The sequence below is a fragment of the Podarcis muralis genome, chromosome 7 (genome assembly GCF_964188315.1).
Source record: "Podarcis muralis chromosome 7, rPodMur119.hap1.1, whole genome shotgun sequence".
Lineage (NCBI taxonomy): Eukaryota > Metazoa > Chordata > Lepidosauria > Squamata > Lacertidae > Podarcis > Podarcis muralis.
In genome coordinates, this window is record NC_135661.1 from 36,881,725 (window position 1) to 36,953,813 (window position 72,089).

Sequence of the window (72,089 nt, forward strand, 5' to 3'; positions counted from 1 at the left end):
TGTCTTGCAGCGCAAACGCAAGTATAAGTCATATTTAAGGATTCAAATGCTTGGCCCACATGTAGCAAGAGTGTCGCATCTTGACATGCCAATAGATGCAGATAAATAAGTAAAGTAACAAATGGCTGGTTGGCTGCAAGGCCTGCAAGTGAGAACTCTAGGGCTTAAAGAAGGAAAAGCATGTCGCTAGTAGCAAGCACATCACTAGTAGCGGTGTTTAGGAAACCACTTTAAGGGCACTTTCAGACTGTTACTTTTTTGCAGGTGGAATCCAATGCCCAACTGGGAAATTCAGGGCAACAAAACCCACTTCCAAAAATAATCTGAGTTTTTGCAGTCACAAAAGTGATGACGAAATGCACTGGGCAACGTGGGGTGGCAACTGATGGTTGCAACATTGTATAATCTTTTCACAAGCAAATCAGGGTAAGTGCTAAATAGTCAAAGTGACTTAAGTCATTTGTTTCAAAACTGGTATCTTTACGTACATTTGTTTGTTCCTGGACTGTTGCAGGACAACCTCCTGGAAGATAGTAATCCCAAAGTTGGGAGACTGGAGCAGGCCAGAAGGCCACCTGGTTCAGTGTTTCAGCACCTTTTATAGGGTTTCCAAAGATGTTAAGCCCCAAAGCTCATACCAGCATCTTACTAGCAAAATGCCCATCTTCAAAGTGAGGAGGGGAGGATGGAACAGTCCATTTCCAGTCCATTCACTTTGCAGGGGTCCACCTGAGTGCTGATTTGCTTAATGTTTTTGTGAGCTACTTTGAGCCTAGTTTGGAAAGGCAGAATATGAATGAAGAGGAAAATCAGTTGAGCATGTGTTTTTCCTTTAGAAGATATTCTCCTAGAAGCAACTCTCCTAGAGGCAACTATAGGTGGCCAGTTACAGGTTTAAGGGAAGTTTTCTATTGTAGCCAATTGAACAGGTGTGCTTGGCTGCAGTGAGTGGCCAGTTTCTTCTGTTTGCAAATGTGTCCATTGGCCCTCAAAAGGTTGGCGACTCTTGCGCTAGGAGGTGTAGGATCCCATAAACAGGCTCTGTTCCCAGTCTCTATGCATCAGGCACAATCTTACTACCGGGGACCATGAACTCACACAGCTCCCAATGTGGAATACAGGCCATCTCAAGCCATGCCTTCAGCTCCAAGCATTCTGTAGAGGAGCAGGACATTTGGAGCAGGGCCCAGCCAATGCAATCTCCTCTTCCTCTTCCTCCAGACCTTGACCAAATACATGGAACTGGAGATGCAAACCTTGGGCTTCAGCCATTGGCTGTTGAAAGCACCGCCCATTTTCAAACACCTCACTCACAGGAAGGTGATCGCCTCGATCAGCACACCTGCAGCAGGTCGAACCAGGTGACCCATCCTTTTCATTCATTCATCTGTTTGACACCATCCGTTAGAAACAAGAGAAACCACACAGTCGTTAGTTCTCAAACAGTCACGCCTCGCATTGCAATTCTTAAGTAATAATAACCAACTTTTAGTGGCGGTTCCCCCTTTGTTCCTCCCCCGCCCCACCAGCCCGGTTATTGAGCTGAAGTTAATGGCTGGCTCAAAAGTATGTCAGCACAACAGCTGGAGAGCAACACTTCCTTGTAGCTTTATGTGACAGCATATGCCAGCCACTCAGAACATGTGATAATTCAAACTGGGGCTGATACTACAATAGCAGATGGGCTGCAGCATTGTTATTCTCACTCCAGCTCCCAGCCCTTGAGGGATCACTAAATAAAATCAAAGCAGATGGACCATTACAAGCTCATTCGTGTCCGACTACAAGCACCTCTACCTCCCAGTCGTGATATACGGCAGCTTGGCATAAAATGACACGGCTGGGTAACATGACCTAATGAAAATAGCATCCGACTTGGCAAGTGAGGAATGAGGGTAAAGAAATATGCACAGATCTATTTATCATAGTTCTCTTTACTTTGAACCGAGGGTGGCTTCCGCCTCCCCTTCCCCCGCGTAATGGTTTCATTCCTCTGCACCTGATGCGCTCTGCCTCGAAATTCCATCACAGTCCAGATTTAGATGTGCTGCAGAACAATGTGGTAGAGTGCTGGGGATGGAGAGGAGGCTGTACCACTTCAGGACGGCAGGTGGTGGTAGTGGCACCATTTTCGAATGCTTAAAAACAACAACAACAACAACAACAACAACAACTCAATGGAGGTAGAAAAGTAGCACATTAGAGATTAACACATCCTTCCTGAAGTGCTCCCCACCCCAACCTGATGTGGAACATTAAAAAAATAGTATTTCCCTACTTGCGGTCTGAAATGGTACGATCTGCTGTACAAACTGAGCACTCTACCATCTCACTCTGCTGCTGAGACAGTCCCAGCCAGAGAGTGCAGATGTTCCATCCGAGTTCTCAACTGGGCTAAAACTGTACTCAGCATCTCACTTATTTTTCCCCCTTAGCATCCTTATGCACATCTTGAAAGCAGATACAGCACAATGACCAAGGCTGCAATTCTAAGCACATTTATGACGGAACACACTGAAGCCAGCGGAACCTCTGGGCAAACATGAGTGAGAGCCAAGATTTCTCTAGTGCAAATATCTGTTAGGGAAGCCACAATGTCCAGCTTCACTTTTCCTCTCACCCTCCCTTAGAACAGGATTAGACCTAACGGGCTTAAGTGTAGATGTTGGCTGAAACTTAGGAAAAACTAGTTTTGTACAGAGATTTGTGTACGCCATTCCTGCCCTTCAGGCACACCGCTGCTGATTTTGCAACTCTCTCATTCTTCAGAAGGCTCTTGTTTTCAGATATGTATTATGTTTTATAGCTGTGCTTGAGATGGGTAGGCAATGCATTATGAGGCTCTGTATTTCAGAAGGGTTTGAGTTGTGGAGGTTATTGCTGGGTTGACAATGTGCATGGTTTGATATGTGGCTCAGCATGTATTGCTCATTATGGATGATGTACCATTATGTATTATCTATTACTATGTATGGCTTATTTTTTTGAATCATATCCATAGAATTATTTTGCATTTTTTTGCATTGCATTGCATAATTATGTCACATTGTTTATTATGGTCTACAATGTAAACTGCCCTGTGGTCTCCTGACAAAGGGTAGGATATAAAGTTTTAAAATATGTAACTACATTTCTTTTCTTTTTCCATTTTCTGCACCTGCATTCTCAAGCAATTCCTTCCAACATTGCTTGCAAAATTTTGAATTCATATTGCCCCATATTCTCATGCATGTAATGATCTGTTTTTGGTTTCTCATTTTGTTTTGGTTTTTATATTTAGTTTAAAAGTTTTGTAAGTCAATTTAGGTGACTGTTTTTAGAAGGGGGAAGCAGGGAAGCAACTAATAAATGTGGATATATAAATAATCCCATTGCTGTCGTCTTTCCTACTCTTGCTACCATTCACTAGTCCAGCCTCTCACCACAACTGTTGTACAAGAACGGAGTTATGCAAATCTACTAACATGAGTTGGGTGGAAGACTCTGAGGGAATAATTCACTCCAAGGGATCTGCCTTTTGAAGGCAATCAATTACCAATTCCTGCATCTTGATTATTCAGGGAGAAAAGAAAGCGTGGAAGAACCGATATGGATGCGATAATGTGGCCTGGAGAAGAGTATTATGGGTAGCACCCATATGACATGCAAGTTCATTTACATGTACAACAGCTGCTTGGCTTCGCCGTCCTTGAGAGATCATCACCTGGCTTGCAAGAAGGGGGTAGGGAGGAAGAGTTTATCCACCTTTGGGCATATTGCTCTGCATTGATTAATAGCTGCTGCTGCCCATATCATTATACATTTAAATGCAGCATTATGCGCCACTTATTCACTAATTTATTGTAATTGAGAGCTGGGAATAGAAGTACCTTTGCAAATTGCTTCCATAGGCATGAGATCAAAACAGCACAGAGAATCCAGTCGATGAGAGGCATGGTGAGTCCAAATAGCCGGCATAAGTGTCTTTTATACAGCCAGTGCTTCAAATGGAGATGGGGGAGGGCTGTAGCTCAGTGGCAGAGCATCTGCTTTGCATGCAGAAGATCCCAGGTTCAATACCCAGCATCTCCAAGAAAAGCTGTCTGAAACTGTGCAGAGTCCCTGTCAGTTACTTTAGACAAGGGATGGGGAATCTCAGGCTCAGGGGCCAAATGAATCTCTCCAGGTCTCTCTATTAGGCCTTTGAGATTCACTTCAGGACCACCCCTTCCCCTCCTTACTGGCCTCACTTCACATCCTCTGTGAGTGCATTTGTGAGGCACTCACAACTTTGATAATGCCTCTTTCTCACCTGGATGGAGGATGGAGAGAGGAAGGGGCAGCCCAATACATTTTGGCACCTGAATCAAACCACAAAATGGCGTCTCCCTTCCCACCAGGGAAGGAGGGGTGAATGAAGACCTACACCAGGAACCATGGGGAGAATAACAATCTACATCAGGATCTGCTGCCCCTGTGGATCCTGCTGCCTGAGGCAGTCGCCCCACATTGCTTCCTGGGTGGGCTGGCCCTTGAGAGGGGTATGCGAATGTATGTAGACACTCCACTACTGCACAGAGATGAGCTTTACATTCATCGGTCCACCCACTGTTGCCTCTGGTCCCACCCACCACCAGCACATGGCCCCCAGAAAGGACTGTGGCAAGAAAGGCTCATTATCCCTGCTGCAAATAAATGAACTGGATCAGCCTTCTCCAACCTCGAGCCCTCCAGATATTTTGGACTACAACTCCCACCAGCCCCAGCCATCATGTCCAATGGCATAGGTTCCAACACTTTGAAGCCAAAATCTGAGAAACCATGTTCCCCCTTTTCTTTTCTTTTTATTATTTTATTATTTTTTATTAGTTTTGCATAAAGGTTATACACCATAAACACAACATTTCCACACATGAAAAAGGGGGTTCTTTCGAACCTTGAGACCTCCTTCCTTCCCTCCACGGGTTCCAATCCTAAATTTTATGTTCCCGCTTTTCTATCGCAAGAGCACAGTGGCCATTTCGGTTGCCATGATCTCATGCCATTTCGCAACACAGTATTTTTTCAAGCACAGCACCTGGGATTGAACCTGAGAGTTTATGCATGCAGAGCAGATGCTCTCCCCCAAAAGCAAGAGCAATATATAACAGCAGAAAATGGCGCAGAGCACCAACCCCAAGGTAGCTTTTTGCAATACATTTGGGTAAGTTAAGTCTCCCATCTGCCAGCTCATTTACAAGAAGACCTTGCACATGTAAATCTACGTTTATGTAGTTTCTGCCTTCTTAAATTTACTCACCTTTAATTTCCATACAGATGGAACTTTGGTCAAAAATTTATTTGAGAAGTCACCTTACACCAAGCCAAGCTGTTGGTCGATCTAGCAAGGTATGATCCACTCTGACTAACAGCAGTCTTGACATACCTGCTACATGAGAGACTGCCTCACCCCTTACACACCCAGTGCATCCTGCAGGCATCTGTCTCCTTGCAGTCCCCCAAACAGCAGAAGGCCACTTCACAGCAACTCAGAGCAGAGCTTTCAGTGCACCTGCCTCAGCATCCCTGCTGAGCTAGGACTGGTACCCACTACTTCTGCTTACAGCAAATAATTGGAAGACATTCTTGTTTTGACAAACTTTCTTGGCTCAATGATTTTTATTTTTTAAAAAGTATCTGGCATGGGTGATTATTTGTATTGTTTTCCAACCCACCTTTAGTTGTTTCTGCATTGCTTCTAAGCCATTTTTAAATGGTTTTCATTGTATGACTGCAAATCCCCTTGAGCATTATGAAAAAGGTAATTCATAGATTCATAATAAGATAGAATAATAGAATGATCTTCCTCGATCCTTTTAAAAACTGGAGATGTCAGGGGCTGGACACTACCAAGGAGACCCAGTTCATTAAGCACAGTCTCTCTCCTGAGGTGCCGTGATCACCCAAGGTCCCAGTTTCAGCTCTGGACCACACTAGAGGAGGCTTGACTAGATGGGTGCTGGTCCTTCTGCTTAGAACAGGCATAGGCAAACTCCAGCCCTCCAGATGTTTGGGTCTACAACTCCTATCATCCCTAGGTAACAGGACCAGTGGTCAAGGATGATGGGAATTGTTGTCCCAAACAACTGGAGGGCCGGAGTTTGCCTATGCCTGACTCAGAAGGCATGTGCTCCACCTCTGAGTTTAGTTATTTATTATATAAAAACAATACAGCCAGGGGCCCATGCATTGCAAAAGCTGTGGCTACCCCATACAGCTGCTAGTCTACCTGATCTACCTGGCCTAGACCAAACCCTCCAGATGGCCCTATTTTCCAGGGATGCCTGTGATTTAGAGAAGCCGCCCTGGTTTCTGATTTGATCCTGGAATGGAGTTATCCGCCTCCCGAGCTGTCTGAAGGCAATCCTGTATAGGGAAGTTTTTTATGTTTAATGTTTTATTATGTTTTTATATATGTTGGAAGCTGCCCAGAGTGGCTGAGGCAACCCAGTAAGATGTGTGGGGTATAAATAGTAAAATCATCATTATGGAATGGGACGTCCATTCGTCGGAGAAATGTTGGAGGGTATGCTAGATGCAACTGCAGTTAGTAAGTGTGTGCCCTATTTTCTAGCAGAGGGCTGTCCCTGCTCCACCAGGGAATAAACCTAGGACTTTCTGCATGCAGCACACTTGAGTGAGTTCCTTCCTCCTGCTTCCTAACAGATTAAATCAGGGATAGCCAATTAGGAACCCTCCAGATGTTGCTGGACTACAGCTCCCATGAGGCTATGGCAGCACAGCCATTGGTCAGGGATGGTGGGAGCTGTAGGCCTAGAAGATCTAGACAGCATCATCTTGGCTATCCCTGCATACAATCCTGATTACATCAGGCCACAAAAGAATGGAAAACCTAAGTTATACAAACCATGCAAAAATAGAAAACCTATTTTCCTGGCAGAGTACCCCTGCTTTTTAAAAGGTGTATCACAGACAGAAGTTCAACGGGCACCCCTCTCAGTAGGAACATGCAATAATGGAAGAGCTACACAAAAAAGGCATGACTGTCAAATAATTGCAGGAAAATCAATATTATCACAGCAGGTACAAATGAGGTTCGATGTGTGGCCATCGAGAGTCACCACTGCTGTAACTTCATTATAGGCCCGTCGTTGTTTTCACGACCAAGACCGCATATCTTCAGCCTTCTGTTTCAATAAAATGATTTCCCTTTCAATCTGGGCTAATACTCTTTCAGCTCTAGTGTAATTGGCTATGAATTGAATTGACACACGCTCTGCGCATTAATATACACTAGGTTTTAATTACTTCTATGCTCAGAGGTTCATAAACGATCATCTCATGCAACCCTCATAGCTTGCCTGACAGCAGGTGTGAGGAACCTTTAGCCCTCTAGACGTTACTGAACTACAACTCCCATCAACCCCAGCAAGGATGGCCAACTGCAACTTTTGGAAAGTCAAAGGTTCCCCACACTTGCATTTACAGAGACTGTGTCTGAGGACCAATCCATGCACTGTAAGCTTCCAGTTTGCTTCACAGATGTGCAGCAGGGAACACAAAAGATAGGGCAGGCACGATTGCCATTAAAAAAGAAGGAATGGGTCATCAAAAAAAGACTGAGTGAACATAGGACATAGCCTTATTCAGAGTCAGACCACTAGTCCATCTAGCTCAGTATTGTCTACACTGACTGGCAGCAGCTCTCCAGGATTTCTGGCTGGGTTCTCTCCCAGTCCTACCTGGAGATGCCAGGAATTGAACCTGGGTCCTTCTGAGTGCAGAGCTGATGCTCTACTACTGAGCTATGGCTCTTCCCTGAGAGATGACCAAAACAGATCCAAGTTCGGAAAGAAAGCCAAAGAAAGAAGATGCAGCTGCAATTTGATACAGCTCTTCCTCTTCTTCTTGAAGAATGGGGTGAGCACAGCTCTTCACACAGCAAACAACTTGAGCTGCAGGACTAGGCAAGCAGTGAGGCACTCCTTTGAGTGGGCTGGGTCTGTGAAGTTTGTTGGCGTCCTCAGTACCAGTTCAGTATCTTACTCCCAGTCACCACCCCTAAAGGGGAAGGCTCCTCACAGATAGGAGCCAGCATTGCCTCTACTGTAGGAGATGCCTGACCAGGGGCGGGGGTCCAATAACACAGGGGCAGAACACCTTGTGGTCCCTCCCCTTTATCACTGGCGTTCTCCTCCAGTTCTGACGTTTCCTGAAGCCCTGGATTTCACCTCCCCAACCTTCTAGGACCTTCTCCATGTCTATCCAGTCCCAAATTCCACAATCTCCTCCCACGCCTCTTCAGGAGCTGACCTTTCTCTCCAGGACATCTCTGCGACCACCTCTGCTTGGAGAGCAACCACAAATGAGAGCATCCGGTGGAGCAAATGTCCGATCCAGCATGAAGCGACTTCATGTCCTTACCCTCATCTTGAGCAAGCTCCCTCTCTCCCCTTTGCTACTTCTTCAAAGCCCTTCCTCTGGCTAATTAGCCAACTTTCTCGAGTCTTAAGGAGGAGAATCGCTGCCAGCTGGCTAGCATCCCAGCGCTCCTGTCTGCCAGACACTCAGAGAGCAAGCAAATGTTTCTGTCAATGTCCATTGCGCAGGGGACACAGAGCGCCCAGTGAGCCTGGGCCTGCCAATGACTGCAGAGCCTCGGAATGGTTCCATAACTGGGTCCGCAGAAACCAAAATGCTAAGCCGCAAGACGGGCTCAGTGTTTTCTTTGCTGCCAAAGGCAGATTAAAATCCACCACAATGAAGAGAGAGACTCAAATATATACAAACGGCTTCTGTATTACACTAAAGGCATAATCAGCTGCATGAACTTGAGACTCTTTGGATTATTGATAAACAGCCAGTTTCTGCATAGTCGGTGGTTCACAGCATTTGTGGTATTTGGGATTTTGTATTGGTTTGGGAGGAAATGCTGTTTATTTAAAGCAAACCTATACAGAATCCCAAGCGATGAATGCTACAAAGCACCAGCTACGGATCGCCGGTACAAGTCTGTTGCAGCAATGAGTCTCTTTCAAGTTCATGCAACTGATGGTTGGGTTCCGATTCCTTAGGGAAAGCTCTATCTATCAGGTGCCAGCTTCCAAAAATAATTGTCTCTAGTCTGGCCAAGGGGGTTGTTTAAATGGTGCTGCCTGAAAAGTCAGTCATCACTCCACAAGACTCCCCCCCCCCAAAAAAAATAAGCTTGTGGAGCAAAAACCAATTTTAAGGTAGGTTAGGTTGCATTTTATATAGAAACACAGCTGATAACAATAAACCAGTTTTTCATAAAGGCAATGGCAGGTTTGAAGGCCATCCACACAGGATTTTTGCTTGTTGTTTGGAAGGTTTCTCCTGCCCCACAAATCAAAATTCGCTCTCTATTGCTGGGTGTGGGAAGTTGCACCAGTGGTCCTTCGGCCTTCAGCTCCTATGCTTGAACATGGTGGTAAAATTTCACCCACTGCCGCACTAAGTCAAGATTCAAGTAGCTCGGAAGACGAAGCGCCAAAGAAGCAGCAGTCAAAGCCAGAGGGAGGCAAAAAGGGAGCAAAGCCAGCTTCTAAACCAGTCGATCAGGTATATGAAGACGAGGAGCAAAGGCAGTCTTCTGGGAATGTCCAGGCGACCTTGGAACCGACAGCTCACAGAAGAACCCCGACCAGACCTAAGAGGAGGCGTGTAGTGGTGATAGGGGATTCCCTACTGAGGGGAACAGAAGCAGTGATCTGTGGGCCTGACAAGATGTCTCGGGAAGTGTGCTGTCTCCCCGGGGCTAAGATCCAAGATGTAACTGAACGACTGCAAGGAATCATAAAACCCACTGACAAATACCCCTTCCTCTTGGTTCATGTGGGAACCAATGACACTGCAAGCAATAGCCTCCAGAAGATCAAAAGAGATTACGAGGCTCTGGGCAGGAAATTGAAGCAATTAAATGCACAAATTGTCATCTCATCTGTCCTCCCAGTTGAACGACGTGGCCCAGGGAGAGAGGGAAAAATAGTGGAAGTGAACAACTGGCTTCGCAAATGGTGCAAACAGGAACGGTTTGGATTCTTAGATCACGGAATGCAGTTTCTTGAAGATGGACTTCTGGCAAGCGATGGGCTGCACCTCACAACGGTTGGGAGGAATGTTTTTGCAAAAAATCTCAGAAACCTCATCAGGAGGGCTTTAAACTGACTAATGTGGGGGAGGGAGACAGTGCTCCTGAAGGTAGGAGTCTATCAATTGATGAAGATGATCATCCAAATGTCACAGACCGAATGGAGCAAAGAGCATGCAGACCTAGTGGTGGGAGGAGAAAATCCTTAAATAAGAGACACGGGGGAATGATTAATGGACTTCAATGTCTGTACACTAATGCGCAAAGCATGGGAAATAAACAAGATGAGCTTGAGCTCCTGGTACAGCAAACTAAATATGACATAATAGGAATCACTGAAACCTGGTGGGATAAATCCCACGATTGGAATGTAATAATGGAGGGATACAATCTATTTCAGAGAAACAGACCAGACAAGAAAGGAGGAGGAGTGGCGTTATATGTCAGGGATGTGTATACCTGTGAAGAGATCCAAGATTTAGAACCTCAAAGCCAAAGTGAGAGCATTTGGGTCAAAATTAAGGGAGAGAAGAATAACAGTGACCTCATTGTGGGAGTTTACTATAGATCCCCAAGCCAAACGGAGGACATAGATGATGCCTTCCTGGAACAGATGGCCAAGCATGCAAAAGGAAGGGAGATAGTAGTAATGGGGGACTTCAATTACCCGGATATTTGTTGGATGTCAAACTCAGCCAAGAGCATAAGGTCAAACAGATTCCTCACTGCCCTTGCAGACAACTTCATTGTCCAGAAAGTGGGAGAAGCAACAAGAGGAACAGCCATTTTAGATCTGGTCCTAACCAATGTTGATGACCTGGTTAGTGGGGTAGAAGTGGAAGGATCATTAGGCGCGAGTGATCATGCTCTTCTGAAGTTTACTATACAGCGGAAAGGAGCAGCCAAGCATACTAGGACTCAATTTCTCGACTTTAAGAAAGCCGACTTCATAAAGCTTAGGGAAGTGCTGGGTGCGATCCCATGGACAGTAATACTAAAAGGAAAGGGAGTTCAAGATGGCTGGGAGTTTGTTAAGAGGGAGATAGTAAAAGCACAACTTCAGGCAATACCAATGAGACGGAAACATGGAAGGTGCCTAAAGAAGCCAGGGTGGCTATCTAAAGAACTTTTAACTGAGTTAAGATTAAAAAAGGATGTGTACAAAAAATGGAAAAGGGGGGAAACCACCAAAGAGGAATTCAAACAAATAGCCAGCACGTGTAGACACAAAGTCAGAAAAGCTAAAGCACAAAATGAACTCAGGCTTGCTAGAGAGGTTAAAAGCAACAAAAAAGGCTTTTATGGGTATGTTCGTAGCAAAAGGAAGAACAAAGAAACCGTGGGGTCACTCAGAGGAGAAGATGGTGAAATGCAAACAGGGGACACAGAAAGGGCTGAACTCCTCAATGCCTTCTTTGCCTCAGTCTTCTCCGATAAAGAAAACAATGCCCGACCTGAAGAATTTGGAGCAAATGATTCAGCAGAGGAAACACAGCCCAGAATAACTAAGGAGATAGTACAAGAATACTTGGCTAGTCTAGATGTATTCAAGTCTCCAGGGCCAGATGAACTGCATCCAAGAGTATTAAAAGAACTGGCAGATGTGATTTCAGAACCACTGGCAGTCATCTTTGAGAATTCCTGGAGAACAGGCGAAGTCCCGGCAGACTGGAGGAGGGCAAATGTTGTCCCTATTTTCAAAAAGGGGAAAAGAGAGGACCCAAATAATTACCGCCCAGTCAGTCTGACATCAATACCAGGGAAGATTCTGGAGCAGATCATTAAGCAAACAGTCTGTGAGCACCTAGAAAGGAATGCTGTGATCACCAATAGTCAGCATGGATTTCTGAAAAATAAGTCATGTCAGACTAACCTGATCTCGTTTTTTGACAGAATTACAAGCCTGGTAGATGAAGGGAACGCAGTGGATGTAGTCTACCTTGATTTCAGCAAGGCATTTGACAAGGTGCCCCATGATATTCTTGTAAAGAAGCTGGTAAAATGCGGTCTTGACTATGCTACCACTCAGTGGATTTGTAACTGGCTGACTGACCGAACCCAAAGGGTGCTCATCAATGGTTCCTCTTCATCCTGGAGAAGAGTGACTAGTGGGGTGCCACAGGGTTCTGTCTTGGGCCCGGTCTTATTCAACATCTTTATCAACGACTTGGATGATGGACTCAAGGGCATCCTGATCAAATTTGCAGATGACACCAAACTGGGAGGGGTGGCTAACACCCCAGAGGACAGGATCACACTTCAAAACGACCTTGACAGATTAGAGAACTGGGCCAAAACAAACAAGATGAATTTTAACAGGGAGAAATGTAAAGTATTGCACTTGGGCAAAAAAAATGAGAGGCACAAATACAAGATGGGGGACACCTGGCTTGAGAGCAGTACATGTGAAAAGGATCTAGGAGTCTTGGTTGACCACAAACTTGACATGAGCCAACAGTGTGACGCGGCAGCTAAAAAAGCCAATGCAATTCTGGGCCTCATCAATAGGAGTATAGCATCTAGATCAAGGGAAGTAATAGTGCCACTGTATTCTGCTCTGGTCAGACCTCACCTGGAGTACTGTGTCCAGTTCTGGGCACCACAGTTCAAGAAGGACACTGACAAACTGGAACGTGTCCAGAGGAGGGCAACCAAAATGGTCAAAGGCCTGGAAACGATGCCTTATGAGGAACGGCTAAGGGAGCTGGGCATGTTTAGCCTGGAGAAGAGGAGGTTAAGGGGTGATATGATAGCCATGTTCAAATATATAAAAGGATGTCACATAGAGGAGGGAGAAAGGCTGTTTTCTGCTGCTCCAGAGAAGCGGACACGGAGCAATGGATCCAAACTACAAGAAAGAAGATTCCACCTAAACATTAGGAAGAACTTCCTGACAGTAAGAGCTGTTCGACAGTGGAATTTGCTGCCAAGGAGTGTGGTGGAGTCTCCTTCTTTGGAGGTCTTTAAGCAGAGGCTTGACAACCATATGTCAGGAGTGCTCTGATGGTGTTTCCTGCTTGGCAGGGGGTTGGACTCGATGGCCCTTGTGGTCTCTTCCAACTCTATGATTCTATGATTCTATGATTCTATGATTCTAAGTCACCTTAGGGAGACTCTAGCCTCCTCTTCCCTGCTCTTTGAGGGTCCCTGGCACACGGCAGAAGAGAATGGGTGAATGTACCTGTAAATCTACTCTCTTTAACATTTTGCTTTGTCGCTGCAGGTCTTGTTAAGGAAAAGCAGTGTCCCAATTCTCCTGTTTAAAGAATTGTTTGAAACCTGCAGCTGGCCTGAAGCCCAACTCTTCAATATAGCTCACATCAAAAGGATTCCCACCCCCACCCAAAATTGGCCTATTTTAAATAATCACAGAGTTCAAAAGCTAGCCGATGCTTTTCTAGGATCTCTTAGAAACAAAACAAAACAACCCAGGAAATTTCTGAAGTTCAGCCAAGTAACGGCATTTGTGGGGGGTAAGGGAGAGTTGTAAACAGCCAATATTTGGGACTCCCAGCCCTGTGTTTTGAAATAAAAAGAGATCCAGCGGGAATTATGGGGTGTTGGTGGTCCTATCTTTGTTCAGCTGCTGTTGACCAAAATGCAGTAAGAGGCCCATGGAGTAGTGAAAAGAACATTAGGTCTGGATGAAGCCATTTCAGGCTCAAACAAGGTCCTACAAAACTCATGGGATACTTTTGCACAAGCCAGGAAGGAAAATGCCTTACCAAAAAAATGCAATACCTCTTCAGTTCATCCCATTTTCACGACATTAAAAATCAGCATGAAAAATTCACACCCACTTTTGTGCACATCTCTCCTAATACTGTATGCTCATTTAAGCATTTGTGCACCTTTCTAGGGCATATTTATATGTTATTCAGGGGGGAAATCCCCACATTTTTGCACACACTCCCCTCCCCCACTAAACATACATATCCCCCCCCCCCCCATTTTATGGTCTGAGAACTACATTTCAAAATCCAGAGGAGTTTAGGTAGTTTTCTCAGTTGTGCCAATTAATCTATCTGTTGGTAGGCAATAGACAAAATCCCTGGGTGGAGATGGAACCGTCAAGTTCAAAGGATGCCCCTCTGCAGATGCAAGCTTTGCTTCCCACAAGCTCCCGCACAAAACTGCAAAACTCTGCAATGCTCTGTAAACCACATTTAAGGTATAGGAAGCACCATGATCCAGATTAATCCCAAGTACATCCCGCCTCCCTTCATGCCCATATTAAATCATCCATGTTTCAACAAGAGGTGGGGAGTTGGATCCAGCTGACAGGCCAGATCCCCCTGTTCTCTGACTCTTGGATTCAGCCACCTGTCAATCACCTGAGAGCATCAGAACGTCAGGTGAAGCATCCACTGGCCCGTGTGGCAACCTTTCCCTGCCAGACTCGCTGCAAGCATTGTTCAGCGCTTATAGCAAGTTTCATGCTTTAGGCAGGAACTGGGTTGTGCTATGGAGGTCCACTAGAGTTATGCATCCCATTATGCACTAGAGTTTATGCCCCTGAACCCTGGTTCAAGAAGTGGTCCGCACATGGATCTACTTAAGGCCTGTGGTTTGATACAGTGGGACTCTACTTCTATCGCTCTGTCTCTCTGCACAACTGTTATGAAGATAATATGAGATAGCCCCCCCCCCCACTATACCACCCTATGCTCCCGGGTAGGAAAGCATAGGATTAAAATGTGATTAACTCATACACATTAAAACCTTATTTAAACATGCTTAAAATATATATAAGCAATTATAACTGCTGTTCAGCTTGAGTATGTAAAATAACTGGGATAATGTGAACAAATTAATTGGCACTTAAGAAAAATTAATGCAAATTAGTTGCATTTCACGGAGCATCTCAGCAGAGAGGGGAAGCAGGCAGCAGTTGTGTCTTTTCGCCACAAGATGGCACCTGATGCATGTATTTCAGTCAGAAGCTGGCAAAATGTTGAAAAACAGAAGTTTTGCCATTCCAAGTTCAAGATATATAAATGAAACAATGGTTCCACAGCTAAACATATTTTAAATAAAATTACCAAATACTAGAGCCAAGGTGTGGGTTGAGGGAAGGATTGGGCCGCCCCATTAGTGCAAGGTAGTCCTTGAACATGCTATACCCAATGCACAGAGGCTAGAGTACATTTCAAACGTGGGACTTCACACAGGAAGAGTCACATGTGCAAACTTTTGGGTCTCAGGAGTGATGAAGTTATGCATCAGACGGGGAACCTGTGGTCCTCCAGTATTACTAGATGCCAACTTCTGTAAGCCCAAGTGAGCAATGCCGAAAGTCAAAGAAGAATGGGGAACCTCAGGAAGGCCCCAGGACTCCCCATCTGTGCTATACATTATCATATTTTTTCCCCTTGCACTGGTCTGCCCCTCTGCCATGTATAAACCACCCAATGAAAATCATGTAAACACCACAGAATAAACCCCTTTCAAGGATCAGGTGCCTTTCAAAGCTCCCCCAAGTAATTTAGACAGCCATAAAAATGATAAGTTTTAATAAATATTAATACAGAAATAGGATATGGTACAGTCTCTTCTCTGGGAAATTAAGGCTTAATTACAGCAACCCGATATAAAACACTTCTCTAAGCTCTTGGTGGAGACAATCTACCGAGGAGACGACTGCACTCGAGCACAGGATGTTTATTTAACCAAAACACCAGGGATTGTGCAGGCCAATGCAAAACACGCTTTGTTACAGTTGCGGAATAAATAAAACCCAAAACCTCAAGAGAGGCATTCTGAAGAAAAATAAAAAGTTCCACCTTCACGTTCACACAAACGCAGCTCTTCTGTAACCATCTCAGCCCTGGGAGCACGACACCAGGGTTTGGGCACCGTGCTAAAGTTGCAACGTCTGCGGGAAAACCTGAAACACGACCTAGAAACAAAATGATTCCACATCCGTAGACATTTCGTTCTGTATATGCGAGTGTTTAAATGTTCACCTTTGTACAGTTGACATGAGAGGATTAAAAGGACAGTTTCAGAATGCCAAAACTACAATGTGCAATACAAAAGAGGAAGGAAACCAGGGTGCGTGGGAGGATTTTGTTTGGTTGTTTTTGAGGGGATGAGATATGTAAAGATGACGCTAGATTATTTTTTCTTCTTCTTCTCTATTTCACATCACAGTCAGAAAGGAGAGTTCACAGATGCATAACTGCTAGGGAGGAACTGCGACAGCAAGTGATGATGATTTGAAGATGGGAAAACCACCACCACAGATCAAAAACCACCACAAAAAACAGGGCTTATTATATACACCACCTCAACACACACACACACAGCACTTTTCAATGGAGGCAGCCCAAGTATTGGGATGCATGCTGTCTCACTGTACACAATGCCAGCTCTCGATGCTTTGTTGAGTTTAAAATAAGAAAGGCATAAGGAACAAGGCCCCTAAAGTACAGATACGTTCGATTTTGCTACTCCCCACCAACTACCCACCCAGTGGAGCAGGAGAAGAAGCTCCACAAGTTACATGATCATAAACAGTGTCTTAGCCACCTCACCCGCGTCTCTCATCCTCTTGCACATTTCCACAAGGGTCTTATTTTAAACATTTAAGGCTTCTCATAGAGTCAAGTAACAGAAGCCACAAAAGCAAAGTGGGAAAGATTGCTGCAACAGCATTCAGAACACAAGTATCAAAACACTAGGATTATGAGCAACAGAACCAGAAAATGCTACAAATGAAGAAGAGGGTGTTTTTCAAAGGTTCAAAAGAAGGGGTCTTTTACTCCTTTCACAGACCATGTGTGCTGGGCTGGGGTGGGGTGGGATAAATGGGGCAGCCAAGTCCCCGATTGTTTCCTGCAAGTGGCTCATACATATTTTGCAAAAGCCAAACTATGGCAAGCCACAGGTAATATCTGGCAAGGTAATCTCCTCTCCATTGCAAACCAGACAGGGAAGGTGTTTTGCAACAGAACAGGGAAAAAGGGGAGCAGTTCTCAGCTCCGTCCAATGTCCCAGAGCAGTACACCCGAAAGCAAACACAGGTGCTTAAAGCATCGATGAAGGCCAGGTTACCCTTGATCTAAAGCAATCCCTCCTAAGTGAGTTTAGTTTGCTTTGCATCAAGGGGCTAACCGGGCAAATCATTATGTGTGGCTGCAGTATAAGTAGTAGTTTGAATTTTATAAACAGGATCAAACTTAAGATTTCCAGAAAGTTGGACAATTTAAGTTCACAAGTCACAGTTCCTCCACTGCAAAAACAACAGCCCACCCCCACATATAGTTTAATCTCCTTCCCAAAAGTTAATGAAAGGTGTTTGACCTGTACAGTTGTAACATGCAGGCTAAATCTGTAGCCTGTTGCATCTACAAGTCTCAGGAACAAACCCTGTGTACTTTTGCAGTGGAAAGTTATCCCTCCCTCAAAAATATGAATCATCAGAGAGATGCCGAAAGCATTTCTGCTCTAAAATGCTTTATCCACTTCACTTTTGTCAGTTAACGTTTTACCATTGTCTCACCATGATTCAATTTTACGTCTGGCCTCAGATTTAAGACCGGAAAACTGCGGCAATTGATGGAGACCAGGAAGCAGTGTTGTGCCAGGCCCTATTCACACATGCCTCTAGCATAGGCTACCTGCTCAACAGCCTGCAGCAAGTAAGAACGACCTCCAAGAGAACATTTTGCCAAAGGTGGTTTTCTTTGCTGCACTGTTTTAAATTATTTAGATTTACTGTCAGCTGCCCTGAGCATTGTGAATACAGTGGAAAGTGGATTTCCAGTGGATTTTTGCAGTGGAGGAACTGTGACTTGTGAACTTAAATTGTCCAACTTTCTGGAAAGTGGACAAAAAATTGGATTTTTGTAAGTCAATCAATTTCTCTATCAGAAACAGTAGTTTTGCAAACTGTTTTGGTATCTTCAGGGAAGCTGGGAAGCACACACACAAACCTTAGGGCCACAGTTAATAGTTTACAGATAACAGCAGCATAGATGCAAAAGGGGGAACGGTGCAATCTTGTTCTAAATAAATGAGAACAAACACTAGTATAAATGGTAGCGGTGTTGGCCTATAAGAAATATCCCAAAATCTGTATTAGGGTTACCAAAATAGCACTAAAGAATACAGCAGCTTTCAAAAAGCCTGGATACTATATGGAGTCGGGATCAGGCAGAGGACCAAGTGGAAGAAACGGGGGTGGGGGAAGAGAGGAATTGGGGAACTTGGGCCAAAAGAGGGAAGATATCCCCTTTCCACTCTGATTTCAGTTCCTTTGGCAGGGGGAGCAGGCATGCTGGCTGGTGCGTGAAGTCTCAGTAGAGGCAGAGGAAGGCTTTGATTATTGGTGTGGGGTGGGGGCTGAACAAGAGGTGGTGAGGACTGAACAACACCTGAACAGGAAGCTGCAGCCTTTCCTGGTCAGAACCAGGTGCCCCCTTTGCAGATGGGATGAGAGACGACCGCCCCAACGGAGCAGGACCTTGCAAACTCTGCATTTCCACAAGGCAAGGGAACAAATCACTCCTCATCTTCAAAAGCTTGGGGCAACTTCTGTCACTTCTGAATTTCTTTCCCTACTCCTGGATCATGATGCCTGAGCCCTGCGTCTGCTGCTGAACCTGTACTGTTACTTGCCTGAAGGTCTTTTTTACTTCCAAATTAAGAGCCACTGTCTGCAAATTGAGTGCAATCTAAAATGGAACTTTTTTTAAAAAAGTCTTATTCAAGATGAAGCCTTGTCTCATCCTCCTTTATGCCCTCACCCAGAGGGTTGCAGCCAATGAGGCAACAGCAGCCACTTCCAAAGTAGCAGGAAAGAAGTTGTGAGACAGTTGTGGACTAGGGGAAAAGTAAATGACAGGAGTTGTCTTGGGGTTGAGAAAGCAGGTGGCAGGTATTGGGCGCTGGGTAGGAGTCCCAGCCATTTCACTACATAGCTCCAGGGGCTTTTGCCACCTCTGCTATATTGCAGCAAAACAAAGTGGCAACTTAAAAGTGAACCAACACAAGGTGGAGGTGGGGAGAAGATGGACGATTTCATTTTATGCGACTTAATGAATACACAGTTCGCATCCCAAACCAAGTGGAATTTAGTCCTATGTAGATGATGCAGACATTGCATCCCACATGTGAGTGTTTAGCAGGCCTGGATGCTTATGAGGCAACCAGGTGTGTGGGTGCAAGCCTGCACTGCAGCAAAAATTCATCCAAAGCAGCCCTAAGTGTCTCTTACTCCCATTCCTAATCAGCAACCTGACCTAAGACTACTCATGGTGTCTACCCACTCACCCACCCCAAGCTAAAAAAGAAAAAAAAGAGACTCCAATTTCTCCTTGCCACATTCAAATTTTGTTCGTACTGGATGTGCATTTCACTGCTCTTTTTAAAAACGAAATACTTAAGGCAACTACAACAGGAGATATTTTTCCCACTGCAGAGAACTATTAGACTCAACAGTTCATAAAAATATTAAATACACTACAAGATACTTGAAAGCAACAAGTAACTTTTCATATGTACTGAGCAGCAAGTCAAATGGTTTGACTACACACAGACCTTACTTGATCCTTTTAATATGATAAATGTGTAAGCCATCTCCGAAAAAAAGGAAAGAAAATAAATTCAGTCTTTGCTAAGGTTTTTCAAATGTAGGAGAATACCAGAGTATAAGAAGCAGTTTTTAAAAGCAAACTTCCACTGAAAGTCAACACAGTGCCAATGTAATACTTTGAAAGGATGGAATACCTTTCCGAAGAATTTTATGTGGGTGCACCCAATATGGAAGCATGACATCAGAATGAGTCATCTACACAACCTGCTCAGAGATGATCCTGCAAACAGCATCCAGTTCACAGAATAGACTGAGTGAGTTGTGTGGATGAAGTGTGGATGAACTGAGTGAGTTGTGTGGATGAAGGAAAACTCCGAAATGCTTCCAGCTATGGGAATCAGTCTAAACACCAACTTGTAGCTACAAAACATTTACACCAGCTTAATCTTCGCCGTTTTCCAGCAGGCAACCATTAGCAACAAAGGGAACACTGAGCATTCTTGGTCCAGGGGAATACAATGGAGGAAACAGACAGCTAATGCGTTTTGCACACTTACTCAACACAATAAAAATGTTTTGTTCTTGTTGTGATTTAACTTATACCAGGTCAAAATAAGCAAAACAAAAGCCTCAGTGCCAAGATTCAGGCCAGCATCCAGTGTATTACAGAGGTGAAGTGCCTTGATTGTACAACCTATACAATGCTGGAGAAAACACACATATTAATACAGCCCTCTCCCCTAGGCTTTGTGGTTCCCTGGATGAGGTCTATGCAAAAAATTCCACAAGGCAATTTTGAAACACATAAAACTTCACTCCATGTACACAACTCCTCTGAAATTGCAGCCTAAACATTTTAATAGCTTCATTTAGACTTTTTATTTTTTTAGAAAAACCCTACACGCACACACACACACACACGCACTTCCTAGAGTGCAAAATGCTTATTAAGTACTTTAGCAACAGAACATTGCATTGTAAGGTTTTTTCCACCCCTTCTTTAAAATATGCACTTCTTTTGCCATAGACATTTGCTTTCCACCCCCTTTGAAGCATCCATTGCCGGCAACAGATGCACAAGCAAGTGCGCCGACAGTCCTGCTGAATCTTCTTGGGCCACAGTCAAGTCGCTGGGAAGCTGCTTCCCTTCTTCCAGACAACAACTTTTCACTTGTACAAGCTCATGGTTGGGCTCTGATACATGCACATATAAGCGTCACAAAGTAGCCTTCGTGCACAGCCTTGAATTCTTCTGGAGTCCAGCGAATGCAATTCCTCAAGGGACATTTTCAGGTACTCGCCAACTTCTGGGCATGGAGTCACTTGAGGGATATTAAAGCCATTCTGTCCTCCTTTTGAGAGAAGGAGAGGGGAGACGGGTTAATTCAAGGGGGTGGGGGGGGACACAGTTCATTACCAACTATGCAGTCCTGAGACTGTAGCCTCCCATTGGTGTGCAATGGTAAGGAGCATGAGTTCTCCTTGATGCCAGTTAAATCTCCACCATGTCATTTTCAAAAAAAAAAGTTGTAAATCAGTTTGACATTCAATTATAAATCTATTTAAATGCCAATTCTCAACTTCAGGTCCCCACTCCGCATGACCAGGGAATGAAGGAATGAAGACAAAGGATAGGACTGAATTGGGGTGGGCAACCTGTAGCCCTCCAAACGCTGACAGACTTACAACTCCCATTAACCCTGCCTACTGCTGACCAGGGATGACAGGCATTGATAGTCCAACAATAGCTGGAGGGCCACAGCCTCCCTATCTTAGGGCTAAAGAGAGAGAAGCAAGCTCAACATTTAAGCATGTGGAGGCACTGAGAGCAGGGAGCAGTGGCAACCCCAGATCAACAGATTAGCAAGAGAAGATTGTGGCTATTTAAAAAAAAATTCCCCTGTAAACAAATGCTTCTTCACTGGAAGGGAAGGTTGCCGGGTGAAGAGATGTACTGCATCCACTCAGGAGACATTCGTAGTATACAAACTGCCCTTCTGTGTATACTTCAACTATTATAACTGTCATTTTTCCAGTTACTGGATTTTTTAAAAGAGTTTTATATGTGAAGGTAAGCTCTTATAAAGGGCACATATTCTGTGCATGTCTTATGCTGGACTCAAAGATCTGACATCCAGTATCCATTCATTTATCACATTTTTACCCTATATTTCTTCCCAAAGGCTCAGGGTGGTATATGTACTTTTGCCCTCTCTTGTCTCTTCACAAGAGCCCTGTGAGGTGGAATTGGTAGGCGAGTGCCAGGTTCAAGGTCACCCACTGAGCTCCATGGCAGAGTGGGATTTGAAGGTGAGTCTCCCTAGCTCTAGTCTTGACACTCACTACTCTATTTCAAGCTTATTTTTACTATATTTTGGGTTTCTATTAACACTGCTCATTCATATTATTAAACAGAGAAGGTTCACTACATTAAGTTTACAGTAGTACCTCGGGTTAAGTACTTAATTCGTTCCGGAGGTCCGTACTTAACCTGAAACTGTTCTTAACCTGAAGCACCACTTTAGCTAATGGAGCCTCCTGCTGCTGCTGCACCGCCGGAGCACAATTTCTGTTCTCATCCTGAAGCAAAGTTCTTAACCTGAAGCACTATTTCTGGGTTAGCGGAGTCTGTAGCCTGACGTATGTAACCTGAATCATATGTAACCCGAGGTACCACTGTAATTCACTGTAGTGGCCAAAATTGTGGAAACCTTTTGGAGAAAGTGTATTTCCGAGGTTACGGTTAAGGTTACTCAAAGCTACATGAACCCCAGAGAAAAGAAATGAGGCCAAATGAACAGACATACCATCCCGATCAGCCATGCTGTCAAAGAAGAGCCAAGCAGAGTCCCCCTTGCCGTATTTAACGAAAGCCACATAGTGGCTTGTCTCTATACAAAGAACGGCAAATAACTCCATCTTCTGACAAGGTATGCAGCCGTGTCTCCAATCCCAGTCTGGTAGATCTTTAGGGAGAGACACTGGATTGAATTTATGACTCTGCCTTTTGGGATGAAGGTGAACCTGTAATTGACAAGGAGGGTTAGAATAAGTTTTTTGCAAGGTCATCTTCTGCCTTACTGTTTTCCAAAGGAAACCAAATCTCACAGTTCTCCGAGAAGGCACCCACTCCCCCTGGAGAGATTCCTGGCGCTGAGTTCTGAGCAGACACCAGTCCCAAGACATTCTGAAAGAGTAACTTACCTGAGTGTTGCAGGTTTTGCAAAACTGCTTGATCTTCCCAGCAGAAATGTCGGTATCCTCGTAGCATTCTCGGCATTCATACATTGCAAGTCCTCCACAGATACGGCACTGCCTAGGAGCTGTATTTGGCAAGATGAAACTATCAAAATTGTGTATGAACAGTGGAAGCAGCCATCCCTTCAAAGCTGTGTTAGTCAGTATGAACATGTTAAGACAAACATAGGCATGCCTTAATATAAACGGGGGAAGGGGTGTTTTTTTATAGCAAATCATGATTTTGTGTACAAAAAAAGTGGAGTGAAAGACTTAACACAATTTGATATATTGTTGAAAGAGAACAAGGCGACACTCCTGCAAGAATTTCTCCAACACTGAAGCAAAAAGAAAAGCAACAGCCCTGTTTACAGCACATATATTTCACTCATGCATGTTTATAAAAGAAATGCATCAGTGAAATAAATCTCTACTCTGCAGACACAAGCCATAAAGAATTCCTTCAGTTTTAAATTAATGCCAAAAAACCCAACTGGTTGGTTGAGGGAAGGTGAACAAAATGGATGGAATGCTTCCATTCATAATTTTGATGGGGAAAAGAAAATACTTTTCCAAAGGGCTGCACACAGAAATTAAGCTCAGTTCTTCTTCTACTTAACAATTAATAAGCTGATAGAGAAGAAGAACCTGAAGGCACCCAATGTACCTCTGAAACTTAGTAGAATGGATAAGATGGGAGACTGCCAGGGAACTCCATACACACCTAGAGTGAAGTACTTGTGACTCGCTAGATGTTGCTGGACTACCATTTCCTACAGACCCACTCAGGTGTTAAGATCAGCGGAGAGACCCTATTGGTCATTTGACCACTCCCAAAAGCTTGAAGGGGGGTTAGGTGGCAGCCCAGGAAAAGGTATTATCGGTGGCTGCCCCTAAGTCGTGGTACTTCCACCCCACAAATGTGCATCTGGCATCTTCATTATACAGCTTTTGGTGAATGCTGAATAAACACCACTTTATGCTGGCTTTTGACACTTGTTTTATTTCATAAGCTTTATATACAAATTGACTGTAGAAAAAAACACCTCTACGTGTTTTTGAGGTGCATATTTTTAGAACCCACCTTATTTTTGTGATTTTAAGTTGTTTTAAACTGTTTTTACATGTTGTGCTTTAATGGTTGCAATCCAGAACTTTAGGGCGAAGAGTGGATAATAAATTATAGCCAGCATCCCTGTTTATTGGCCAGGGGTTAATGGGAGTTTAGAGGCCAGCAGTATTAGGAGAACCACAGATTCACCAGTCCTGCTGTATATGTTCCAAGTTTCCTGATGGCAGGTAAGACTACCAGGTAAGGTCTGGAAAAATGGGTCCAGTTTTGTATGTATATAAATGTCATCTATCCTGACAAAAAGAGAATGAAGGCATAGTGGTCAAGGCTGGACCACCCCTAAAGCCTGTCCACAGTCAACCACCAATATGCAGTTCTCCTAATATTTTGTGAGCAGAATGTTAGACAAAATTTCTGTTAACAGAAATAAAATATGCCAAATAAAATATGATTCACATGGCTCATAGCACCACCAGTCTGTGCAGTAGCCAAACACCACCAAATACCAGAAGAAATAAAACTATTTCTAAATACTCTATGATCAGCCATAGTGTCATGAACAATATTTTATGCTCACTGTCTTCCAGTAGGTCTGTGATATTTAATTCCAGTGATGGAAAGATTTTGTTGAACATTTTGAAATCCTTTCCAAATCGAGGCATCTGAATAATCAGACATGAGGGTGCCTAGCAAGAGCCAAGAAAAAAATGCAGCTGTTTTAGTGAAATTATATATCCAATGGGTAAAAATTTTATGAAAGCAAATAATATCCTCCAAACCTCTGCAAATTTCAAGTTGCTGTTGATAAAAGACCATTCCAGTAGCTGCTGAATTGTAGGAACTCCAACCTTCTCATTCTTGTCCATAAAAATCTGATAGAAGTAGCAGTCTTGAACCTTTTGACCAGCTGATCTAAGAAAAGAGAGTATTTTCAAAACAGATTTTGATAAAAAATGATAAGGCTTAATGATGAACAAGAGGACATTTAACTATTCTTTCATCCATTTGGAAAAATGTCTTCTGTTACAAAAACTAAAAAATAACTTTGGGAAAGGAGTGGGAAAGATTAAGCATTTTGTAAGGCAATTAAAAAAAATAGAGCTGGATCCAGATTATGTTAGTTGATCTCAAGTCCCATTGTTTTCAATTGGACTTAAAGTCATGATTTGTCACATTGTGGGATCCAAGTCCAACTAATTTAGTCTTAATCCAACCTTCTTTTCCTACATGGGTGTTCAAGACAGTGTTTAAATACTCTCAACAGATTACCACCGGTTTCAGTGTTTTTTGACAGCCCTTTCACTATTATGTATCAATTAAGACCATTCATAACAAAGCGAATACAGTAATGTTGACTCCCATGATTCTGAAATGAATGTTCAGCTATAGAGATTGTAACCGCTGTTTAACAAGGGTCATTTGTACTGCTGAATCATATTTAATCATATTTAATACTTAACAAGGGAGAGCCAGGGAAGGGAAAGTTTGCACGACTGTGAAGAAGGAATGGATATGAGAGCTTGTGGGGGCATCCCAAAGACTTGATATGACAAGGATGAAACTAAAACTGCTTCATATTTACAAACTTGCCTTGTAGTCATAGCCAATCAGGAATTCAATGCAGGGGAAATTCAAGCTACTAGTTTCTTATCAGGCGAGCAACTCTGTGTGCTTATTAAAGGTAAAGGTACCCCTGCCCGTACGGGCCAGTCTTGACAGACTCTAGGGTTGTGCGCCCATCTCACTCAAGAGGCCGGGGGCCAGCGCTGTCCGGAGACACTTCCGGGTCACGTGGCCAGCGTGACAAAGCTGCATCCGGCGAGCCAGAGCCGCACACGGAAACGCCGTTTACCTTCCCGCTAGTAAGCGGTCCCTATTTATCTACTTGCACCCGGGAGTGCTTTCGAACTGCTAGGTTGGCAGGCGCTGGGACCGAACAACGGGAGCGCACCCCGCCGCGGGGATTCGAACTTATTAGTGTGCTTATTAGGCAGAGCTAAATTTTTGGCCCAGTGTAAACATGTATGAAAAATTGGATTTTATGGCCATTCAATACAACTCACAGACACCCCTCCCAAAATCATGGCAATTTTTGGAACAGAGGTGGTGATGGGGGGAAATCCTCAATGTCATAAACAGTAGTACAAAATGTAAAGAGATGCACAACTAAAGGCCCATACACTGAAGACCACTAGTTACTAGATGCCTTAAAATAAAAATAAAAAATAGTCTGCTTTTAGTGATACAAGGGTCTGGTGGTGGGTTTTGCTATTTTTTTAATAGCAAACTAAATATGTAGGCTGTGATTTTACGTGGGGTGTAGACAAGGCAGTCATGGAAATGCAGGGGGCTGCCAGAAGGAGGGGCAGAGTGCTTAGTCCTGCCCCCCCCCTCCGGCATCCTGTAACCCACTTGCCTGTGTAAAGTTCCTTGTTGCCTATAATCACCAGGCAAAGCATTAAGCTCAACTCAGTTTTCACAGCATTTCCACCATAAATCGATGTCTTGAATGCAGTCAGACTTATAGAATTTTATACCTCTAAAAAGCAGGTTTGAATTCAACCAAACATTCTCTGAAAGCTCATGTTCCTGGAAGTCCGAAACTTCATTTTGAAACATGACTTAAGCAGAGGAATATTTTACCTTATTTTTAACAGTGGCTCTACTCTCAAAATATGATGAAACAAAATATTCAAGAATTCTTCAGGATCTGGAGGAAAAGAGAGTTGTATATCAAACAAAGACTAATATGTAAGACCCAAATAATTTTAAAATAAATGTTCACATAAAAAATCATTTTAACCAAACTGGCAAAGAGCAGGGAGCATATTTTATAAACGGTTGAATACAAGATTAATAAGAACAGTTAAATAGTCAAGATTATCAAGACTTAATTTCTCCAGTATCATTATAAAAAAAATACAAACTTAGCTGAAACCCTCCAATATTCTAATGACATTATTATGCACACACAAAAGAATATAGTACATTAACCTAGCTATATTAAGCATTGGCCACCTCATACCCAACATCACTCAGGAATTCTAAGCAGAAAAAACCCAGCTGTTATGAAATCACTTGTTGAAATAAGTGCCATTTCAAAATATTCAAAATGGCACCCAATGGTATCCAAATGATTTCAGGAACTTTGGTTGCAATATCTTAAGATATGTCCAAATGCATAGCTAACAAACAACTTTCCAAAACATGTAGTGGATTGTCTCTAAAATTTGCTCTTAAAAAGCCATATAGCCAGAAATATAGTATAAGCACAGTATAAGAGCACAAGAGAGTTAAACTAAAACTTTGAGGGCAGAAACAGATTGGGTTGTATCCAATCAAGTCATTCCATAAGCACAAGGATTGTGCAATGGAACCTCCCCTCCTCTTCCCACATGCCCCCTGCACCAATCCCAAATCAGCTCTGGAGGACTGAGGAACCTCCAGAACAGATAGGTAAAGAACAGAACAGAACAGGTAGGGTCAGACAGCAGGGAGAAGAGGAATGAGAAGTTCTGTTGAGCAAATGGAAATCCTTGCACTTTGTTGGATCCACCGCTTCCTGATCTTGGAGACTGTTCTAAAGCATAATAAATAAATAGAAGCATATTTACACAAACTTATCCGCTTGCTTTCTATAATAGCTCCTGGAAAAATACATCAATTTAGTCAGGAGCATCATGTTTCAAACTTTTCTGATCTAACTCTGAAATCGGGGGTATTTCAGATTTTTTGCTGATAAATAGTAACATTCTGGCAGTCACTAATAAATTTGGCACCAGCTCAGAACCATCTCTCTCAATATCACTCACAATTCAGAACTTTCAGTTTCTAACCGAAACACCCATCCCTATTCACTCCCTTTCCCTCACCAATGCTACAGAGTTCGGTAAAGCTCAAATAAAATTGCATTTTATTTTTGGTAATCCACTTTGGGATACACAATGAAAAGCAGTATATAAACTTCTTAAATAAAAAGAAATAAATCAAGTTACCTTTCTCTTCAGAGGTAAACCCTGAAGCTGCTTCCACTTTTTCCAGGATTTTCCTCAGCTTCATTATTTTTGTTGCACACACATATCCATATCTAGAATAAAAAGATGAAGAGTCTGAGGAGAGAGAGAAATGGTGAACCTCAAAGGGATATGGAGCTTTAAGGCACATGGGGATACACAGAACTGGCAGAATAGGCAACTATAAAACTTCCTTGTTTCACACATTAGTAGAGCAGAATGAGAACAAGCCACAAAGAAAATGCTAAGGTAACCTAATCTGAGCTCCACATTTTGAAGTAGTATATCGGTTTTCTGAATTGAGGGCAATGCAGCTATACTCAGAGCCAACTTGTTTTGAATCCTCCATACATATTCTGAATATATACAACATTCTTCCAACTGCTCTTCTAGGAATGAAAACAAAGGGCCTTTTCATTTCTCATTGTACTCATCCCAGCAGAAATGATATTGAGTTCCACATCAGGAATGCCACACCTTGCTGACAAAACCCAGGGAGCTGGAACTATATAAAAAAGCAGTATGGGTTAAACAAGAAAAGCGTTGAAAGGCCTAGGTAGAAACTGGGGAGGTTGATTTAGCAAAGTCGTTTCCAAACTTTCTGCTTTCAAGGAATTCTGCCAAAGAAATACCTGCATGTTACATAGGATTCTGGATCATGCTCTAGGGTGCAGGCCACATATCTAAGCCTTCACCATCTGCCTGTATTTGCCAATAATACACTTGGCTCTCCACCTATCTATACCTTGTACAGGGAAGACTAGAAGGGTAAGCAAGGAATACATTTTGAAAACTATTGAAAATTTTGAAACAATTCATTTGCCCGTACTTACATTCTGAGAGGATTCACTATCTCTGTCCGCAGAAGCTCTTGAGTTTCACTGTAATATTCTACATCATTTTTCTCTTTTGGTCTAAGCAAGACTGTGTCCAAAACAGAGCTGAATGCAAACAGGCTGAAAGAGGGGAGAAGCTAATTTCAATCTGGAAAAACAACAACAGAGGATACCCTAAAGCTGAGATGCTTGTGAAGAGCATCTCACTCTTGCATTGCCACTATGGACTGCTGCTACTAACAGAAGAAACTAGAACTATTCCTTACTGCCAGCAAGAGGATATGAGTTTTGGCAGGGAATTGTTCCAGTCGTGCCAAAAGCTGAGGCTACTATGCGTACTACCTTACCCTTTACAAAGGAAGTTTGAGCCACTTTGCATAGTATACAGAATGTGAACTCTACCATCAAATATTAAAAGGAGCAGCAAGTAGAATAAGGAGCAGACTAGAAGTAGGAGAGATGAAGTTAGCCAATTTTGATTGCAAGACATCAAAAGCATACCATCCCTCCCAGTTTCTCAAGGGGAAAATGCAAGCTTGCTGCCAGGGTAAGATTTAACCAAAGCTGTCAAACAGCAGCCAGAAGTGCAATCCCACTCTCAAGAGATTATGATAGTCAATACGACTGTCATACAATGAAATGAGGGCCTGCAGACAGGGTTTTTCCTTTATTTTTATGTTTATTTATTGACAGCTTTATGGCAGAGAACTCACAGTCATCTACTTCCTGGAGAGAACAGCTGGTTAAGGGGCTGGCTGCTACATCACAATTTTATGAGATCTAGGAAGCAGATGTGGCTCTGCTACCCCCACCCTATATGAAAGTGGAGGGGAAGAACTCTAAAACCTATGGAAAGTTTTAGACCAGTAGAACAGGGATGAGGAATCTGCAGCCCCCCCGGATGCTGATGAACTCCCATCATCCATGACCACTGACCATAAGGATCAGGGCTGATGGGAGTTGTAGTCCAACAACCTCTGGAGGGCCATAGGTTCCCCCTCCTTGCTGTAGAAGGCAGTGAGACAATGACAGGGAAGGATCAGGTGCCCTCCAACTGGTAATGTAGATGGTGTGCTTTTTTGCCTGGCTGCTATTGCTACTCTCAAGTTTGCTTGTTTTTTGTAAACATGTATTTTTGCATTATTGAGACAGGTGTGTTTGCTGTGCCAAGGAAGCACAACAAAGCAGAGTTGATTTTGCAATTTCTGGCTACTTCAGACTCCACTGTAATGACCATCTATCACAAAGAACTAGGTATTCTATAAGTGCAATATAAATACAGAGGCTGGTCGTGTTACATCCCATACTGTGGACAAGGCCACAGCAGAACCCCAGTAGTGTCACCTCATTTAATCCATTCATGACCTTCCCCATGGACCTTCACCTGCCACTACTTCCTCCTCCTCATCCACTCATCCAGCCATGTAAGAGGCGGTGAGGTGCTTCCCAGCCTCCCCAAAAAGAAATCTGACACAGCAGATCAAGATTAAAGCATCAGGAAATGGCTTCACTGAGAAAATCACCCACACTGAATTCCTCACCTTTACTGGTCAAGCTAGTTTCAGTGAGCTCCATTCATTGCACAGCAAGGCACAATAGACGGCTAATGTCACTCTACTGAACTTTCATCTGAAATATTTGCGCTGTTCGTTGTGCACTCATGTCCTTTCCCCTCATCTAGGCGTTCAAAGGACAGCTCCTTAAATACTTACCAGAACAAGGTGGAATCCAGGTAGCAGGAGTTATAGTGACCCTGAATCCCTTTCTTCTTTCCAATCATTGTTTCTAGACCTTCTTTTTCCATTTTGGGGGGAGTGTTTTCTTCAACCACTTCACTTAGGTAACCCCCAAAAGCTTAAAGACAAAAGGTTGAGAGTAAGCAAGGGACTCCAACTCCTTCGTGGATCCAAGAGCTGCAGCAGCAAGGGAGAATGAAGTGGCAGTGTTTGTCCTTGGAGGAACTGAGAAGCAGATGGCGAGGCCTCAGGGGTTCTTTGACTGGTATGGCTTGCAGAGAAGTAGCTACCTGCTCCTCCTCCACCACCTCACTCCCTTGGCTTTGGCAGTTTAATTTCTCCCACGTACACAACCAAGCCATATTTGATCATCCTGCCTCCCTTTGCACCTGGACATTCTTGCAATTTCCTCCAGCGCCTCCCCCCCCGCCAGACTTTTTTGCTCTCGGATAGGGCAGGGGGATGTGCAACACGAAAATAACTTCTTCCAATACAGAACAAAGGTAACCTGCTAGAAATAATGAACCAACACTGAAGATGCTAGGGTGAGGTTAAAGAGGACAGTTTATACACGTCAAAAAGCTCAAGTGTCCCAAGGATCTAAAACCACAGAGGCCATCTTCGTGCTGATCCTTCCAAATACTAGCTATAACTGACACTAATTTCAAATATACTTCAGATGCCTTAAGTATAGGAAGCAACAGCATGAAAACTAGCATTTCTTTTACAGTCATTTCTTACTTAATAAAGTCTACTGGTTGCCAATTTGCTACTGAGCCCAGTGTTCAACACAGACATATAAAGCCCTAATTGACTTGGGTCCGAAATACCTGACAGAGTGCTTTTCCCCACATCAACCTGCCCGGATGCTGGAGCAACTGTAACCGTCCTGGGCTCCTTCAGGATGAAGGGCAGGATGGGAATTTAGTAAACAATAAAACAATAATCTGCTTGTTCAAGTGTTTTTCATTTGTTACCCATTTCAAATAGGTGTTGTTTTTTAAAAGCCTTTTGAAGGTGCTAAATATAAATAAATTGATATGGAAATGTATTAAATCTACTCCTAATCGAGAGAGACTTAATTTTACATGGCTAGATAGAAATACGAACAGAGGGAAAGAAAAGAGCAATACCTAAGGAGTTGCAGCGTTCAATCTGGTTGGACACAGGCTGCAATGAAGCAAATCTGGAATCTGGCCTGCAGCTCTTCAACTTAACGAAGAGAGCCTTCTTGGGTGCACAGGTAAAGTATCGAGTTCCTTTAAATGTTCCATCAGTACAGCCTGCACATTCGTCTTCCTGGAAAAGGCAAACAGGCAGACTTACCTGCCTTAATGGAAAAACTAACACATGCAGCACCTTGGAAGCTATTCCTTAATATCATATTTGAAGCACCTAATAGTTTTTTGGCTATGAAGCCATGAACTGGGTGCAATCCTGTAAGCATCCTCCAGTCTCCCCAAGAGCCTCTGCCGACAAATGGCCAAAACAAATGGCAGTCAAGCAACAGCAGTGTTTGACAAGGTTGCACTGTGTGTGCCGAGTCTGCCATATCAGCTCTAAAGGGTTGACCTGATTAAGCCACAGCAACATCATGCTAAAAGCCACATTAAGCAATGCCATCTTCTCTGAAAATTCTATTTACAATTGTAAAACTATTTTGGTGGGGAAAACCTAAGAAAACGGAGAAAGAGACCACCTATCTAAACACTCAAAACTCATGGACAGCTCAACATAGAACTGAAAATGCAAATTTAATAAGGCATTTGGAGAGAGCAAATCCAAGTGCTTTGCGTACCTTTTGAATAGATAGCTCAAAACTTTCATTTTTAGTCTGCTAGCCCATTGTAGGTGATGGGGGAAAATGAAAATATGAGTGCATTCTATTTTTCACCACCCCAATTTTTCCCAAGTGTGATGATGGATTGTTTTGCTTCCCTCCCACAAAACTCATCAGCCCACAGCAAGTTCCATGGGAAATTACTGTATGCAAAGGTACCAACATTTGTTTAGCCATGCAGGAGTTGAGCATGCATGCTATTAATTCTTAAGTGCAATGATTTTAAGGATGCTGTGCAGTGTAATCTCTCTCTAATGTCAACATCAATTCATTATGCCCAAAAGTTTTTTTGCCACTTGCTAAGAAAATAGCTTACTAGCTAATACAGCAATACATATACAAGCAACAGGTTTCAACACCAGTTTACATTTCCTGTTGTAATTAGCTTCTTTACAGGGAGAAAGCAGATACTGAGTACATGTAAACAAGTCTTACATTGCGAGTGTATCCAGCATCTAAAATACTATCATCCTGCTGGTATTTAGTGGCTTTCAAACGGTTTCAGGAAGGAGAAGGTCCAATAATGACAGAGAGGCTTCTTTGGAAAACAGCTTGCTTATATTCCCCAGCAATATGAAGCTACAGAGGGGGCTTGGCAAGTGTACCTTATAAAATGCCCAGCTGATGCAGGATGGCAGCAAGGCCCAACAGATCTCACCAGTGCCCTGCACACACACTTCTTGAATGCATTTTCCCAGAAGCTTCTGCAGCATGCAAGGGGTTCAATGTTGATGTGGAAAGGGATCCCTCAAGTTTTTAAAATGCCGTTCTTTAACCTAGAATTCCTGGCATAAAGCACTTCCTTTGAGACTGTCTTGCCACATGAACAGAAAAGGTCAGACAACTCCAGGTTCAAGGCCATTAAGCAAAGCAAGAATCTCAGCTTTTCAAATAGTCATGGAATCACTGAGTGTATGTACACACACACACACACACACACAGGATCCATACTATTCCAGCTGCTCATTCACCTCTTTATCATTGCAACTGACCTGGATACAGTATCTCCATGCTATTCTTTCCAGTCAAAGCCAAAGGGGCAGCACAGAAAGGAGAGCTGCAATTCTGCCACTTTTCTGTTTGCCTGGAAACACAATTGTTACTTGCCTCTGTCAAGGAAGGCAAGAGGTAAACTGAACATCTATTTGAAGAGGTAAGTGGGGCAAGGTAAATCTGTACTGTGAACCATGCTACAACTTTTCACACTGCTAAGAATCAGATTCTACTGACGCCACAAGTTTGAACTACAAAGTTCAGCAGAACAAGAGCCTTCTGCAGGTGTCGTCCCCCTCCCCACGCAATTACCAACCTTTTTAAGGGGAGTGCTTCTGTGTCACACCCCGCTCTACCAACAGCCCCCAAGCCTCTGCAGGAGGGAGATATTTCTATTCATGAGGGCTCCACATGCAGTTTAGAACTATAATCTGGAGGACTGTGGAAGTGGTGACTGTGATACAGAGTCGGCAGGGACAAGAAGCACGCCCTGCTCTCCCATTTGCTATGTGATGGTAACTGCGCAGAGGGGAGAACACCTGAATAGGGCTCAGGTGTTTCTTAAAAGAAAAGAAGAAGTAGCCGGACATAAAATGGGCAGGAGTGGCAAACTTTTGAAACGAACGTTATTTACCAGTTCAAGCCCCGCTAGCACTTCGTTGACTCCCGGAGGCTGCCCAATCCAACGGATTACTCCGTAGAAAGGTGGGTTCTCTTTTACTTCCGCCAAGGAACCTGCTTCTAGCCCATGCATGTTGATGGGCGCTACCATCGGCGGTGTGCTCTCCTGGGTGGCCCCTGCGTTCCCCTCTCCAATAACCGACTGTACAGATAAAGAGAGCGGACTGTGTCCAATAGCATTGCTGCCGCTGGACATCTTAGTCAGACTGAAAGGCAGGGAATGGAATCTGTTTTCGGCAGATAAAGTGTTCGCTGGGGGAGGCTGCAGCGGCGGCGAAGAGTGCCCAAACCCAGTAGAGGAGTCGTTAAGGGACTTTGCAGAATCTTCAGCAACTGTTGAATTGTTTTTAAAAAAACAGTAAATAAGCATATGAATTAGAATAATATTTACTAAGTGTCTGAACTAATGCTGCGTGCTTTCTACACAAAAGGAGTAAATATGCATGGCATCTCTCTCTTGCACTAGATTCTATTCTGAAAGAATGACCTACTTATATTTAAAACAGCATACTCTGGCAATTGCTCAGAAAAAGCCAAGCGAGATGAGGTAACAAGGGACAGGCATTTTCCCCATCATTTTTCCAAAGGAGGGATGGGGGAGAGAATGAAGAAACTCAGGCTACAATCCTATACACACATTTATGGGAGTAAGCCCCATTGGACATAATGAGATCTACTTCCAAGTGAATATCTATGCTCTTACTCTGACAGAAATCTTCAGAGGAAGCAGAAAGATCAGAAGGACACCAGATTTTTCTTTAATTTGCCAGTCAACAAAACTGATGAACGCTTAGCTGCAGTGTAAGGATGTTACTTTAATTACAACTAAAGGAGTGGTTTTTCTACTAAATTCTATGAAACTGGTGTTCTTGCTACCAGTCTTCTGCGTTGATCCCAACCTGCACATGAATGTTTGTGTTTGTCGGGGTTCTTGCATGCTTTCAGTTCATGCAGGCATCAGAAGTACCATACAAGTTTGGCCTTTGCTCTGTACGAACTGTACGTACACTCTATAAAGCTTTCCAGTTTCCTCTCCAGTGCACAGGGTTCCTATGGCAGATGGGTTCTTCAGGAGACAAGCTGGCACGGAAAAGGTTCCCTGAACTTAGAAAGTGTGGAGACCACTGTTCTGTATTCTTCAAAATGTAACTTCCAGGGTGCATTCTGCATTTGTGTTGACAGTTTATTATTATTAAAGAAGACTATGGGGCAACTCATTAACTATAATCCCATATGGGGAGAGATGGAAAGCAATGCATTTGTACTACAGATTTACACTGGTTACAGACTACTAGCTTAACTGTTGTGGCTTAAAACATTAGGAATTGTAATTCAGCACAGCTAACAAGAATTCACTTAGAAAGTACTGTTCTCTTTCCTCCATCCCCAAATTACAATTCCCAAAGTTCCCTGGGGAGAAGCAAACCTAGGATGTGTGCAGTGTACATGTTCTCAGGAAAATAAAATGAAGGAACTGGGGAAAACATATACAACAGAAAGATTTAAACTGAATTTCATGATTTATGTTAGATTTAGCTGGGTCCTGGGTCTGAAAAATCTGAATGCTGCCACTCTGTAATGGAAAAGTCTGTAATTCAAAAACGTAAGTTTGCACCCCAACCTAATTCTAGCAAAGGCAGGACCTGTCAACTCAGAGGTTCCAAATAATAAAGTCACCAACACTACCTGAAGATATGTAAATAAATCATGAGTCAATGCTCAGCATATGAGATCACAAGCTGTGATAGTGGTAAGTTACTATTTATAAGCATCTTGCATCCTGTGCCTACAGTCCAGCTGGTCTAATAAGAAGGCTTGGCTCAAATGTGCACAGAATGTAGCCTAAGGAATTATCTATTATGGCTGAAAAGCTCAAGTTACTATGTGAGATGTGCCAAGTAAAATGCCTTGAGTTATTCAATAAACTTAGGCCAGGATCCAAAGAAGAAGGAAAACTAACACTGTGAGCCCACTCATTTTTCTCAGAGCCCCCAACCATAGCAAACTGCTTCAGAAAAAGAGGGCAATTTTCAAAAGCAGTTTGTATAGGGGTCAGCTGTGCAAATGAGACAGTGAAATGAATTCACTGGGCTAGCACCAAGCTCCTCATGTGAGTTTAAGTAGCTCTTTGGATTCTGGCCACTACACAGGATAATAATACATATCTGAACTGAAGTAAGCCCTTTAAAATGTCTTTTGTTAGGGAGTACACACAAAATGTGGCCAGAATAATCTGAAGGCAGTATATTTAATCATCATATAATTTGTTATTACGCCTGTGATCAAACTTAATGTCTAGTCTCTCATTACCTTCATCAATACACCATGTGTTTTTTGATTTCATCTGTGGTTGGGAATCTACTGAAGAGCCATTTAAAGTGTAGAAAATTTCTGATCTGTTTCTATTTCCAGGGTCTGAGAGTGCACCTAAGACACAAACCATGTCATAAAGGAGACAAAGGGGAGGAAAAAAAACATAAAAAACGCTGCATTATGGAAAAAAAACAAGCCTTACAGTCCTTTAAACCAAGTCTTCCTGCTAAGCTTATTAAGAGTAGGGTCTGTAAAAATGTCATTACCAGAGTCTAACTTGTACAACTTTAAGAAAGAAACCTGCCAATCATCTAGTCCAATCTCTGCAACAAAGGTATAACCCCCTCGGCACTCATATTTGTTAATGTTCTCAGCTTGCATTTTCAAGCTACACAGAGAGAACCTTTCAAGTTGCAAACAATTAACTGTACCTCTTTAACTTCCTCCATCTCCTATTCAGTGGAACTCTGTTCCCTTTATTACTTGCAGGAACAATTCAAAAATATGGAGCTTTCACTTCAGAATGTTTACTTCGAAAGGAACATACATGGAGGATTTAACTGGCCACTTTAGGTTAGAATTACTTGGCCTTTCTACTCTTAGAGAAGCAGCTGTCTTTAAGATGCTACAAGGTTTTGTGCGTTTTTTGCTGCAATGGGATAAACACATTTCTTAATGGATCAGCTTCTGTTGATTCCTCCATATACCTCCTAAGTGAGAATAAGGTTCACACATTTGATGAAATGGACTCTAGCCCACATAAGTTCCTGCCATAATACATTTGTTAGCCTTTAACATGCTGCAAATTGCAGTAATAACCACTTCTAATGCTTTCCAGAGCAATGGAACAAAGTGCTTTATCCGTTTATTATCTTTATTTGTTAAATTAATATTTCACCTTTCCATCAAAAGATGCTGAACAAGAAAAAAATACAAAGCTTAAAAACATCCCTTAAAACCAACACACACAACAGCCAGTTGCCCAAACTGCAACTTTTACCTTGGCTATAACAGTCAACTTATGAGGCTAAATGTTATGTCTGAATAAAAGTGTATTTGCTTCCCAGCAGAAGGTCATCAGAGAAGGGCTAGTCAGGCCTCCCTTGGCAAAGAATTCCAGAGTCTAGAAGCAATCACCAAGGTAGCACTCTCTTGAGTTACCAACGGACGTGCTTAAGATGTTGGCAAGACAGGAAGAGGGACCTCTACCAAAGATCTAAAAAAAACCCCAGGCATGCTTGAATAGGAAAATACGGTCTTTCAGGTATCTGGTCCCCAAGTCAAGTAGGGCTTTATATGTAGCAATGAGCACTGTGTATTGTGACCAGAAAACAGTCAAGTAACCAGCAAAATTGTTGTAGCATGGGAATTACGTGCTCCCTATACCCAGCCCTGGTCAACAGGCTGATGAGCTGCAGCATTCTGAATCAGCTGATTTCTGAACACTCTTTAAAGGCTGTCACAGGTAGCGTGTTACAGTAATACAAACAATATGTAACTAAGGAATATGTCACTGTGGTCAGAGCCGACTGAAACCAAGCAAAAAATTCTACTTCCATAGCCATGTGTAGGCTATTCATGCACTCAGTCTGGGGGAAGAGAAATCCCTCCCCCAGTTTTACAAAACAAGTGCAAGACAGGAAAATCCTCAGAAATGTTTCACAAGATGTACAATCTAACCTCCTTTGTATGCTAACTATGCAAGCGAATGTAGTATCTTGTTACACATTCCACTTATTGGGGAGCCACTGTTCTACAAAACATGTGGGATCAGTTCTGTGGAAACCCGCCTCTGAACCCACAACTCCAAGGGACTGCATGTCACAATTCTCATGTACAAGGACAGTAGAAATACCTGGCACTTTGCTAAATAGTAGTTGAGTAAAAGTACCTGTAGACTTTGGCTTACTATGATTGAATCCTTTATCACAGCCACTTCTAGATGTAAAGGCAAGTTTGGGAGGTCTCCTGTCTTGAGACACAGCCTCTAAAATAGAGTAGAAGGTTAAGACATCTTACACCACCACACAGTACATAGTATAGATAGCATTAGCTTTAAAGCATCAGTTTAGTACAAAATAGACCTTTAGGATATAAAGCAAGTCACAGTAATACTTGTGAAATCCAGAATTTCTTTCAGATAGTCACTTGGACAAAACTAATCAGTTGCAGGAACACTCACATAAGTAGAAACCATAATATAGAAGGCAGCCTCCCTTGGGACCCATACAAAACTGTTAAATAAGGATGACTATAGCTATTAATATATACTTTTTAAAACACAATGGGACATCTAGCCTAGCCTTTTTTTTTCCTTCCAAAATCTCAGGGCATAGCTCCGTTTTACTGACACTGAAGCAAAAAAGCTGGATTTGCTCTCACAGAAGTTTTAGAATATGTTTCCTCCCACACTGCACCAATCAATTATGGTGAACCTTGTAAAATGCTGTATTGAGAAATAATGCAGCCAAAGAAAAATTCCAAAGTGATCACTGGCTTCATGTTATGGTAAGTTTATTTGCTTCATATGTGGTTTGGAAGAAGCAAATACTTATCAAACTTAAAAAAAGATAAAAAGCCCCCAATCACTGAAACTTTTTTTTAAAAAATCTTTTTGCTGGAGATGTGATTGAACAGCAGCAGCAGCAACAATAAGAAAAAGATTGAGGAGAAGAAAGCTAGGCATGCATTAAAAAGCAGTAATTCAAATAGAAAATATTGTGCTTTTTGCTAAATTGGACTCCTCACCAAAATAGTATGGTTATCATACCCACAGAAGATTGCCATTTACTCTGCATAACATCTGAGGATTTTTAACCATGCCATGTATTCACTAAAGAGTTCAAATGAAAAGTGTCTTCATATTTCATAATCAGAATATAGCTGTTCAATTGCATTTTAACCAAGTTGCCCCTGGGGAATAACTCTATTAAAACACTTCAGTTGCTTTCACTGGAGCTCATCTCTAGCCAGACAGTGAAGAAAACATCTTTTCAAAAGACTGATCTTTCAAGAAAAAATGTCCTAGTGGGTTTCTTTAAGAAAGATGTAGCAGGAGTAAAGCACTGCCTCAAGTTTGTACAATATGACAATTATGCTTAAAATGGCAATCTGTCTATAGCATCTTCCTTACAATTAAGAGTCCTATTTCATTTTTTGAAAAACCACTTTGAAGAGTGTGTTGTTTCCAGGTTAATATTTGCTCTCATGTTCTCTAAAGTTCATGTACTGTACATCACAGATCCTGCTGCATCCTATCACTTGAGTAATACATTGCAGTGACCCATCCACCTCAGTTAACTCAAAGCGGTATTAGCTCAAATATAACAGCATTAGTTGCACCTGCAACTTCCTGCTGCAGGAAAGAAACTCTCCTTGGACAGCAGCCTGGCCTCCCTTTTAAATTCCAATTCCAATTCCCCTTTCCTTGGTGAACCTCTAGATTTCTGACACCATCATCTCACAAGACTGCTGTACAAAATTCTAGCCACCCCAGCAGCCTAGCCATGACTTTTTCTGTTTAGTGCAAGGGTCAAAACAAGGCCTGTCCAACAAACTAGAATTATGCTTATTCCTCCCTGTGGTTCAACTTAGTAGATCCTGACTGGACAAACCACCAAATCGCTCCCTGTTCGGGGAGGGCATTTGTTAACCCTGCCACATAGTCAAAAACTCAAGCAGCAAAAGCTTCCATATTGTAGCTCCATATGCAGCATAGAAGTGACCATGCAGCAAGAGCTTCTGAACAGAAAATGCAGCACTCTAATAACAGGGAAGAAAGAACAGATTGCCTGTGGCTCCAAGCACTACTCACAAGTGCCAATTCTTTTGTTGGAGCATATGTGGGCATCGCTGGAACATATTCCTTTGAAGAAAGTGTAAGAAAACAATCCAGTGCACAGTGCCCTTCTGATTAAGCAAATATTACTGCATGAAAAATGCAGAACCACCCGGAAAGGCATTTATGTGCTATTTTTCATTATCTATGTATGGCCTTTAAAATACTGACTGGGAGACACATAATTATGTAGACTCAGTTATTAGCGGCAAATAAGAACGGTTTTGCCTTTTCCCTACCACATACAATACAGTGGATGCTCAGGTTGCGAACGTGATCCGTGCGGGATGCACGTTCACAACCCACGTCTGTGAGCAGGCTGCAATTCGGCACTTCTGCGCATAGTGAGATTTAGCGCTTCTGCGCATGCGCGACTGCTAAAACCCGGAAGTAACCCATTCTGGTACTTCCGGGTTTCAGTCCATAACCCGAAAAAACGCAACCTGAAGCGGCTGTAACCCGAGGTATGACTGTACTGCAATACAGCAGTAAAATTCATCAAATGAGAAAACCCAGTGCCACATTGCAGTGACCATAAGCCTTCAACCTTCAAATTCTAACACCAGGAAAGGGCCAAGGAACCACCAATACCAAAATACAGCACTATGTTACTATGGCACATCATAGTGAGAGGGAAAGAAGGGAGATGCATATACAGAAGCATGTAGGAGTCACAGGAGCATATCCAGAAATAAAGCAAGACAAGGCAGCAAAGCAATAATATAACCAATCAATAGTTTAATGGAGTTCCCCCCCACCCCCATATATGTTTAAGACTAAAGCAAAATGATTGAATCCTGAGCAACATTAAAACTACGATTAGATGCAAGGATGTGTGCTAAGAACTGGGGTTTGCTCACTTTTCTTTTTTATAGACAAAATATACAAATTGTACCTGGAATAACATCATTGATATGCAAGAGAAGTGTGCTTTCAACACTTGCAAAACTGCAGAGCTGTTGTCCATTGTATCTTCCATCCCAATTTCCAATTGGATTATCCTAAAAATCGTTTTAAAACACCATTACACGTTGCCCAAGTGAAGATACTCAAGAAACCATCTACATGGCTCAATTAAAGTTCTTGGCTACATGCAGCCCAGACAGGAAGCACGAGCTTTCACAAGAAATGCAAACACTTGCTCTGCAACAACATTTCAAGTGTCACACTTGTAGTGTTGTCATATCGTCTTCCACATTTAGAGAAACAGATTGCATTCTGCAATGTTGTTTGGTTACAAATGTGCCACAGACACTAATACACTGATGATGGCAACATTGAAACAAAAGCAAAAAACACTCCTCCCAAGTGGTGGGAGAAAAGCCAAGCAAAGTTTGTCAGCAGCACAGAAGTTCCACGACTGAAGCCAGAAGTTTCACAACTGAAGCCATTCGCAACAGGTACATAAATGGCTTTCATGCCTGAAGGATATATTTCATCTCTCTGGCATTAAGAGGCAGCTTCCAGCACTGGGAAGACTTGCCTACTTCCTTAAAGAGCAAGGGTGAACAAGTACATTAAGGTGCAATTTTTTTCATGTTGAATGCCTACTAATATTCTAAGGGTGTAATAGTTCAGTTTCATTCTCTTTATTTCAAGCCTCAGTAAGTCTTCTGGTTTCAAAACACAAGTAGGAGAAAGACGAGGATCAGCATATGTTACTGTAGTGCTTGAGAATTGCACTCAACATACAGAATTACATTACGCCAGAGCCTCGCATTTTCCTTGCAGGCAAAAATTGACGTGGCTGTATTTTCAGAGGAAAACTATAAAAGATCAGTAGTGCCAACCCTGGAACATTATTTAGCAAAGCAGGCTGGTCATTAGAAGCAAGAAAATGGGTATTTTGCCTGGCTAGTGTCAGGTAAGATTTAGTAAGGCCCTGTAAATAAGCCCACATAAGTTACTAGTGCATACAATAAATTTACTAGCCTGCCTAATGTGGATACACATGGGCAATCATTTATGGCTCAGCAAGGGAGAAATAAAACTTTAGTAAAGCTGCACCATCTGATCCCCTGGAGGAGATTCTTTCTTGCCATGCACGATCAGGCAAGTGGATGTTCCCAAGCCTAACTCAATACATTTTTACCCAATGCTAAAAAAAAGCTGCTGGGTGGCAATTATACATAGCAATCGAGAGCCATAAGTAGCTTGCCAATATTCCATCTCTCCCCACCACTATTGCATGTACTTCTATTTAACACACATGCAAAAAGTTAAGAATCAGGTTAATTTCTTACCATGTCCACTCCAACAACGTATCCTAAACTCTCGTTTCCTGGTAAGACATCACAGAATATAACTGTCCCATACTCTATATTCTTTCCTATCTTCACAGAAACCCTGGAGTTGAGCTCCAAAGGAGGAAGTTCTACCTGCATTGAGTCAACTGGAGCTGCATAGTCATTCTCCAGCTCATTGTCATCATCTTCCATCAGCTCTAGTTTGTCTAGTGCAACAAACACACCACAGTCCTCGTCACATCTGAATAGCTGTTTGCCTTGGTACTGTCCATCAGTAAAACCCTGACCACGGCCTTCTTCCTAGGTTTGCAGGAGAAAAAAACATAGCTCATTAAGAACTGTCATAGGAGTAATTAAAATATTGGTCTTCGGGGAGACCGAGGTTGAAACCTATGCCTGGTCGTGAGGTTCATCCAGATCTTAGGATGGTTGCTCAACACTCTGAGCCCAACCTACCTGACAAGTTAGTTGAGAGGATAAAATGGTGTGGGGATCAATATACTTTGGCCTCTGCTCCTCAGAGGAGAAATAGGATACAAATATACTAAGTAAATAGACTCATACTATGCACCTTTTCAGAATGTTTCTACAGCAACACACAGTGTCTGTTTGACCCAATGCACAGAGGCTTAGAAGAAGAAAACTTACCAGAAGCTCCACTCCAAAAAATATCCCAGAGAGTGATCTTTCTTGTATTAATGGTCCTCTGAAGCGAACAACTCCAGGATATTTCTCATCACCTAATCGCAGCTGTACTTTCACCGGTGAGCCGACATCAATGTGCAGACCCTTGCTCAGTCTACCTTTACTTTTAAATATACTGTATCTCTCCTCACAATTGGTAATTGCCAACAGCAGTTCTGCTCGTTTCTCATCTATATCAACAACTTCTTTTTCTTCCACGAAGAGGACCACATGGGGCTGCTCCAAAATCTTGATTCCTATCTGCAATTTTTTGCTTTTTGACGAAGGGTTGCTTCTGGTGTGTCCTCCTGAAGAACGGTCTTGAACAAACTGGCCAATGCTTCCCTTGGGTACTTTCAACAGTTTTTGAGTCTGTTTGTCTACAATGCTGCATTCCTGGAGAAGCAAATAAAATATACGCTCTTCCCAATAGGACATGCTGCCTTTTTTTTTTAAACTCCACAAACCTAGATTCAATATGGTTCAAGCTTTGTATGAGTACAAAGAAGAAACGTTCAAGAAAGCCAAGTTGCCAACATAACTGCCAAGGAATTAGATGCTCCTACTAAAAGGCCCCTGTTCGATTTCCCATAGTGAGTTAATGATTCTTCATCCATGTCCTAATGAGCTAAATCCAGAACGGATGACCTGGACACAAAAATAAAAGATAGTATCAGTGGCAGCTGAAGGATGTCATAGTAAGAACAAAGCAAAAGAAAACAAACCACTTTCAAAAGAAACAACACAGGTTTTTATAGATCTATGACAGCAACCAGCTGGCAAGAGAGAGATACTTGGGTAGCCACAAAGGTCATGCTGAAGATTTCATCTGCATAATAAAACTGACCTAATGCTATATTTGCAGCCTCGCCTTCATTGTGACTGGAGATATCTGGTCTATATAATCCTTATTTAAAACTTGAACAAGTGCACACCTGTTTCTGCTTTGCTACTGCAGACTAGAATAGTTTCCCCATTTTTAAGAAGAATGAACCCAATACACAGGATTCATTTGTTTATTGTTTTGGAAAGAGACAGACAACAAGAAATATATCACCACACAGAGGGCTACAATGCAAGTTCACAGAAGTACAGCTCAATTTTTTTTGCACACAAAAGAAATTCACAATACAGTTTCACGAAAGCAGCAAGTGGATTAACCATTTCCAGAAATAGCTAGGTGGCAGTGAACTCAATAGTCATCCTCAGATTGAGTCAAAAGTTGTTCTTAGTATGACATGTTTCCCAAAGAAGCACAGAACAAAATAAATCAGAGACGAAATACTTAACTATTAGAGATTGTTCTTTATAGGTGTCTTCCAGCTAAACTGGCTGTAAAAGGATCCTCTAAGATGAGAATCAAGGGAGGTTTGAATCCCCACCCCCAACTTACAAGACCATTAAACAAACACTACCACGTATAAATAATATACACGCTTATTTAACTGCTCAGTTTTTCTGTGCGACTCTTCCCATGCTGTGCGGGGCTGCTTGCAAAAGTGCTTTCAATTACCCCATGCTTTGCTTTGAAGTCCTAACAGTCAGGGTTTCAAAGGGCAGCATTACCTGCTCTCACTATGGTGTTTGGTGAATGACAAGTGGGTGGCTCCATCCACCTGTCAAATTTGGCCCTTCAACTTGCTCCCCCCCCCCAAATGTCCCTGGGTGGTTGTTTTTTATGTACACACCTAAAGCAAGCTATATGAGGGAAAGTTGGTTATTTGTTACATATGAACCCTCAAACGTATTAACACCTATTTGCCATGGTGGTTAAATGTTGCTGCACTGAAGGCTGCAGGATGAGAACAAATGATGAGGAAGGGTCATCACTGCGCTTCTGATTGACCCAGAAGAATCTGGTGGGGCTGCTGTTGGAAGGAGGGTGCTTAATTATGGTCTGATACAGCAAGACAGTTCTTAATCTTTTGACACAAGAAACAGAGAAGATCTAGAGCAGAAATACTACTCAACTACGTGTTTCTTTCTGAACAGGGAAACTGCTCTATACCACTGTTCCATCTAACCCAATATTGTCTGTACAAAAATGGGGAACCTGTGCCGCCCCCCCATGTTGCTGAACGACAACTCTCATCATCCCTAGCGAGCAGGGTCATGCTTACTGGTGCTGATGGGAGTTGTAGATCAGTAACACCTGGAGGGCCAAAGTCCCCCCATCAGTGTTGTAAACTGACTGGCCACAGCTATCCAGTGTTTAAAACAGAAACATTCCCCAGCTGCACCAAGTGAAGAACCTCAGGTCTTCTGAATGCAAAGTGTGTGCTCTGTCTCTGAACTATGACTTGCTCTCTCTCTTCGTTTGCGGAGCATTTAGGACATATGGGCAGCTCATATTGATGATGAAGTGGTTTAATGAGTACAGTAGACTCTCTCTTTATCGCCCTTGTCTTGTATGTTAGAAGAGTTTTTTTTAAATAAATAAATCCACAAGTGACAGGGGGTGGGGGTGGGGTATGTATGAGGCTTTTTGGCAGATGCACCTTCACTATAGATTTTTCTACCTTATATAAGTTTAGTAGGCCAGACCTAATGTTTGTTTTATGAAACTGATGAAAGTTTATTTCAGCAGGCATTTGGGAGTGCACAGCAAAGTTACATTTTAATAACCTGGGGTTGTTTTGTTTGCTGGCAATTTGATGTTTATACAGGCTTTACAATGTTATGATTTTTATTCCGTTTATTTTTGGTATCACGTTTAATTGTACTGTGGTTTCGTTGTTCTCTTATGCTACGTCATACATTACCCAGAGGACAACTTGAAAACAAGAGCATGAAGGCAATAGCCCTCCCTCATTTTATTTATTAGTATCACAATTGGTATTCAGAGGTAAACAACCTTTGAACATGGAGGCTCTATTTAGCTACTATAGCTAACAGCCAGTTACAAATCTACCCTCCTCCTCCATAAATATGCCTAATTCTATTTTTGTTTATTTTTTAAAATAACCACTTAGGCAAGCCATCACCACACCTTGTGGGATATAATTCCTCAGACTCTTATTTCCTTAAAAAATTACTGTGTGGCATACACTTTTGCTATTTATTTTTTTAGCTACATTTATAACCTTTCTTTCTCCCCACCCCAAAGAACTCAAGGCAGCAAAGAATGGCCACCTGTCCATTTTATCCCGTGAGATAGGTTGGCATGAAAGATGCTCAGTCTAAAGGTCAGCTTTTCAGCTGAGGGCAAAATCAGAGCCCAGGTCTCCCCAGCCCGAGCTGCAACACTAAGGCACCACTGTGGTATAGCAGCATAACTCACTTTGTGTATCCAATGAAGTATCATTATCAGTGAATGTATAACATGCATGTACATATACATAGGCGCACACCTTCGGAGAGGATGGAAACACTCAGCCCCATAGGCTATAATATTCAAAATTTGTACTGTCTGTGGTACTTCTATGCAAAGCATAACAGAAGCACAGTGATAGTGCAACATGCCAGAATCTGGCCATAACACAGCATCAAAGGTATGAATATGTTGCGGCCAGATATTTCTGTGGGAAATGGTTACTGTGATTGTACATGTTTGATTTCTGTGTAGAAATGGTACACACTCTCTGTACCCAATGAATTTCTTGACCTTTGGGGCACATTGTTAAACGCTCCTTTGCAACATCTGTCTGCATCTCTCAACATGATGGACAGCAACTCCCAACATTCCTCACCCTTAGTCAGACTGGTGGGGCTGATGGGAGCCCAACAACATCTGAAAGGCACCATATTGGCTATACCTGCAAGGGAGTGCTGGACTAGAACCTGGAAGTCCAGGGTTCAAATCCTCACTCAGCCATGACTTAAACTACCTCACAGGGTTGTTGTGATGATAGAATGGAGAGTTCCTTCTAGCAAACTAAATAAATAAATCAGGCAAACAGTTCACACATCTTACAAAGAGGGATCTGGACCAGTCCACAAAAGCTTCTGCCACAACAAGTATGTCAGACTTTTGAAGTGAAAAGGACTCAATTTTGTGGGCTTTCTGCAACACACACAAACTTGGCTACCCCCTTGGAACAAGTTAACTATGCATGCTGTATGGAAAAAGCTGTTTGGCAGTTGATTTCAGAATTAAATGTAAAAGAATCACCAAAGTAAGATAACTAAATACTGTAGAAGACAGATGAAAAATACCCACTCCCCCCAAAAAGCACATGAAAATAAAAACACATTTGCCAAACAACATAAGAAAAAATAAGAAACTACTTCCTCCAAATAAAAATCAAAACTACTTCCTCCAAATAAAAATCAAGTAAGAACACAAACAAATATTTGTTGCCAATACTACTACTACTACAATGATCATGAAGCAACAACATCAGTGTGCATGGCACTTTACAAAGTGCAAGAGGGCAGGTCCCTGCCCTGAAGACGCCTCCAATTAAAACTGAGTTTAGCATTTTAATGCTATAATTGTACATTGCCTGAAGCCTGTGTGAACCACTCAGAGGCCTTTGTTGACATGGCGGCCAGCTAATATGCTAAATACAGTACTGTACAATTTTTAAAAATTCAACACTATGGAAGGGAAGTGGGAGCTGAGGTATCCAACTAAATTCTTATGCCACTGGTGGTCATTTTCTTCCATGGGTTTAGGCTGAGTAGAACAAGGATTGTCTATAACCAATATTAGTTGCTTAATAATAATGAGTAGTATTTGTATCCAACTATGTTCTTATTCAGAGCAGATCCACTGAAATTAATAAACTTGTCAGCCATGTCCATTTTACTTCAATGGATCTGCTCTGAATAAGACTAGGATTGTCAATAACAAATGATGGTGAGGATGAGAGGTAGTATTTGTATCCAACTAAGTTCTAGCTCAGAGTAGACTCAGTGACATTAATGAACCTATACCATGTCCACTTACTTCAATGGGACAAGTCTGAACAGGACTAAGATTGTCTACAAGTAATATTAATTTGATTGTAATATATAATATCCACACCCAACTATTCAATTCCAGCTCAGAATGGACCCACTGAAATTAACAAACCTAAGGCAGTCATAGGGACGCGGGTGGTGCTGTGGGTTAAACCACAGAGCCTAGGACTTGCCGATCAGAAGGTCGGCGGTTCAAATCCCCGCGATGGGGTAAGCTCCCATTGCTCGGTCCCAGCTCCTGCCCACCTAGCAGTTCGAAAGCACCTCAAACTGCAAGTAGATAAATAGGTACCGCTCTGGCGGGAAGGTAAACGGCGTTTCCGTGCGCTGCTCTGGTTCGCCAGAAGCGGCTTAGTCATGCTGGCCACATGACCCGGAAGCTGTACTCCGGCTCCCTCGGCCAATAAAGCGAGATGAGTGCCTCAACCCCAGAGTCAGCCACGACTGGACCTAATGGTCAGGGGTCTCTTTACCCTTTAAGGCAGTCATGGCCACTTACTTCAATGGGCCTCCTTCTGAGTAAAACTAGGCTGGTCTACATCCAATAATGATTTTATACTGGTAACAAAATAATAATAATAATAATAATGGCCAGTACTGTACAGTATATGTACCCAACCACTCTCTATTCCAAAGAAGACTCCCTGAAATCAATGAACCTGCTATGCCAACCATGGCCATTTATGGTCTAGTGCTAGGCCAAGTAGGATTAAGACAATCTAACTAAGCCAATAATAATTTTATGGTCATCATCAACAGCATCACGGGTAAACATTTGCACTTGGCTAAAATTCAAGCTCAGAGGCTGGTCCAGAGAGGGAGTCCGCGAGCCCCTCTGCCAGCCGCGTCCAATGCGCCTACGCTGAGTAGGACCAACATTGGCCCGTAACTAAGAATAATAAGGATTATACAGAAAGCGAAAGGAAATATGAAGGGGGAGGCAGCGCAGGTATTCCCTCCCTCCCTCCCTCCCGGGACCCGCAATGGGCGCTCCATTACGTTCCTTCTCCGCGAATGCTACTCGCCGCCGGAGCCCCACCCCAGAAGAGGCTGCAATCGTCTCCCCGCCGCCGCCGCCGCCACCCCAACCACTGCTCCGCCTCCGGCCCAGCAGCGCTGCCGGCATTACCATCCTCCTGCTGCTCCCTCGCGGCTCAGGCCGCAGCCGCCGCCGCTGCCCCTCCCGTCTCCCCGCCGCCGCCGCCGCCTCAGGGGTTCCTCCTCACCCGCCGCCTCCGCCTCCTCCACCTCCTCGCCTTCCCCATCCTCGTCCCCTCAGAGGCGCAGGCAGCGGCTTCAAGGCGCGCACCCTACCCTGCTCTTGCCACCGCTGATGCTGCCATTCCAGCTCTCCCTCCCGCCTCCTGGCCGCTCGCCGCCGGTTCTTCCTGCCTATTGGCTGCCTGGCCCAAGCCAACCCCCGCCCCTGTTCTCCGCCGACGGAGGGAATTTCCAAGGCCAAGCTTGGTTGCAGGCGCAGCAAAATAAATAAATAAAACCAAAGAGCCCCCTCGGATTGGCTGAGCCGGCGGGTTTCTGCCTGCTCAGTGGTTGTTTGGAAAGAAGGCGGGTGCACCTCTACCACCTATAAAAGGAGAGATGCGCTGGTTAAATTGGCTGAATCATCCGTGCTCCCGCCTACGTCCCTTTGCTATTAGTTGTTGTCAGAGCGGCGGGGGTGGGGAGTGGGGACCGAGGGTGGGTTTTAATTGGATAAAATGTGGCCTAGCCCCCGCTAGCGATTGGCTGCAGTATGGAGGCATAGAAAGCCTTTCAGTACGTAAAGGGGATGGCTGGTGGGTTCCGTGTGTTCCGTTTCTCCAGCTGGACTTACTGCTGGTTTCTTGATGGACAGGCAGGGTAGACAGGCAGGGATTGCTATTTATTTGTTCCAGTTCCAAACTTTAAAAGAAGAAGAAAAAAAGCAGAGAGATTGATTTTAAAAAGAAGTTTGCAGATGTTCTTTTTAATTTAAAAACTGCATTTAAAACTCTTTACATCTGAACATCAGTACAGTGGTACCTCGGGTTACATACGCTTCAGGTTACAGACTCTGCTAACCCAGAAATAGTGCTTCAAGATAAGAACTTTGCTTCAGGATGAGAACAGAAATTGTGCTCCGGCGGCGCGGCGGCAGCAGGAGGCCCCATTAGCTAAAGTGGTGCTTCAGGTTAAGAACAGTTTCACGTTAAGTACGGACCTCCGGAACAAATTAAGTACTTAACCCGAGGTACCACTGTACTTTAAAAGAACGAGCCAAGTAGCCTAATGTTGAGAGTTTTTTTTTAAAAAAAAACAACAACAACTAATAAATTGGTTTGTCACGCCTCTGCATGCCCAGGTTTCCTCCCCACATCCCATCTCTCAACCCTAGACAATGTGACACACTGCAAAGGGCTGTAGCTGAATGGCAGAGCATCTGCCTTGCATGCAGAGCATCCCAGGTCCCATACTTGAGATTGCTAGGTGAGTCTGAGAGAGAACAGTGTCTTAAAACCCAGGACAGGGGTCTGCAACCTTTAAGACAAAAAGAGCCACTTGGACCCATTTCTGAAGAAAAAAACAAACTGGGAGCCGCAAAACCATTGCGACATTTAAAACAAATATATCTCCGGAGCTGCGATCTGACAGCGGGCGGGAAGGTGACGTCGGGACGGTGCGTGACTAACACACGCACCGCCCCCATGCAACATCACAGCAAGTACAGCGCCCGCCACAGTGGGGAGTGTCGGGGCGCACAATGCGCCTCCTCCCCTCGCTAGTATCCGCCCCGGAGCCGCGGCAAAGGTGTAAAAGAGCCACATGCGGCTCCGGAGCCGCAGGTTGCAGACCCCTGACCCAGGAGATCCACTGCCAGTCACTGCTGACAGTACTGAGCTGGAGAGAGAGCAATGGAGTTTAAGAAGTAAGGCACATTTATTAACTTCAGCTAGAATAGGGATAGAACTTGGAAAACCTTGCAATTAATGAATTGTTCACTGTTCCGGCAAACAGCCATAATGGAAAAGCTGTCCCAAAAACTGGAGGTGGCAAGGGGAGAGAAAAAACAATATCATTTTTACACTGTATGGTATGATTTCGTTAAATATACAGATGAAACAACACATGGATGAGAAATTCCTACAACTGACATTGCAATATGGTGTAAATAAGCAGGCAGTACTCTTTAGCTCACTCTTATTATCTTGTGCTTTCAGAGTTGATTTATTGAGGAATCCACTGAAGTGGTTTACTGTAATCATCTCATTATTATGTATTGCAAAATAATGTGTTTAGAATTTTATCCCCACCCCAATGATCCATTTTCTGTCAATGTCATGTTTTATGATTTGTGTACAATTCTGTACACAAAAAATCTGGACACAAAAGTTATTGAGTTTTTCGTTGTTCATCTTCTGTCATGGTCTTTCAAAACTTCCATCATGCATGGGCTGCCATACATCCAGATTTTCCTGGACATTCACTGATTTTCCACCCGGATGCCGTTTACGAGGGTCGAATACTGGCTATGTATGGGAAATTCAAAACGTATGGCAACCCTATATATTTTTTTAGGTCAACTACAGCTATGTTGATTTTCAAGGTGAGAGCAGAGTAGATTTGAAACCCCTACCTATTAACTGATAAGTACGGTCCTAGTGGGACACTTTAAATCCAGGCTTGGACACTTAATCACTAGCAGTTAAATATACCACTTTTTGACCATTGAAGTGTGCTTCACTGGCTCTCAGGCAGAAATCCTTGCTGAGTCAAGTGTGTAGCTCTCCATGGTCTTCCATTGCAGTTATGTGAGCAGAGCAAGGAAGTGATTAATAGCAATTGCATTGCTACAATTAAAAAAACCAACCCAAATAATAAAAATAAATATTTATTAGGTGTCTCAAAGCAACTTACACAATAAAAATAGAAAGAGCAAAGGTGTTGAGATCAAACATAAAAACAGCAATAAACTCATCCCAAAATATGACTCATGGGTGAGGACTCTGAAAAATGAGTGAAAATGTGACCCACCTGGGTAGGAGCTGAAAAACAAACAAAATCATGGGTCACATTTTTGCTCATTATTTGAAGCCCTGGTTGATGGGCCACATTCTTGCTCATTTTTGGGAAACCTGTCCAGCAAGCACCAACTGGCAGCAGCATGTAGAAAGAGGCTGCAGTTTGCACTATTATGCCACCAGATGGCAGCTGTGGGTAAAAAAAGGGTGTACCACCAGGTGGCAGCAGCGTGTAAACAGAGAAAGCAATTTTGCAATACAGTGGTACCTCGGGTTACATGTGCTTCAGGTTACAAACGCTTCAGGTTACAAACTCCACTAACCCAGAAATAGTACCTCAGGTTAAGAACTTTGCTTCAGGATGAGAACAGAAATCGTGCTCTGGCAAGCAATGCGACAGCAGCAGGAGGCCCCATTAGCTAAAGTGGTGCTTCAGGTTAAGAACAGTTTCACGTTAAGAACAGACCTCCGGAACGAATTAAGTACTTAACCCGAGGTACCACTGTACTGTACGGTACTGGGTCACAGGGCAGCTTGTTGTTGTTTAGTCGTGTCCGATTCTTCGTGACCCCATGGACCAGAGCACGCCAGGCACCTCTGTCCTCCACTACCTCCCGCAGTTTGGTCAAACTCATGCTGGTAACCTCGGAAACACTATCCAACCATCTCGTCCTCTGTCGCCCCCTTCTCCTTGTGCCCTCCATCTTTCCCAGCATCAGTGTCTTCTCCAGGGAGTCTTCTCTTCTCATGAGGTGGCCAAAGTACTGGAGCCTCAGCTTCACGATCTGTCCTTCCAGTGAGCACTCAGGGCTGATTTCTTTAAGAATGGATGCGTTTGATCTTCTTGCAGTCCATGGGACTCTCAAGAGTCTTCTCCAGCACCATAATTCAAAAGAATCAATTCTTCGGCGATCAGCCTTCTTTATGGTCCAGCTCTCACTTCCATACATCACTACTGGGAAAACCATAGCTTTAACTATATGGACCTTTGTTGGCAAGGTGACGTCTCTACTTCTCAAGATGCTGTCTAGGCCTGTCATTGCCCTTCTCCCAAGAAGCAGGCGTCTTTTAATTTTGTGGCTGCTGTCACCATCTGTAGTGATCATGGAGCCCAAGAAAGTAAAATCTCTCACTGCCTCCATTTCTTCCCCTTCTATTTGCCAGGAGGTGATGGGCCCAGTGGCCATGATCTTCGTTTTTTTGATGTTGAGCTTCAGACCATATTTTGCGCTCTCCTCTTTCACCCTCATTAAAAGGTTCTTTAATTCCTCCTCACTTTCTGCCATCAAGGTTGTGTCATCTGCATATCTGAGGTTGTTGATATTTCTTCCGGCAATCTTAATTCCAGTTTGGGATTCATCCAGCCCAGCCTTTCACATGATGTATTCTGCATATAAGTTAAATAAGCAGGGAGACAAAATACAGCCTTGTCGTACTCCTTTCCCAATTTTGAACCAATCAGTTGTTCCATATCCAGTTCTAACTGTAGCTTCTTGTCCCACATAGAGATTTCTCAGGAGACAGATGAGGTGATCAGGCACTCCCATTTCTTTAAGAACTTGCCATAGTTTGCTGTGGTCGACACAGCCAAAGGCTTTTGCATAGTCAATGAAGCAGAAGTAGATGTCTTTCTGGAACTCTCTAGCTTTCTCCATAATCCAGCGCATGTTTGCAATTTGGTCTCTGGTTCCTCTGCCTCTTCTAAATCCAGCTTGCACTTCTGGGAGTTCTTGATCCACATACTGATTGAGCCTTCCTTGTAGAATTTTAAGCATAACAGGGCAGCAGCAGTAGGTAAAAAGCGGCTGCATTTACAACATTTTGTCACTAGATGGTAGCAGAATGTTGTTTCAAGAGAAAGCAGTTACTCACTTAACAGAAAGAGGGAGAGGGAAAATGTCAGAGAGGAAAAGGCTGTGGTTACTGTCACACAGGAATTTGGTGTCCTCCAAGTTAAGCTGTCACGTATCTTCCAGGCATCCTCTTCAAAGAAAGAAGGGAACTTCAGATGCCTACCTGAGAAACGTGAGGGACCTGAGCAACTGAGTCTGGATCCTGAAAAAAATCATAGCTGCCTTTCCCACCACCATCAGGGATCCAGAATGGACTTTGTAAGAAGCTGACTATCCTCACTGCTTCCTTGAGAGTAAACCAGACCAACTAGGGTGTAGTAAATGGGCTAGCATTAGTAGATTTTTAGAGCCAAAGTTCTTTGGCCTATTTTGCATTCGTTTTTGAACTTTTTCCTGCTTTTCCTTGTATCTTTTATTTTTAATAACATTTCCTGATTGAAGCGCTGAAGTGTGTGTGATTGCCAACCTTGGGGTTAGATGCTTGGCATTCATGCTGCTGGAAGTTTAGGATCAGAGTTGTAAGAGACCAGCATGCTCTTCTGGGATCTGGGTGAGACCCAAGGAGTGTGGGCTGCCTTTATACCCTCACTACGTAGGATAAAGCAGCTCTCCTTTCTCCAGCAATTTGTGTGTCTGTTGGACTGAAAAATGGGCAGAGGTAGAGCATGGCCAGCAAGGGTAAAGGTAAAGATAAAGGGACGCCTGACCATTAGGTCCAGTCATGGCTGACTCTGGGGTTGCGGCGCTCATCTCACTTTATTGGCCGAGGGAGCCGGCGTACAGATTCCGGGTCATGTGGCCAGCATGACAGAGCCGCTTCTGATGAACCAGAGCAGCGCACAGAAACGCCGTTTACCTTCCCGCCGGAGCAGTACCTATTTAGCTACTTGCACTTTGACGTGCTTTCGAACTGCTAGGTTGGCTCGAGACATTAATTGGAGATTGCTTTGGGATTTATTTATTTTTATGAATTGCACATGTTTCTGGTAATTGTGTGTTTCATTGTGTACAACTCTTGGGAGACCTTTTTGCATAACAACCATCTAACAGATTTAATAAATGTTCCTTATAATTTTTAGTTGTTTGCAAACATATTTGATTGATTCACTGGCTAAACCAGGTTGCATTCCTAGTTAAGAACCTGAACAAGATGCCACAAGACTTCACCAGGTTTTCTCAGCTGCAGGGGGGGGGGGAGGTCACTGCCCCTCATTTTCCTTTATGTCTGCACAAAAGGCATTTTCCCTCTGGGCACAGAAGAGAAGATTCTCTAAGGAGGGAAAGTCATTCCATAAAATGATGAGGCATGCAGCAGAATGGGTCATAAAATATCCTCCTGAAAGGTTTCTGTAGGAAACTTTATCCAGCATTGATCCAGCCAAGCTTCTGTCTTCCCTTAGAAGAAAAGCAGAAAGCTGCCTTTATACTGAATCAGAACGTTGGTCCATCTAGTTCAGTGTTGTCTACACTGACTGGCAGCTCTACTGCTGAGCTGCAGCCCTTTTCTTAGGCTTATCTTTAAATGTACCCAGCATCAAACAGCCCTCCAAATAGAGATGTCTTCCCACGGAGGAGTGTCCTCTGCAAAGTAGGGCACACGGCCACCCTAGCCATCAGTGAGCAGTGGGTCCTTGGGCAGCCCCTCCTGTCTGCCTTCTTACTTACACCCAATCTGGGAGGCACCACTACCTTCCTCCTCCTCCTAGTCTCAGTATTGCCCTCATAGAAAACAGCAGGGAGGATGGAAACAAAACTAGAATTAAGTGGTTCTGCCTCTCATTTGTTCTGGCGCCACCTACTGTTCAGCTCCCTGCCTGCCACCCTACCAGCCCCAATGGGCACCTGCCACCACTGGAGGGTCCTTGGTTGGGGATAAAGTAAAGGATCCCTGGGCAGTTAAGTTCAGTCAAATTCGACAATGGGGTGCGGTGCTCATCTCTGCTTTCAGGCCGAGGGAGCCGACATTTGTCCACAGACAGCTTTCTGGGTCATGTGGCCAGCATGACTAAACTGCTTCTGGTGCAACGGAACACAGTGACGGAAGCCAGAGTGCACGGAAATACTGTTTACCTTCCCACCACAGCGGTCCCTATTTACGTGCACTGGTATGCTTTCAGACGCTAGGTTGGCAGGAGCTGGGACAAAGCAAAGTGGGTGCCTGACATCCACCTCATTTATAAATGAATCATCTGCATACAAATGGATTGAATTTGCAAACAGGTCATTGACACAAAATGTGGCAGTGGGGCATTATGCTGTTCAGGATTTCACCCTTCCATTCCATTCCATTTCTCACCACCATTTTTCATTGCCCTGCCCCAATAGTCCATCAGCATGGAGGCTACTGAGCATGCTCAGTCCTCATTGGGCTATTATTCCTGCCCCCAACCTTTCCTAAAGGTTATGTGTATGTTTACATAAATCTGGAATCTCCACAAGCTTGCTGATAACTTCTTTCTTCTGTGCAAATGCTGCTGATTTTATTTGCATTTATTTTAACATTTATTGCCCTACCTTTTTCCCCAAGGAGGTCAAGTCCTCCCTCTCCCCATCCTTTCCTCACAACCCTGTTCAGCTGAGAGACAACGACTGGACCACAATCACCCTGTGAGCAGAATTTGGTCTCATAGTCCTAGTGCATAACACCATACCACCTGTTCCTATATTGCCATCACAGCCTGGACACTGGAAATAGAAGGAATGGTGATAATACACTTGGCATGTGCAGATTAGCTGTATTTCGAAAGTAGTTGGTATCTGGGCAAGGGCAGGGGGATGGAAATCTGTTCACCTATATCATATAGGGCCGCTCCATTTGAAATACACCAAAAGAAATAAATAGACAGGGCAGTTCCCCTGGACAAGATGCATTTATTTTGTGTGTACAGATGAGAAGACGTTACTGCCAATCAGAAACTCTATTATCGAAATATGAATGATAGCGAAAGGTCAAGCTCAGAAAACACAGAGAAGAATACAGTAGCTTTTAAGAATGCAGTGCAAAGTGACAGGTGAAAGTGTGATCCAGGAAACTAGAAGTTCAGGTCTGTGTTTATTCTGCATTTCTCTACAAGACATGGTTTCCTATCTGAGTCTTATCTCTGGTCGGGGCCAGCAGTAGCCAAAGTGATGGACCCTCCAGATGTACTTGGACTACAGCTGCCATCCTCCTTGACTATTGGCCATGCTGGCCAGGGCTGATGGGAGTTGGAGTCTAACAATGTTAGGGCACCACCAGGAATTCAGGACAGGGGTATCTAATGCAGTGCCCTCAATAAGATGTTGGGATATGACTCCCATGGTCCTTGGCCGCTGAGCAGGCTACCTGGGGTTTGATGGGAGCTTTAGTGCAACAACATCTCGAAGGTGCCATGTTGTTTTGTTCTGGATCTTAGATTGTGGGGAAGACCTGAGAGCTGCAGCAGAAAGCAGAGGCATCATCGCGCATTTTCACGCCGTGTCCCCATTTATTGGGAGAATCCCCCTGAAGGCTTTGCCGGAGTTAACCAAGGTGTTTCTGCTGTTGTTTGACGTAGCCCACCACGTTATTGGAACTGCCTCCTGTAAAACAACAATGGGCAGAATAGATGTTAAACGTGAACATTTAAGAATGTGAATCCATTCAAGAATATCATGGTGTATGTTAGAATTCCTGATCTATGATTGCAGTCATGGGATTTTTGTCTTTCACATGACTTGATATATTTTGACTCCACAGAGTGGGAAGTGACGGAGACAGGATGTTTGTGTTACTGTGTTCCGTGAAGTGGGACTATTGTCCTTTGTCCTTTTTCTCTTTGCTGTCTGATGCTAGAGAGAGAGGGAGCCATGTTGCAGTGCTCCATGTGTGTTTATATGTAAATAAAGTAGATTAGCCAACATACTGAGTTGCTGAGATCTGTCACACGCATGATGCGCAAACTGCAGATCCCTAAGTGTGCCAGTGTCGGTTGGCATCAGTCGCTGTGATGTTCGGGCAGAAGAAAGCTTATGAGGCTCCCGAACGATCGACCAGGAGGGAGGGAAGATGCCAGACGGGCATGTGTCTCTGCCAAAGTCCTACTTGAGTGTAGGCTGAACTCCTGACAGTGTAATGGGGTTATAGAATTACAAGGTGAAGACCTGCTTCGTGGGCAGGACAGTGGGATAGGAAGAGAATAGCAGTTATTTACATATGTAGAGCCCTGTTGGATCAGGCCAATGTCCCATCTAGTCCAGCATCCTGTTCTCACAGTGGCTATCCAAATGCCTGTGGGAAACCTGCAAGCAGGATTTGAGCACAAGAGACTCTCTTTGAGCACTCTTTGCCTGTGGTTTCCAGCAACTGGTATTCAGAAGCATTGCTGCCTCCCTCTGTGAAGGCAGAGCATAGCTACCATGACTAATAGCCAATGATAGCCCTCTCCTGCATAGTTTTTTCTAATCCTCATTTAAAGCCGTCCAAGTTAGTGGCCATCGCTGCCTCCCCTGGAATGAGTTCCATAGTTTAACCATGCAATGTGTGAAGAAGAGCCTGCTGGATCAGGCCAAAGGCCAACCTAGTCCAACAACCTGTTCTCATAGGGCCCAGTCTTTGGGAACCCCAAAAGCAGCAGCCCTCTCCCTGCTTGTAGTTTCCAGCAACTGGCTTGGAATCCTAGGAAGGAATTCACAGTGGTTCAAGTGGGCCATTGGATGATTGTTAATATGTCTGGGTTATCTCATTCTGCTCTTGGTTTATGTGTGTGTGTGTGTGTGTGTGTGCAATAGTGGAGTCTTACCAAAATATTCCTTGTAATATTTAGGCCTCAGATTCCACCCATCTGGGGAGAAAAACAAATGAAAATGAGCTCCAGATAGTAAAATTGGAGTGACTATCTTGCATTGACCACAACATGCTGGCTGGATGTTTGCCTGACTTTGCTGAAACCGTTATGTTGCACAGCCCTTTAGAAATGAGGCAGTAACAAATCTGAACTCTGGACATTATAGGAAGCTTACCCAGTTTCCTCTATACCAGTGTGTAGCCAATGCAGTGGACTCCAGAAGTTGTGGACCACAACTCCCAATATCCCTGAATATTGGTCATGCTGGCTGGGAATGATGGAAGCTGCAGTCCCAAAAAATCTGAAGGGCACCATGTTGGCTTTTCCTTCTCAATAATCTGCAGAACACTTACAGTCACACCTAGTGTCTGGAAGCCAGAAGTACAGAAGAATCAGAACAGATCAGCATTGACTCGCACATTATGTGTATGGATCAGAGGTGGGGAACCTCAGGCCATGTGGCCCCCAGGCCACCCCCATTTGTGCTCTTCTCAAGCACTTTTGCTGGAATGTGTCTTCAATCCTGCTTACCAAAACGGAGAGGTGCGTGCATAGAAACCTCTGATTTGTGTGTGGCAGAAATGTACCCTGCTGTACACAAGAGTCACGTTTGTTGTTGTTCCACCTCTTGACCCTCAGAAGGTCAAGGGCATGTGATCCCCAGAAGGTGTAGACCTACCAGAGTTCCCACGAAGCTTGATACACTGGCCCCTGTTGGGAATGCCCTCAGCGGCGTTGCCAGGATTAATGATGTGGCATTCATATCCTGTTGGGCAGTGCAGAGGCTCGTCTCCATCTTCTGTGGTGCTGCATGCTTCGGCTGCGGAAAGAGTCATAGGAGAACATGAGAAGGTCCCCACCAGGCCAGGACAAAGGTCCATCTGGCTTAGCGTGTTGAGGCTGCTGAGTTGACCAAGCCATGCTCAAGGATCCTCCCTGCTGGCTTGGTTTGCTGGTTGCCTTCTCAGCCCAAAGGTGACAAGAACATGACATGGATGCAGTTATGTGCCCACAAAACCTCTCTGCTCAGTTAGTGGCCCACTATGTCTTTTAATGTTCCTCCCTCGAGCCTTGGACTCAGATCTCTGCCAGGGACAGTTGCAAATCAGTTGGCTTTGTGGGGAGGGGGGGCATTTTTCCCTGTCATTAGATAACCCTGATTGTTCATCTCTATTAGGCTGTGTGAATTAAAGTAGCTTTTCCAAAGGAAGTCCAAAGCCTTGGCCCAAGAGTACAAGGTTGCCAGCTTTCATCCTCCCCCAGCCTCTTCTGCTTTTTAACAGCTGCTTGGTGTGTGGGCATTAGCAGGGGATCACGTGTCTCTCTGTGCTGTGAAAAGTTTTGTGAGTTGATTTCTGCATACTGAAGTGTGCTTAAAAGCACAAGAGCATGCCAATTCATTTTTTCATGATCAACTGGTAACATCAGAGAGGGAGAGAGACACAGAGAGAGAATCTTGCTAGAAAAGAGACCAGGTTAAGTTAGCTTTTGCTGCCTTCCTCTGGGGAGCCATAGCAGAGAAGCCTCATGCAGTGTCAGAGTGTCTCCACTTCAAAGGACCAGAGAGCAGACAGAGTCTTTGCCTGAGACTCTGGAAAGCCGCTGCCAGTCAAAGTAGACATTACTGGTCTGGATGGGAGGAAACTTCCTAGTGTTACACACACTCCACTCTCCAAGTGGAGATTTCAGGGGTTCCAGCAAATTGGTCAGTTTGGGTTTCCTTGGAATGAAGGTCACTAGAGATGATGGTATATATTTATTTGTTTACACATATGCACAAGCTGGGCATAAGATGGAAGAGTTCATAGTATTAAAACTCTAACAGATTTTGCTTCTCTATTAGGTTTCTTGCGGGGTGTGTGTCTGTGCCCAAAGCCACAGCTTTCAGCACAGAGAGCAAGCCAGACCTCTGTGTCTTCCTAGCTCCAGTCAAGACCAGCTCAGGTCTGTTGTCTTACACTTGTTTATTCCATCACCTCCAGACAGGTGAGGGGAGAAGCCCTGTCTCCTGGAAGTATTTCTAGCACAGGCATCCCTAAACTCAGCTCTCCAGCTGTTTTGGGACTACAACTCCCATCATCCCTAGCTAACAGGAGCAGTGGTCAGGGATGATGGGAACTGTAGTTCCAAAACAGCTGGAGGGCCAAGTTTGGGGATGCCTGCTCTAGCTAGTAGTATTTGTACTGTTTAGACATACAAAGAAATACTTTGCAGGCCTAGCTAGAGTCCTGAACTTAAGGATGAGACTGGTCTGACCATTTTACCAGAATCCTCACCCATCCTACAATGCTATAACCAAATTGGGAAACATATTTGTAGAGCATTATCAATATTCTGACACCTTCCAAATGATGCACACATTTTTCTGACCTTGTAAAACTTCTTCCGGTCCGTCGAGAAGCCAGCCATTTCCACCCAGCCAGCGTGGCTTGGGCTGAACCAACCAATCCAAAACTGTTCCAAGAAACCAGACATTGTTATGGAGAATGAGAACACTGAAAAGTGAATAGAAGAACTCAAGGGTTGCTTTGCTATGATGGATCATTGGTTGATGCCACTCAGTAATCTGTCAATTGACAGTGGGCAGATGGATACTCCAGGGAAGTTCATGAGCAGGGGGATGGTGGTGGTATTTTCCTCCTTGGCTGCATTCAGACATGCAGAACATTGCACTAGTTTTCCTGATTATAATGCTAGTGCTTCTGTTCTGGTTTCTAACGTTGCTTTCACATGGCAGTACCTGTAGCATTGGGGAACAGTGGCTTTTTGATCAATATACCTGCAGGTCATGCTAAATGTCATTCACATGGCGACGAACAACGTTGACACACACCGTTGGACAACGTGTGTTCTCCCACACCCTTTCAGCACATGTGTGCTTCTGTTTCCCCATTATCCCCCCATGAAAAAAACAGGAAAGGCCTTCACTCCCATGGTTTTCTGGGTTAATGGGCTTCCAAATGGATATTTTCTGGAAGTAATTAACACAGAACTGAGCGATAAGCTTCCACTGTGTTCTGCTAGATTTCCAGAAGTGACTTTTATGTCATTTGAAATCTCATAGATCATAGAATCACAAAGTTGGAAGGGACCCTGACAATCATCTAGTCCAACCCTCTGCAATGCAGGAATATGCAGCTGCTTCTTACAGAGATCAAACCTGCAACCTTGGCATCATTAGCACCACACTGGGTCCAGGGTAGGGTAACAGGTAGGGAAACCCTGGGAAAACAGAATAAACTGCTGTGGGAATTCAGCCTTAACACTCAACATCTGATACCATGCAGCTGAAGCTGGAAGCAGCACTTACCATTTTGATCTGCCAAAGGCAGACTTCCATGTATTCCTCTGATCAAATATTTTATGCTAGAGATCAATAACACCCTTTCTCTCTCTCACCCCTCATCTGGTCCAGCACGACATATTATGGGCTGGCATACCTGGAGGTGGGGGCACCGACTCCAGGCAAGCATAGATGCACCCATTGTAGCAGCAGCGCTTGTGTCTCTCGCACTCGGAGTCCGAGCGACAGCTGGGCACCTCGCACGCTCGGTCAGGCAGCGTCTGCGGTGGAGGGGGGCAGCGGTCGTTCTTCTGGTAAGGCGTTCCATGGGAATGAAGGGGGTACTCGTAGTCCTAAAAGAGGTAGAACATATCCAGTCTTTATTGAGCATTTATTCTGATTTGTTTGCGGGGAGTACTTGGGGGAAATAGGGCACTGCCCCACCAGCCTCATTCTGCCCCCAGCCACTCCTCACCTGTCTGATTTCATACTTACAAGCAGTCCAAGGGGTTGGCGCTGCCTGCTAACTTCCTCCTCCCTAGTCTCAAAACTAGAATCAGTTGGCTCTGCCTCTCATTGGGTTTGGCTAGCATTGGCTCTGGCGCCACCTACTGTTGATCTTCCTCCTTTCCAACTTGCCAGTCCCGATGGGCACTATTATGGGGACATCATCTATTGCGCACTCATCCTGATTTGCTTGTGGGGGTGGTAATACAGCTTCCTGTTCATCATTTTTTCATTCCACATTTTCCAATGCATTTTCCCATCACTTTCCCACCTTCAAGAGCCCATTGTTGATTTTTGTTTAAGTGGATTTCTTGTGTTTGGATGACAGAACACATTCATTCACAAACTCAATTTTCCTAGTATATTCTTGAATCCCTCCTGCAAAATACATGCGGTCTGGAGGTGGCCTTAGAACAAAATATATCAGTATTTTATGTTGCACATTAATCGTGGAATTCTGATATATGTTTTTGGTTCCAATATAATTTCAGTTCTAGAAAGTCCAGGGAAGCCACAATGAGTCTCATAATTCATGTTCAAACACCATGCTTTATTTTTTATTTTTTACTTTTTACTTTAAAAGGGGGAAACTTTTGGAGGAGGGGGTAGGGTGGCTCCTTAGGTATTGCCAAGAAAGAAAGATAAAAGAGGACACAGATTTGCACTGCATGCCCTAGTTAATGTATAGGTATACATATAAATTTAAAAATAATGACTATAATTTAAACAGAAATATAATATATCTCTCCAAAGTAGGGACGACTCTGTCCAGGTGAGCTGTATGGCTCCTGTTCTCTCTTCTTAGCGAGTTTTATCTTTCAACCAGACTTGGACCAAACAACCCTTAAAATAGAGGACTCCTTCAAACAGAGGACTGTAAAACAGAGGGGGGGGGATTCCTAATTTTTGAAGATAATCATCCAAGGTAGAAACTTCCCAGTTCAGGATTTTTCATGTTTCTCCCCTGCAACTACTTCCAAACCTACCAACTGAATGTAACTGAGATGTTGTTAACCATTTTAATTAGAAGTGTAAATATATATTTTTTTCAATAAACTATGCAGCCTTAACTTCAGCCATTAAGATTTTGAGGGTTGTCTGCATTACTCAGATGGTCCAGCAGATGGCGCTAACTGGCAGCGATAACAGCTATGAAGAGCCCTTAATTTAGGGACCATCCATTAACATGTATTGCGCTTTCAAAAACTTTTCGTAACCCTCCCATTACACTTTGCTACATTTTAAACTGACACTTCCTTCTTCCTTTGTCACACCTTGGTACACCCTTTTAAATCTCCGTGTGGGTGGTGTGGGATGCATTTTGTTTCTAGTGAAAGAGTGAAAGATTGTTTGCACCTCTATTTGAAAGCTAAAGTTGCACGTCAGCCGGTTGAAGATTTTGTTATACCTCAAAGTGTTTTCCAAGGTGTATTTATTTTTATGCCGTGATTATCTACTCCAGAGGAGGTGAAATACAGCCCCAGGGCCAATCTTGGCTCACCAGGGAGTCCAGATTGCTCCATAAAGGCCATTCAGCTGATGTCACAGGAGGAGGTTGAATCCTGGTAAGATCTGCTTTGTCTGTGCATTCTGTGCGGGGAACAGGCTGGCAAAGCAGACCTGTGCAGCCAGCAGATTTGAAGCCCCCACCTATCAGCTGATGAGCAAAGAGTTCATTCCTATAGGGTGCTGCTTCCCTCGTGTATCACAGCCTTTCCCAACTTCTCCAGAAGTTGTTGGACTACAACTCCAATCATCCCTAGCTAGCCAGGTTAGGGATGATGGGAGTTGTAGTCCAACAACACCTGGGGACCCGAGGTTGAGAAAGCCTGCCCTAATGGAAAGGGCACATGCAGCCTTGGGGCGAACCTACACCCATGGTTTTTAATGTTAAGGAGGTGTTAAGGAACGGCTTTCATAATCCGGTATTAAAATGTGACACCTGAAGGCACCGCAGAGCAACCAGCAACCAGCGAAACAGCCTTTTCATTAAAAAAAAAAAAAACAAAGGCAAGAAATGCGGCCAGAAAAGCTTTCTCACCCCTCATAGAATTGCAGAGTTGGAAGGGATACCCAGAGTCATCCAGCCCAACCCCTGTAATGCAGGAATCACAACTAAGGAATCCCTGACAGATGACAATCAAACCTGTTTAAAAACCTCCAATGAAGGAGAGCGCACTACCTTCTGAGGTAGTCCATTCCCCTGATCTGGGACTGTAAACTCATTGTAATAATCTGGATTTTATGCTACGATGGGTCCTTCTTTGTGGGATATAAAGACAGAAATAGCACAGCTGCCTGAATTTTTTGAGTCTCTTTAGGTTGTGGTTATGGAAGGCACCCTTTCATTTGAAAATTTGCCAAGACATTTCTAGATCTTTTGCCTCTGTAACAATCATGGCTCATAGCCATTCATAGACTAATCATCCAGGAATGTGTCGACTCTAGTGCTATTTAAGTCATCAAAGTTAACAGTCATTCCCACATCTCGTGGAAATGAAGTGCATTTGTTTAAAAAGAAGACCATTTAATAGTCCTAATAAACTTTTTGCAAGGGGGCACAAACTCTTTGCAACCCCCCCCCCTCATGCTTTAAAAAATCTCCCTTTGGATAAAAGTATTGGTGTGGTGTAGATTCTGAAAGCAGACAGTAGAGTCAGATGCTGAGCCTAGAAGAAGTTCATTCAAGTTTATATCATAAATGAAGTTAATTGTCTCTTCTTTGTGGTGACAGGCCTTGATCCCCTCCTGCCCCCACCATGTCTCATATGCCCAGCAGTCACGATCTGCCCCCAACCAGTTCTAGTCAAATACAAAAAGCATACCTGAGATATTTGAGATACCTGACATACCTGACTGTGGCTCTCATTGATCAGAAGGAACCAGGGGTCACTCCCTACTGAGCCTTAAAAAATCTGGGCTGCCCTTGTTTAAGAATGGCATGGCTTGTTTGTTTGTTTGTTTGTTTGTTTGGATGTGTCGAGGAAGAGCGCAGAGTGCAGACTGCTAGGGGAAAAGCATACTCACAAACACACTTTGGCTACCTTAAGAGCAACAAAACCCCAGAGCCCCACCAATTAGCGTTTCAATGAAACAGGAATGTAGGAAGCTGCCTTATACAGAGCCAGAACACCTGCCCATTTAGCTCAGTATTTTCCACATTGACAGTTTTCCAGGGTTTCAACAGGGGTCTCTCGCAGCCAAACATGGAAATGCTGGGGATTAAACCTAAGACCTTCTGCATGCAAGAAAGATGACTTTCCACTCACCTGTGGCCCTTTGCAATGTTGTCTTCCCTTTAATAGTTTTCTGATGCAATTTCTTACCCTATTAATGGACAAATAATGGTTGGGGGGAGGGGAGGCAACACTTTTATGTGGGAAGGGGTGTGTGTGTGTGTGTGTGTGTGTGTGTGTGTGTGTGTGTGATTGTGTGTGTCCGTGCAAATGATCTAGACTGGGTCTCTTATGTCTATCCTCTCCATCTCCCACCTTTACGGCAACCAGCTCCTTGCCCCACACCCCCGAGGCAGGTATTTCATTTTTGCCTCCTGGTACACCCGCCTTTTAGGGACGCGGGTGGTGCTGTGGGTAAAAGCCTCAGCGCCTAGGGCTTGCCGATTGAAAGGTCGGCGGTTCGAATCCCCGCGGCGGGGTGCGCTCCTGTTGCTCGGTCCCAGCGCCTGCCAATCTAGCAGTTCGAAAGCATCCCCGGGTGCAAGTAGATAAATAGGGACCGCTTACTGGCGGGAAGGTAAACGGCGTTTCCGTGTGCTGCACTGGCTCGCCAGATGCAGCTTTGTCACGCTGGCCACATGACCTGGAAGTGTCTCCGGACAGCGCTGGCCCTCGGCCTCTTAAGTGAGATGGGCGCACAACCCTAGAGTCTGTCAAGACTGGCCCGTACGGGCAGGGGTACCTTTACCTTTACTTACACCCGCCTTTGCTCTCCGATCCTTTTAATCTAAGAACATCTGGGGTCTTTTCCAGTTCAGTAGCACCTGGATGACAGGTAAGCTGGAAAGAACATATCCTGGAGGGTTTGGGCACCGTGCCTAATTGTCATGTATTACCATACTGTTAACATTGTTCCTGTTCCACTGTGTCATCCCTCTGGGCTGAGATTATGCAGCTACACACACACACACAAAATCCACAGACACACCAAGCTCTATTTTTATCATAGTACATGATATAAATGATGTTGACAAACGATATCTGATTGCCATTATGTTTATGAGACAAAGCCCCATTGTTCCAGTATGCAAACAACACCTCTAGAAGATGCCTGTCTGTTCACTTCTAGCTTATTGTAAGTCCCTGCAGTCTCCGGAATATTCTGTTGCAATTTTAATCCTTTCTCGGTTTCTCCCAGGATTGCTCCTTTGTATTGAATACCTTCAATCTGCCTGTTCTTCTGGTACCAGCTAGGTTTCTTCCATTCCTTATCATCAATAAAACTGGAGGTAAGCACCCTCATTTCCACCTCTGACTTTATCATAGGAGGGCTAATACCATGTTCTGCCAGTAGGTGTCACTCTGTACGGTTTCTCCTAGCATAAGAAGGTTATTGCTGCATTCTGCCACTAGGGGGTCACTGTTTGACAAATTGCCTTGCTTCATTATGGTTAACACATGGATCAGTAATGCTTTGCTCCAGGTAGCACCAGAAACTCCCATGTGTTCATCCATGCAGACAGAATTCATGTTTTAGGAAAGAGGCCTCTAGGTCAGGGGTCTGCAACCTTTAAGACAAAAAGAGCCACTTGGACCCGTTTCCGAAGAAAAAAAACCTGGGAGCCGCAAAACCATTGTGACATTTAAAACGAATATAACACTGCATATATTGTTTCTTACCTTAATGCTATATATACAGGATCGTAACGCACGCACCACTCCCATGCGACGTCACAGCCAGTACAGCGCCCGCCACAGTGGGGAGTGTCGGGGTGCACAATGCACCTCCTCCCCTCGCTAATATCCGCCCCAGAGCCGCGGCAAAGGTGTAAAAGAGCCACATGCGGCTCCGGAGCCGCGGGTTGCAGACCCCTGCTCTAGGTGAACCCATGGTTGAGTTTTGAGGATATTGCATATAGTATATTGTATTTTAAAATGGGGTTTCAGAGTTTTTAGGGGGTTTTGAATGTTTTATGTAGATTATCAATTTCATTGTTCTGTATGGGACAATGACAATAAAGATATCGTATATCGTATATCGAGTTGAAGTTGGGCTTTCTGACTCTTTCTTCTCCAAATGAAATGTGTGTGTGTATGTGTGTGTGTAATGTGGGCGTTTTGGGGAGGATATGATGGGGTGGAAAGGTATATGCATTTATAAAACATGCTAACATGTTCACAGCCCCTTACATGCACAATTTTTTGAAATCATTTCAACAGAATGATCATAATAGTGTGATGTCGAGTTCCAATGAAATTCATTTGAAGAAGTGGCCAGCCACATTCTAGCTGTGAACTCAAAGTTTCAGGCAGGGCGGGGGAACTAAAAAAAAAGGACCCATCAATACATCTGTAGAACAGATGATGGTTCGTGCAATGCTTTCAGATCCATGTTATCTGCATGTATCTAAATTCATGGCAACTCTCTACATCATTCTTGTTGGATTATTAATTTTAAAAAGCTACCCGACCGTATTCTTAGTAATAGCGTATTGAACCCATTGGGACCTGTTGACTTGCATTTCAGCATGAACCCACTTAATTCACAGCTCCCAAAACAATATGCAAACTGAAAGACAGCCAGCCTTTATTTGCACATTTCTGAATTTGCAGTGCAGTTTTCCAGCCGAGTCATGTGCAAAAATGCACATAGTAGAGAAAAGTGTGCATAAAAATCCATATAATAATGAAAACAACTTACAGAAATTGATTTTAGAGAAAAGCACTTTCCAAAATGCATGCATATTAGACAAAATTGCATACAGAAGCATGTCTGCTAGGAGGACTGACCACTAAAATGCTGGTGAATTTTTGAGAGGACCTTTTAAAAATAAATAAATCACAAACTGATAGGGAAATTCAGATAAGTGAAATGCAGATGTTTTTGATTTATTTTTTTTGCAGGGTGGGTGTGGGCGAGGGGACCTGCGAAATGGAAACTGACAGATTCTCCCACCTATTTCTGAATAAGTGTGTTTCAGACCTGAGTGTTTCTGTTCTTGACCTAATGGACCACATAGAAGCAAAATTGTGCAGAACCTGTCTACTAATAACAACTCCCTTCCCTTCCAATCTAATTTATGAGTGGACTTTAAAAGTAATCAATTCCCTGACCTAAGTCCCGCTGAAATCACCCCTTTTAACGCCTTCCTTTTCCAAGGAGAGCTCTCTCTGCTGCCTTTTGATCACTTTCCGTTCTTAGTAATCCTAGAGAGTTCCTGCTAACAATAATAGGAAATGAGCTTTCAAGGAAACTGTGATTAAAACGCCTCTCCTTTTCAACCTCAAACAATACTTGAGGCCCTTTTGACTTCCACCTGACCTACAGTAGATTTCCTCTCTGAAGAAGCTCAATCCCACCCAATACCGCTTGGCTCCTGTCCAGTGCTGCTTTTTTTCGGGGGGGGGGTGTGCAAGGGTACACATACCCCTAAACATTTTGTGAATCTTTGTACTTTTGTCCATTTACTGTATTTATTTTCCCCAATTTGAACTATGTATAAAATGGTGATTTTCTTGATTTTCTTGAGAAGCGGACACGGAGCAATGGATCCAAACTACAAGAAAGAAGATTCCACCTAAACATTAGGAAGAACTTCCTGACAGTAAGAGCTGTTTGACAGTGGAATTTGCTGCCAAGGAGTGTGGTGGAGTCTCCGTCTTTGGAGGTCTTTAAGCAGAGGCTTGACAACCATATGTCAGGAGTGCTCTGATGGTGTTTCCTGCTTGGCAGGGGGTTGGACTCGATGGCCCTTGTGGTCTCTTCCAACTCTATGATTCTATGATTCTATGAAAATGAGAGTACCCCTAAACATTTTTTTAGGAAAAAAAGCACTGCTCCTGTCAGTATATATCACTGCACACACCCCAATCTGTTAGCGCCAAGAGACCCTAAGGCAGTGATGGCCAAACTTGGCCCTCCAGCTGTTTTGGGACTACAATGCCCATCATCCCTGACCACTGGTCCTGTTAGCTAGGGATGATGGGCGTTGTAGTCCCAAAACAGCTGGAGGGCCAAGAAGTTTGGCCATCACTGCCCTAAGGGCTCGGTTTCCTTAGACTGAAGGCCAATGAAGTCTCTGGTGTCTTTAATACACACACACACACACACACACACACAGAGAGAGAGAGAGAGAGAGAGAACCTGAGCACAAGATGGAAGAGCAGCAGTAACACTCCATCATATCATTCTTCCCCATTAAGTTTGGGATCCCCAAAGCCATAGTTTTGGATTAAGCACACACAGCAAACCTTTGCATCTCTTTCTAGCTTTCAGCTCCAGCCAGACTAAAAGCTAGTTTCCAGCCAGCTCAGAGGGTGGAGGCTGGAGGGCTACCCATCTCCTAAGAAAGCATCACCACCCAGTTGTCTCTATGGCAACACACCTGTTCTTTACCAGCCATTTAGACATGTACATAAAAACACAAGAGCCTATTGGATCAGGCCAGTGGCCCATCTAATACAGTGTTCAGTTCTCATAGTGGCTAACTGGGTGCCTGAGAGAAACCCACAACCAGGACCCAAGCATCCCTATTCCCCTCAGCCCCCAGAGTGGTTTAGCAACCACTCCCTCGTCCCAGGGAACTCTAAAAATTGCAACTTTGTGGGGGGGGGGGATTGGGTTCTCCTAATAGCTCTCAGCGCCCTTAACAAACAATGGCTCCCAAGATTCTTTGTGGGAAGCCATGACAGGTGAAAGTGGCGTGATTTGGGGGGGGGGGAATGGTGCAGATGGGGCCTAACCTAGGATTGGCTCTCTCTACCCAGCCACTTTCCTTCAACTCTGTGGTCATTATCCTGCCTCTCTCTGCAATATCAAAACCTGGCTAGTCAGGGCCAGAATTATGAGCTAGATGTATGAATGCTCCCTAAGGTTAAGCCCATCTTCTCAAGCCTCTCTGTTGCAGGCATAGAAACCTCCAGTGCTCTTGCTGCTTTGATGTAAGCAATGACAGAAAGGGCGCAGCCGTGGATCCGGATGGATGTGGCTATGAGTCCTCTGTCCTCCCACTTCTGGGAATCGGATGTGGTGTGTGCATGTCATGCTTGGAGCTGATGTATTGTTATGTGTGTCTGATAATTGACTTTAGGTTACAAGTCTAGCCGCACTTTCCTGGAGCAAACCCCATGGAATTCAATAGGATTTACTTCCAAGTAGATTCAGTTAGGCTTGCACTGTCATTGCATTATTATTATTTTTGTATCTGTTTTTGCATTAATGTGCTGCTCTGGAGACCTTTGGGTCAAAAGGGGGCATATAAATCAACCATCATGTCCCACCCTGCAGTTTTCACACTATGGGGCCTGCTTATGTCCTGCACTGAAACCAAGTCCCAGCGACGAGCCCACCCTCTGGAAAAGACCTGTCTACATTTCTTCTTGGGGCATATTCAAAGACAGTGGTCCTTCAACATGTAGGAGGGTGGGCAGCAAGGGAGGGAAATCCTGAACCTTGCCAGCTCAGCATATCGCATGATTGGCAGCTTGCCCAAAGTGCAAATACCATGAAGGCATCTTTGGAAGAGGAGAGGCAAGTAACAGCAAGCTTTCTAAACACACATGCGCGCGCGCACACACACACACACACACCCCAATCCAGGGAGATCTCCAGAATGCAAGAGAAGAGAGAAGATGGCAAGTTATAGTGTCAGATCAGAAGCTGGGAGACCAGGGTTCAAATCCCCACTGGGCCATGAAACTAGCTGGCCTTGGGCCAATCACAGTCCGGCACTCTAACCTGCCTTGCAGGCTTGTTTGTGGATGAAATGGCAAGCAGGGGAAGAACCATGGATTCCACCTTGAGCTCCTTGGAGGAAAGGTGGGTTAGAAACAAAGGAAATAAAAGAGTCACTGCAGGAGCCCTCTCTCCAATTTTAAAATAAGAATAATATATATACACCAGAAGACAAGACCAAAAGTAAGAAGAGCCCTTCTGGGGTCCATCTAAAGGCCCATCTAGTCCAGCATCTAACTGGCAGTCAGAACAGCCTAGCATACATAAATACTGATTCAGTTAATGTAATGATCAAGACATCCGTATTAGTGTCACATCAAAAGCACAGATTCATAGAGGAGAAATACTAGGAATGCAGACAACTCAGAGAATTCAATAATTTGAAAACAATTGATCACACACGCAGGCACAAAAGAATCAATGCTTCAAGTAAGCATTCCCAATTAAACAAACAAGAAATCATCAGAGAAGGCAAACCCCTAATAAATTTAAAGAAATGTGCACAGTATTCCACTTCAAGACAACATCTGACCTCACACTTTATTTTCAGTTATGTGGCTGCACTGAATCTGCTCTGCTCATATAATTTCCTGGCTTTTTAGTAAAATTATAAACATTTGTCCCTCTTAATTATCACTGTTTTTAAATGTTATTGAAAGTAAAATCAGCTGCTCTGTATCTAGATCCCATTGAATTCAGTGGGGTTTAGTC

General features: G+C 43.7%; 2 protein-coding genes across 7 annotated transcripts in view; both read right to left on the minus strand.

Annotated features, from left to right (window-relative positions):
• Nucleotides 1–15,586: 15,586 nt before the first annotated feature.
• Nucleotides 15,587–49,453, minus strand: CYLD (CYLD lysine 63 deubiquitinase). Of its 5 annotated transcripts, none has more exons than XM_028740147.2 (17): nt 49,337–49,453; nt 43,082–43,765; nt 42,431–42,733; nt 41,083–41,188; nt 38,241–38,336; nt 36,347–36,463; nt 33,990–34,369; nt 31,656–31,821; nt 30,499–30,640; nt 28,784–28,906; nt 27,933–28,024; nt 26,581–26,647; nt 24,717–24,849; nt 24,515–24,623; nt 22,833–22,951; nt 22,436–22,652; nt 15,587–20,980 (listed from the first exon to the last, which is right to left on the minus strand). In XM_028740147.2, the coding sequence occupies exons 2-17, from the start codon at nt 43,553–43,555 to the stop codon at nt 20,796–20,798; spliced, it is 2,829 nt and encodes a 942-aa protein (XP_028595980.2). In that variant the 5' UTR covers nt 43,556–43,765; nt 49,337–49,453; the 3' UTR covers nt 15,587–20,795. The 5 variants fall into 5 exon arrangements, with proteins under 5 accessions (XP_028595980.2, XP_028595981.2, XP_028595984.2 ...); XM_028740148.2 differs by having other exon boundaries at nt 49,249–49,384; XM_028740151.2 differs by lacking the exon at nt 49,337–49,453 and adding an exon at nt 49,152–49,299 and having other exon boundaries at nt 42,566–42,733.
• A 7,271-nt stretch (nt 49,454–56,724) lies between these two features.
• The window catches only part of WFDC1 (WAP four-disulfide core domain 1), a 16,734-nt gene continuing 1,369 nt past the window's right edge, over nt 56,725–72,089 (minus strand). The window contains exons 2-6 of one of the 2 annotated variants that reach the window (XM_028740144.2): nt 62,119–62,314; nt 61,049–61,132; nt 59,358–59,498; nt 58,634–58,675; nt 56,725–57,434 (exon numbers count right to left, since the gene is read on the minus strand). In XM_028740144.2, coding sequence (XP_028595977.1) covers nt 57,376–57,434; nt 58,634–58,675; nt 59,358–59,498; nt 61,049–61,132; nt 62,119–62,314 — 522 coding nt within the window. In that variant the 3' untranslated portion in view covers nt 56,725–57,375. The remainder of the gene's footprint in view (nt 57,435–58,633; nt 58,676–59,357; nt 59,499–61,048; nt 61,133–62,118; nt 62,315–72,089) is intronic. The other variant, XM_028740145.2, reaches the window with a different exon arrangement.

Bases quoted from the DNA above. Each gene is read 5' to 3' on its own strand.
- CYLD (XM_028740147.2), bottom strand. From the start codon at position 43,555: ATGTCCTATTGGGAAGAGCGTATATTTTATTTGCTTCTCCAGGAATGC. The intron at 30,641-31,655 runs GTATTGCTCTTT...TTTGTCTTTAAG, and splicing joins TGAACGCTGCAACTCCTTAG to CTTTTGGGGGTTACCTAAGT. The intron at 24,850-26,580 runs GTAAAATATTCC...CTCTTTTCTTAG, and splicing joins GAGCCACTGTTAAAAATAAG to ATCAGCTGGTCAAAAGGTTC.